This window comes from Protopterus annectens, chromosome 6.part0 (assembly GCF_019279795.1).
Source record: "Protopterus annectens isolate FY-2018-M chromosome 6.part0, PAN1.0, whole genome shotgun sequence".
In the NCBI taxonomy this organism is placed as follows: domain Eukaryota; kingdom Metazoa; phylum Chordata; order Ceratodontiformes; family Protopteridae; genus Protopterus; species Protopterus annectens.
The window spans coordinates 915,477,318-915,549,406 of NC_056737.1; positions in this window are offsets into that span (position 1 = coordinate 915,477,318).

The window sequence follows — 72,089 nt, forward strand, 5'->3', positions numbered from 1 at the left end:
TAAATAAAAATCATAGCTACATGGCCATTGATAGTAGATGAAGAACATTTACATTAGGTTTAACATTAGATTCAACAGTCCATTCAGTATTTATCACTCTGAAGTTCTCAGTCATTTAAGATAGCCCACCCTTAAAGAAAAACACCAAGCTGCCAAATTCACTCTAGTATGCAAAGTACTGCTTAGAAGGTTCATCTCTTTATGACCAGCTAGCCCACATTCCATAGACTCTGATTATCCCTAATTTAATTTCTTTAATAAATTAAAAACTACTATGCAGTGTTACATATTCTTTCTCTGTCACACAGTGAAACAAATAAGAATAGAAAAGATGTAACTATAACTTTATTTCCTTCTTTAAATCCCTCTGCATCCTCTGAATAAAGCCACTGGTGGCAACCTGGTACGTGAGGAGAAAGGAATGATTAGGCTTAGTGTGCCAGACTTTCTCAGGGGGGAGGGTCAAGGGTGCTGTGTTAGTGAGATACCTTCTTTTTTCCTTGGAAAATGGGTCACAGAAATGCTGCTAGGCAGGCCATCTGAGTGGGCCTGGAGGCATCTCTAAGCTTGTATTGGGATAAGAACTCTGTCAAAGCTGTACCTCATGGTTTGAGAATCCTCCACAGGTGACGTTAGCATACAGAGGATAAGGTAATATCTACTCAATCACAGGCCCTACAAGAAGTAGTGGGGGGGGGGTCCAGGCAGACACTCCTCCCACAGGAGACCTGCTATCAAGGTAAAAGCCAAAGATCCTGAACCATAGGGATACATGTCTAGACAATGTCATTTAAAAATGCGCCTCTGGAGTCGGGTTGAGTATGGGGCTCTGCATACTGCAATGTGGACTATCCCACAATCCTCTGCTTTTCATCATCACAGATTAAATGATTAAAAATCTGTAGTAATAAATTATCAAAGCATTTAACATTTCTGTCACAACAGCCTTTCCTAATTTGTAGTCTGTACTCATTTAGTAATAAGTTGACATACCCTCCTGAGTTCCTTGTGTCATTACAATGTGATTCAAGCTCCATAACTCTACCTCTACTTGTTTCATTTAAACTCCTCTTCACCATCCATATAATCACCTCCTGTTATCCACCACCTGCTTAAACGTACCGCTTACTGAATTTAAGCTATCTCTAACTCAGTACATGTTTGCTCTCCATATCTCACATTCCTCATCAGTAATTTATAGCAGGCTATGGTCTGATCATAAAGAAAGCAAGATACTTTACACAAAAATGAAATATTTAGTTGCGGTTTAAAATTCAATGAAATTCATAGCTAAAGCTTATGGTAATTGCAGAGTGTGTGCATGTTTGTGTGTGTGTGTGTGTGTGTGTGTGTGTGTGTGTGTGTGTGTGTGTGTGTGTGTGTGTGTGTGTGTGTGTGTGTGTGTGTGTGTGTGTCACATTTGACTTTATTTCTTTGTAAATAGTTTACAGATGGATACAATTGAATTTTAATGTGCCTGTCTTACATGCAGAATATACATTTTGTGCTATCAGAACCAATCATTTGAAGACGGCAGACTTTAAATTGCAATGAACCACATGGGTCTCATCCCTTTGAAATATTTGTGGGTTACAAAGCAGGCAATCAGCCAGAGGTTTTGAGTTATACTAAGCATATTTATGTCTGTTACACGTCTGAAAATGAAACCTAATTGTCTTCACCAAGAGTGAGGCTCAAAGAGAAGTGAAGAATTCTGCTGGAAATTAATCTGTTCCATACCTCCATGTTTTGTTTGTGAAACTTGAATTTACATATAAAAAAATTAGAATCCATGTTTGCAGTGTATCAAAAATACAATGAAATGCAGTTCTGATAATAAAACAGCTATAAAAATTTGCATTTCACCTTCTCTTGTTATACCACTTTAAAAAATGTTTTCCTCTGAAGGCACATGTATTTTCACAATGCAGATTCTGTGCCAGTAACTGTAGAACCAGATTGTGCTTTGGCATGGTTTTCCAGATCATGTTATTCAGCTTATGATGCATATTTCAGAAGTCTGATTAGTATACAGTGAAAAGGTAATCTGAAACTGCCATCTAGCCTTTTCTATAGTGTAAATATCTGACAGCTAAATATGTTGCACACATACATTTAGATGAAGAGAAGTGGTGAACGCTTGGAATTATGAAGAACAAAGTTTAATTCCCTTAACTTCTTTTTGCATACTATACTATTCTGAATAATTCAGTCAAATAAAAGCAAAATGCTTGGACTGGTCATAAAACCAAGCACATGGGGATACTATCCAGCTAAACACACACACACACACACACACACACACACACACACACACACACACACACACACACACACACACACACACACACACACACACACACACACACACATGCCCACTTGCACACAAACACACAGAGCTAACAATAATTTAAACCATTTTAACATTCTGTTTGAAATAAAAATCAAAATATATCCTACTTACTTAACGCTAAGTGGGGTGTTGAGCCACACAAAAGGAAACGTTATGCATATGCCATTTGGAATCCTAACTGGAAAAACACGGTCCTCAATTAATATCATATTTCCCTGGTCACTGAATACGTTTACCTTTATTAGACTGAAGCAAAAAAGATCTTCAGTGTGAAAGATATACTGTTGAAAGAAGACATCTAAAGGAATTTTTTGTGCATTCAGTCTCTGTCCTGCTCCCTCAAAATGTGTGGTTCCATGCCATTACCCAAAATGCTTGAGTGCATTACTTGGCTTGACAAATGTATGGCCATGTACATTACTTTGACCTGATGGACTAATGATCTGATTGCAAGCCAGATTGTGATATTGACAGGGCAATGTCATGTTAATTATGTTTGCTTTCAGTGTTTAATCAGCTCCAAGCCTGCTACATAAATGTGCTTTCTTTTTCAGCTCATCTGGAACACATTTACAGTTCTGTCAAATTCAATTGAACTGAGAATGATTTGTAACTTATAGCTCTTGTAAGCCCTCATTCTTAATTCAACAGCATTTGTGCAACTTATGGAGATGTGCCAGGGCAGAAAAAAATAGATTTGGAACAGCATTTAGTTTAATACATATTGTGTGTGACTGCAAACTCTACAAGTTGAATACACATCCAGACATGTATGAAGAGGCTGTATAGCTGATGTTCAGCTATTTTACTTTAAAATTTTTCTCAAAGGAAAGAACAGTGAATGCAGCTCCAGTGATAGTCATGCCACCAAAACGTTTTAACTCATTTAATGTCTGACATTTGTTTGGTGCATAAATTAGTTTTTAATCTGCAGACGGTCATAATGTAACTACCTTGGAATTTAGTACAATAGATTGACTCAATGAAAACTTCCTTAACCTCTGACTACTAGTGTCAGCTATTGTACATATTGGCCTCATGCCAAGTGATGTCACACACACACACACACACACACACACACACACACACACACACACACACACACACACACACACACACACACACACACAGCTGCTTCTGTGTCCTTTATTTTCTAGAGATAGATGTCAAGTATATGTCAGTTCCTTGAATTAAGTTGTATAGATACTTAAAGTCAAATGTACTGCCGCAGTTGCAAATATGGTTATGTGTTGGGAGACCAACAGAGTAATGCCTATCTCATATATCATAATTAAACATGCTGTCTTGTTATTACAGAACAGGAACGTTATCATAAAGATAGAGTTTTATAATTTGTTTGTCTGGCACACAAAGGAATGCAGGTTAGACCAGGACATACAATGGAAACTGTGGCCACAAACAATATTAAAAAACATACCAATGTAACTATACCGTCTGCATTCCACTGTAACTTACTCAGTCTGGTCAAAAGTTTTTTTCTAACTTATCAATAAAAAGAGTAAAGGTGTTTAATTAAGACTAGTTGCAAACATTGTAGAAATACTTAAATTAATAAATTTGTTTTTCGCAAATACATACCAACAAGATATATTATTCTTACTAATGCTGCTCTACTCTATTATGTCAGTACAACTAGTTAAATGTAATTAGAGTTTATAAAACATTTTAAAGGTGTGTGGATAAATGTAATGCATGTATGTATGTGCGCGTGTGTGTGTGCGTGTATATGTGTGTATAATTATAACTTCTCTCTGAGTGTCCTGATGGATAATAATAATTTATCTTAAAGTTAAAAATCCAATAAATGTCCTTAAACAAAGCAGACTAATGTGTACTTCTTCTTGCCTGTACGTAAATGAAAACCTACATATCACTTCTATAAACGCAACTGGCATCTAATTAGTTTTAAATTTGTTGAAAGAGGCAATAGAAAAGGGCATAACTTAAGGGTAGAAAAAAGTCTGACACCACCATGAGTGCATGCTTCATTGATCACAGCTTTTAGTTCAGATTTGTTCATTAGATGGATTTAAAATGCTTTGTTCCCAGTAAAAGACTGCCTAGAGGGTCACAGATCATTTGCAACTGTAGATAAGTAAGGTCAACTTTCTTTTGTGACCAGAGCAGTTTCTCTGGAAGGTGACAGTTTATTTATCTATAAAATGTGTACTACAACCTCCTTAGAGCACTCAGACACTTCATCATGTTTACTCCTGAGCCAGTGGATTAAGTAGCCAAGTCATGTATCATATCTGTGAAGAAAAATCGTATTTGTATCTTATGACATACAGACAAGTACATACATTCATATGTATGAAATAATGTACAAGATTTAAAATAAATTATTTTTAAATGAATACTCTTTTGTATAATCTGCCTATAGATGTCTTTGTATTTATATTCACAAATGTTTCCGTAAGCAAGATGAAAAAATGTATCATTAGAAAGAGTTACTTATTGAAAAATACAGATCTTTATACTATAGTGAATAATAGCAGTAAATAATAATCTGTGCAAATGTGCATTAAAAAGATTCACAGCAGGCAATGCAAGTACATGGTATAGGCATTGCACTAAAACAGATTACATTAGAACAAAGACTGGACTGGGTTATGATATTAAAGGACAGAGAAGAAAATCAATGAAGGAAAATGTGTCCTAGGGAGAAGAACGAATAAAGAAAATGGAAGAAGGCTAAGAACTGTGGCAAAGGAATGTACAGTAAGAGGGGCATACACAGTCATACGATCTGGCAGTTTTATGGAACATGCAAAAAATGATTAGGAGATGTTTACACTAAATGAGACCACAACCTAGCCCTAGCTAAAAACTACTCAAGGATGAGACTTCTCTTGGAAGAGATCTTCAAAGTAACAATGGCAGACCTACAATGGGAGTCTGAGGAAAGGACTGAGGATGTAGAATAGTTAAATGGGAAGAAGAATACACTCAGAATTAAATAAAAATATAAGTAAAAAAATATATATTTTTTAAAGAATGCTTTTTATTCTGTCACTCTAAAAAGTAAAAAATAAGGAAGAAGAGTGAAAACTTTGCAGAAGAAACACAGATTAGCTGATTTCGGAAAAGCATTTGAGGTTGATTTTGCCGATTCCTGCTACTTCTTCTCGTGCCTCATTACCAGCATCAGCAAAACCAACCTCGAATGCTTTTCTGAAATCAGCTTTCTGTAGTACTTAAAAGTTTTTACTCTGCTTCTTTATTTTTTACTTTTTAGAGTGACTCAATAAAAAGCATTTTTTTAAAAAAAAATTTTTTACTTATATGTTTATTTTACTTTTTAAGTAAAATACAGCAGCAATTCTCTATAAAACTAAAATTGAGGTTTTTGAGACATAGTGTGTATGTGTGTGTGTGTGTGTGCATATGTGACATAGTGTGTGTGTGTGTGTGTGTGTGTGTGTGTGTGTGTGTGTGTGTGTGTGTGTGTGTGTGTGTGCGCGTGTGAGCATGTGGAGGAAATTATCACATGTTTATTGGTCTGGCCCTTGCCAATGAGAAGGTCTACCTATTTTCTACTGTCTCACAAGAGCATGACAGAACCATAGTGGGACAGAGCCGCAAAACAAATTTCAATAAAAACCATTCTAAATTCCAATAAAAAAATGTGTGAATCTTGGTGTCATTGCTTCCACAGATTCTAAGATGTTTTTATGGTAAGATAAGCTCTTGGTTCCCAAGGTCCTGAATATGAAAAAGTGGTTATCAGGTAATGAAAGAATCAATAAATGCCAAGGCCATATTTATTTTTTTCTTGTTAGACCCCCATGTCTCAGTTCAGAATCACCATCACTGCAATAAGTGTTTTATCCATTTTTTGAAACATTTCTCCATTTAATTTGTCTATCCCATTTTGATTTGTACATATGCAGCTAATTCAAATATGATCACTAGAAATGAAAAGCAACACATTACAGACAACTGGTAGAGCAAGACATGCAATTTATTGGCACCCAACAAAAACGGGATCCACATCAATTTAATATTTGTATGTCTCAATTAATGATGTATGTAATACGTTTCTATGTTCATAGGTGTTTACTAGGCCAACAACCACAAGCCAAGAATGCATCCCAAATCTCTGACAAGTTCTGATTCCTTTGATAAGTGTAAGCATGGGCCTGGGAGAAGAACCATTTACAGGTTACCTGTTTGCATTAGAGAGAGACATAGATGCCAAACCAGGGATGAATTACCGGTTTCCCATCCAATTGTCAAAATTGCACTTGAATTTGGTTAGCAAGGAACTCTGCTTCACATGGATGGGGAGCCTGTTCAGTAGATGGGGTAGTCTCTGGGATAAATACCTATCTCTCCAACAGGTCCTATTTATATCACAGGCAAGGTTTAAGTTTTTAGAATGGGTAATTCTGCTGCTGTTTGTTTTGTGAATATGCAGGAGGTCCATCAGAGTGGGGTCTGACTATGCCCCTGCATGCCAAGCATAGATCTCCCCTCAAAAGCCTGCAGGAGACAGAATACAGGGATAGGGCTTAGAGGTGGTCTGCATAGGACATATTACTTATGCCCTGTATTCTTTTAGTGAGGAACCTCTGTGGACATTTCAGTTGTTGGATATGCCTGGTTAGGTACATACCAAAGGAGGCATTGTACTCAATGATAGGTCTGATGAATGCTGAATACAGTGGAACAATGACTTCCTTGGACTTAGATTGTTTATAAGTTGTGCATCATATAATGATTTTCTCACCACTGTAGACACGTGATGATCAAAGGCTAGATTACTATCTATGGGTGTCTCTAAGTCCCTGACTACTGGGTCAACTCTAAGGGGTGTGTTGTCAATATGATAGGTAATAGGGATGGATGACTTCCCAAAGGATACTATTATGCATTTCTTGGCATTTCAGTTTAGTCCATGGCTCTGACACCAGTTATTTGTCTGTGTCAGCCCCTCCTAGAGAATATTTGTGTCAGTGTGAGAGATAATGACAGCTCCTAATTTGCAATCATCTGCAAATTTATTAAGCCACAGACCACTAACATAGGCCTTGACTTCTGAGAAGTAAATGCCAAAAATGAGCAGTTCAAGGACTGATCCCTGAGGGACTCCACTTGTTACTGGCCTCTTTGTAGAGATGGACTCCCAATTCTAACTTCCTGGGTCCTGTCTGTGAACCAGTTGGCTATCCACTGGGTGACATACAGTTTTGTACCTAACCTCTTGAGTTTGTCAACAATGCTGGTATTGTGTCAAATGCCTTGGCCAGGTCAAGGTAGGCAGTGTGAATGATTTTGCCCTTATCCATTGCTTTGGTGACATTCTCAAAGAAGTCCACCAGGTTGACTAGGCATGATCTGCCCTTGACAAAACCAAACTGGGTTGGGTCCAGTGTCTGGAGGTTTACTATATCTCTATTGATCATCTCCATGATAATTCTTTCCATGGCTTTAAATATAAGGCTAGTGACACTTATGAGTCTGTAGTTTCCAGGGTCTGTAGATGGCCCACCTTTGTGCAGAGGGATGACTGTTACCTTTCTCCATTCATGAGGCACAAAGCCTGTTTGGAGGCTACAGTTAAATAGTATTTCCAGAGGCCCTGATAGGTCATGTTTTATGTATTTAGAAGGCATCCTGGGATATTGTCTCGGCCCATTGATGCAGTGTTCTTGGTCTTAGAGAGAGCATTAGTGATAGTAGGGGGGAGTTATATTTGATGATATTTCCTGAGGGAAAGTTGAGGGGGACACAAGAGTAAAGTTGGAGCTGAATTTATCAATGAGGAGGTTTTCAATATCTTCTGATTCAGTATATGTGGCTCCATTTACAATGAGCTCTGCACAGAATTGTGTATTGCCTTTGAGGCTGTGGACATAGCTAAAGAATGCTTTGTGGTTGTCCTTGGCCTGGTAGGCCAAACTTACCTCAAATTTGGTTTTGGTAGACTTTATTTGTTCTCTGAGTTGTTTGCTTAGTTTGATGAGAGTGCTTTTATCTTTCTGGGTGCTGTACCTCCTAATTTTTGCCATGATTTTCCTCCTCCTGTTATACATGCAATTGATTTCATGATTCCACCAGAGTGGCTTGATTTTTGAGTTAGTTCTGTATTTCTTCCAGGTGGGTCAACTGCCTCTATGCAGCTATTAACATGATTATACAAGGTGTCTCTGAACAGGTCTGCATAGGCAGAAGTGTTTTCAGGGTTTATAGTGGCTTGAAATTTTGCCAGGTTCTCACTTAATAGCAGGATGTTAGCCTTAGAATAGTTCCTGAATATTCCCAGTTGAGCTGGGGGTCCAGGTATTATTTTTACTTCAAAGGAGACCATTTTGTGGTTTGACCTTAATAGGGAAGGCATTGCAGTAGGAATGTGCAGCACTCTCTCATATTAGTGAGGACCAGATCCAGTATGGTTGCACCCTTGGTTGGTGTATTGACTATCAGGTCCAGGGCGTTTGTGTTTACAAAATCCAGGAATCTCTGTGCATATACGTTTGATATCATAAAGGATTCCCAGTTAATAGTGGGGTAATTAAAGTCACCCATGTATATGGTATTATGTTGGATGGTTAGTGTTTCTTGTTGTTGTTGTATCTTTTGGCTTTTCCCGGTTAGGGGTCGCCACAGCGGAACTCTGGTCCGCTAATGATTGGCAGTAGATTTTTACATACCGAGTTGCCAGCCCTGACGTACAACCTTCAACGAAGGTACGCCCACTCACGCATGTCTCCACACAGAAGACACTTTAGCTGAGAATCGAACAGGACAATGTCTTACTGTGAGGTGACAATGCTACCGCAGCACCACCACTGCGTAAATACGTGGTATGGGTTTCCTGGGTCATAGAGGGGGACCTATAGCTTGCAAGGAAGTGGTATTGGATTTTACCTATGCTGATTTGAACACGGAGCAGCTCAAGTGCATTGTCCTGTTTGACCAGCCTTGAAGTACATTTATTTTTTATGTAAATAGAGGCACCTCCACCTTTAGTCTCTGCCTGTGAAGTAGCTGATAAATATGTGGATGCTTTGCACTGTTGGTGTGCTCTCCACAGCTTTAAACCACATCTCTGAGAGTGCACAGACATCAGCATTCTCTAGGGTAAAGAGAGCTTCCAGGGAGTGGAGTTTTTCTGTTTAGGCTCCTAGCATTGAGCAGTAATACCTTTAGATTTTCTTGGTTTTTATTTTGCATTGCCTAAAAAAGGCACTATGGGGGAAGACAATGTTTAATATTCAAAAGCTTAGAGGGGAGAGGTGCAGACCATCCCTGGCAAAGCAACATGATCTGTTGACGATCTCCTTCCATGCTGCCAAAAATTGCACCCCCTTAAAATGACACTAGAAACTAAGCCAAATATTAAAGTCAATCATCTTTTGTTCGTATTGTGGCATCACCCTTGGAGAAGGTAAAATGCTGCTCAATGCTAGGTTCTTACCACCCTGAGACACATATTCCGAGAATTCTGTGATGTCTCTCTTCATATAGTCTAGAGAGGTACGTCTCAGGTAATTTACTCTCACATGGACTATGACTGAGTCATATTGGTAATTGTGGTCCAGTGACCTGAGTGCATGCATAATGTGGCAGATCCAACCCTTGGTAAGCAACTGACCATAACTTTCTCCTTACTCAGCCTGGTGAGAAGGACATTGGTGTGTCTCATGATGGAGTCTCCAATGACTAGAATGTTAGATTGTGTGTTAACTTGCCTTATGGGGTTACAGGTAGAGGCTCCATGAGCTGTAGCTCTATGCATTGATGTAGGTGTTCTTTTGAAAGAGTGTTTTTGGGGCTGCTGTGGGTATTTCTTATGTGTACTTTGTCTAGGAGGTCTTTGTGGTTTAGGAAGGTTACATGTAAGTGTCTCACTATATGTGGGTCTATATGTCTGCTTTGAATTGTGCGTGATGGGTGCAGCATGTGCACTACTGACAACCTTATTGACATTATGAGTACTTTTATGTGAGAGCTTTGCCTCCAGTGACACTGTGTAAATACATCTCTCACACATTATATCAGTTTGTTTGAGAATTAACAGGTTGTCAGTAAACATGAGGTAATTTCTGCATTGCCTCAGGATGTCCATATACACCAAGCCAGTAACAGAGACAGTAGGAAAGTTCATATCCATGGCAACAGACCCCATTGTATTGATTAGACTGTTAGAGTGAGAATATCAATCACTGTCAGGAGTATCTGGTTTGCAACTATGTGGACAGTGCCTGTAACTGCAAACTAGTTGTCCTGTGTGCAGCTGGATATAGGAGAAAATTCAATTGTGCTTTTAGAGGAAAAAGAGTCTGTACAGAGCACTGCTAAACACTTGAGGAGAAACTGATACGTAGACTCTGAAAATGTAAGGATGAAATATGTTGGCAAATATTCTGAAGTTATAACAAATCAAGCAGTACTTACTGAAAACAAAGAATTAGATTGTCAAGAATGATAAAAAGAGGGGAGTCACATGAATGGCTACTGCCTGGCTACTACAAATGCTGGTCTCAGCACAGCTTCACTCTGTTGGGATATAATACTCCTTTGCTTTTTCTCTTACCAGAAGCAAAATGTTAGCACCAATCCCAAGATGAGAAGCAGGCCACAGCCTGTCTGGTGATCCACAGTCTTCTTCCAGATGATGCAAGGATCTGTAGGCTTGTAGCCGATTTTCTGCTAGATGCCTCGAATAGCAACCAGACCAATCAGGTATGTTAAGCACAGACACTCACTCTCCAGCCAGAAACAGTCAGGAATCAATGCACTCTGCTCCTACTCTCACCAGGATCAGAATATAAGCACAGATTCCAAGCTGTCACATATAAAGCAGTCATTAGGCTTTCTGGTGATCAGCAGTCTCCAGGAAATAATGTAACTGCACTCCTTCTCTCACTAGGAGAAAACAGAAGCACTAATCCAAAGATGACTACTGAGAGGCAGAATGTAGGTTCTACAACAACTGGTGGTCTTGCAGTAGATGCTTAAAAGTAAGATGAAAAAAATGGTGTATCCTAAATGCTGCAGTGTGGTCTAAGCAGTTAGATATGAAAGCGGGTAACCTGCAACAGTTAGGAACTACACTAAAGGAAACTACATCCTACTAAGTGACAGGTTGTAAAAATTTCATGGCTCCCCAAACCCAAAGAAAACAGCTACTTATGCAGAATTATTTACAAAAACCCTCTACAAACATGTAAATGGCTACATTGAGGCTTCCATACCTACTAGAAGAACCCCAGATCTATCACCAAAAACAAATCACACTAGTGGAATCCTTACCTTAACAGACTATATAACAAAAGAAAAAAGTCATGACTAAAGTAAAACAGACCAGCACTCATAGATACAAGATTCAACTAAACAAGAACATTACTTACCTCCTTCCTTTACCACTTTCACCTTAAACAGCTCCACCCCTCACCTATCCTTCTATAAACCTACTTCTGATTACTTTAATTAACCTTTCCCTACAATGTCCTTTTCTGGCAGACCAAGACACCTTAACCTTTTCCTCTTTATCATACTTTTTACTACTCTACTTGTATCAAATACTCTCACCTGCTATGAATACCTTAGCTTTATTAAATATCACCACCCCTTAAAACAAACAACTCCACTCATTCTCCTAGCCTCACAAACCCACAGCAACATAACATCCTCATCATCTTACCTGCTACCACAGTTTCATAGATTAACCCATATTAAGTATCTCCAAACCAGAAAACCATACCCTATTTTCAGTATACCCTTGAAACCTTCACATAGTTCTCAACAGAACTTACTAGTACATGGAGACATCCATCCCAACCCTGGTCCTAGTAATACCATCCCTGACCCCCCAACCTCTCCACCCCACCTCTTTTCAGACCCCCACTAGCTCCCCTAACAATCTACTCATAGCCCATCCTAATATACGTAGCTTAAACAATAAAATCACCCAGCTACATGCCCTCTTAGGCACTCATTCTTTTGACATATTATGCTTAACAGAAACATGGCTCAAACCAGAAACCAAGGACAATGACATAATCCCACCTGGCTATAATATTCTGAGACTAGATCGTCTAAATAAAAAGGTTGTTGGGGTAGCAATACTGTTCAAATCTGAATTACAAGTTACCCCACTATATAGTCAACCTCCATCACTTAGTAATGCCAAAATCTTAATCTCTAAGATCCAGATTAATACTAATAAATCCCTATACATAATCTGCTCCTATACCCCTCCAGGTAATAACATTAATACTCTTGAAAATGCCCTTAGTTGGCTCTCCACATCTTTCCCTCAAAAAAACATACTACTAGGTGACTTTAATATTGACTGGAATTGTTGCACTTCTGCCAAACCAACTACTCACATTAATCTTTATGGCTTCTACCAAACCATCACCTCTCCAACTAGAACCCGCAAACCTAGTAACAAACAAAGCACCTTAGACTGGATATTAGTTAACAGTAATCCCCCTCTCCTATAAAACAGACATTCTTCCTGATTACATTAGTGACCACTCTCTTACCTTTATAACCAGACAAAATACCTTTATCCCCAACCAAATAATCTTTAAAAACCTCCAGGAACAAGAAAAAGCTTAACCCAGTTAGCTACCAGGCTGAGCTCAAAGCTTGTAATTGGTCACCCCTAAAATACCTACCTCTTGATGAAGCAGTCTTGTACTTTAACAATACCTTCTTGCAAATTCTAGAGCACCATGCCCCCTCTCGTACTGTCAGAACTAGGAACAAACCTGCTCCTTGGCTCACAAAAGACAAAATTCTACAAAGAAATAAAATCTGGTCCAAATGGAGAAATACTAAAAACCCAAATGATCATGAAAACTTTAGATAGCTTAGAAATGCCACTAAAAATCAATTCTCCTTGATAAAGAAAAACTTTTACCTTAAACTCCAACAAACCCAACACCAAAACCCACAAAAGTTCTGGTTGGGATAAATAAACTACTCCACCCAGGACATTCCAAAACATCTTCTTCTTCTTTCGGCTTTTTCCCGGTTAGGGGTCGCCACAGTGGATCACCTGTCCGCTCATGATTGGCAGTGGAGTTTTACAGTGTCAAGTTGCCAGCCTGGCACCCAACCTTCCACAGAAGGCACACACACACACGCACTCACACCTAGAGCTAATTTAGAGTGTCCAATCCACCTACAGCATGTCTTTGGGATGTGGGAGGAAACCAGAGCACCCGGAGGAAACCCACGCGACCACAGGGAGGACATGCAGACTCCAAACAAAAGGCACCCCAGCCAAGGATTGAACCAGGGAACCTCTTGCTGTGAGGTGACAATGCTAACCGCTACACCACCGTGGCTGCCCCTCATTCCAAAACATCTACCCCATCTAATTTGACTCTGGCTTCCCTCAACCACATTGCTGACACCTTTAACAAATTATTTTCTGAAATCGTTCAATCTTTAGCAAATACTTTATCACCTGTTAGCACCTCTGAACCACTCTCTCTATCCAATATTCCCCCAGCTCTACATCTGCAGCCAGTTCCAACATCTCTCATCCATACCTTACTTCTTAAACTTAAGCCATGTACACCATCAGCAGATCTCTTTCCAGCCAAATATTTCTAAATTGCAGCTGACATACTTGTTTACCCTATTTCCATCTTGATTAACAGAACCATTGCAGAAAGTTCAATCCCATCTCTCTGGAAAGTTTCACATATTATCCCATTGCATAAGGGAGGTAACTCTAATGAACTCTCTAACTTCTGTCCCATAGCCCTACTTTCCCCTTTAGCAAAAATCATGGAGAGATGTATTCATCGGCAACATCTTGAACATCTCCTTCATAACAACCTACTAGCAGACTGCCAGCATGGCTTTAGGCCATTCCACAGTACTACAACTGCACTCTTATCCTTTAAGACTGTATTAATAAAAATTGTAATAATAACCTACTTTCCTCAGCTCTCTTTTTAGACCTAGCCAAAGCTTTACATGGTTAATCATCACCTTATGTTAGATATACTTAAATCACTATCATTAGACACTCAGGTAGTACAATGGTTCAAGTCCTATCTAGAAAATAGACAACAGGCAGTCCTCTGGGACAATAACCTATCCAGTCTGCTCCCTATCACCTTGGGAGTCCCACAGGGCTCTAATCTGGGACCTCTCCTTTTTTTATCTTCATTAATAATCTGAAGACTTCCCTTCCTCAAACAACCTGCATACAATATGCAGATGATTCAACACTAATCTGTGCCACGGCTTCTTCTGTTGAACTGCTGTCCAGTACCCAAAATGTTTTTTCTGTAGTGGAAAACTGGTTCCATAAACACTGTGTCCTCCTTAACCCAAACAAAACAAAATTATTACTGTTCACACCGACACAGAAGTCCTCCCCTATCAATTTCAGAGTTACTTCACATAATGGCACTACAATAGCACCCAGCACAACTACCAAACTTTTAGGTGTTAAAATCGATCACAATCTTAACTTTGACTCACACATAAATGTAACCATTAAATCAGTCAATAGAAAACTTGGTTTCCTGTATAGGCTTAAACCCTTTCTTACACCTTCAGCCAGGACTACTATTGCCCAAACACACCTAATATCCACCCTTCTCTATGCCTCCCCCATTTATACAAACCTTTCCAAAAGCAAGATAAACAAACTGGCTACCTCATATAATAACATCACCAGATTTGCCACTGGAGCCCCTTTTCATACCCACCATTGCAAAAATCTGAAACAACTAGGATGGCTGGAATTGCAAAACCAACTTCTTGTAATGCAACTTAATATCACCCACAAGATCTTGTATCATCCCACCAACACTCCAATCCTCTGTAACATTATTAGTCCTTATAAAAATCTCACAACCCTATGATCAGCTAATAAGCTACTAGCAGCAACCCTTAAACCCAACAATAAATCTGGTGAGTGCCTGTTCACTAACTCTGTTGGAAATACTTGGAACAAGCTTCCAAGTGAAAAAACATCTCTTACTTCTACTCCACTTTTCAAAAAGCAACTTAGATCTTTCCTAAAATCCCTTTGGCTATTTCCATGTACTACTCCTGACTGACACTTTCTCCACCAGCCTTAATATCATTAAATGCCTATAACACTTTTTCTGATGCCTTATTTCTCCACTGTTTTTTCAACGGACGTGTTATAAGAAAAAAAAAAAACTTGTTATTCCAGTTCTTTAAATACTACAATATAATACTTGCTAACCATTTCTGATATCTCTTTACTGTCCACATTTCTATATACATAATGCTTATCAGATACCAGTGTATAAGTATCTTTATTCTCTCTCTGACAATTTGCCTATATGTCATTTTGGCTAAATGCTTATATGCAATTCCTTTTTTGTTTTTTTTTTTTTTGTGTAGCAAAAACATATCTATAAAAGTTTTATATGTGTAATCAATCAAGATGCATTTTCCTATTGTATATGCCTTGTAATCTTTGACACTTGTATAACATTGCATAATACTGTTGAAGCTTTTCTCCCCGGGCCTATACTGAAAATGGACATATATCCAGTTAGACTAGCCTGTCAACAAATGTAAAATAAAATAAAATAAATAGGTCTAATGAATTTGGACAAGGCCAATTATAAGAGCAGGATAGCCTCCTAGGCTAAGAACAACCACAAGGCCTTTTTCAGTTATGTCAGGAACCTTATAGGCAATACTGCAGAAGTGGTGACAAATGGCACAACCTTCACTGATGAGGGTGACATCACAAATCTACTAGTTAATAAATTTAACTATAACTTCACCACCCACTCCCCTCACTGCCCCCCGTGAAATCCCTTCTAGCATGTCTTCTCTCCCCACAAGTATCAATAGGGAGCACATCCTGGAGGCACTTACGAGGACCAAAAACACTGCTTCAGTGGGCCCTGACAATATTCCCAGTTGCCTCTTAAATAACCTAAAATATGACCTAGTAGGACCATTTGATACAGTCTTCAACTACAGCCTCAAAACAGGTTACATGCCAGATGAATTGAGGTCTACAATGGTCATCCATCTTCATAAGGGTGGATCATCAGCTGATCTAGGAACTACAGACCATCAGTTTGACAAGACTAATATGTAAAGCTATGGAATGCATTGTCATGGAAATGATCAACAAGAAAATTGACAGCTTACAGACACTGGAACCATGCCAGTCTGGCTTTGTTAAGAAAAGGTCTTACCTACTTAACCCAGTAGACTTCTTTGAGAGGGTCACCATGGTTATGAATGAGGGTAAAACATTGCATACCACCTACCTTGACCTGGCCAAGGCATTCAATGCAATACTCCACTAAGTATTGTTGACCAACTCTCAGAACTTAGCATAAATCCTTAAATAACTCATTGGATTACCAGTGGGCTCACAGATAGGGCTCAAGAAGTCAGGACCAGTGTGGCCACATCTACCAAGAGACCAGTCACAAGTGAAATGCCCCCAGGGCTTCATGATGGGTCTGTGTTCCTGTTTGGCATCTACTTCTCAGAAGTCAATACTAATGTCAGAGACTTCTAGCTCACAAAGTCCACAGATGAATGTAAACTGGGAACTATCATAGATTCCCCCATGACACCAATATCCTACAAGAGGGTGTAACACAAACAAATGACTGGTGCAGAAGCCACAGATTGAACCTCAATGCAAAGAAATGCATTATTGTGGCCTTTGGGAAATCATCCACCCAAGCTAATTACTTCATTGATAAAATAAACCTGAATGTTGACCCAATAATTAGAGATCTGGGAACATACATAGACAATAAACTGGTGTTCAACCAACACATAGCCAAGATAGTAAGAAAATCATTCTATGTCACCCAACTCATAAGCAATGGTTTGGCATCCAGGTCAAAGTAAGTAATGTAGTACCATTTTACTCAGCCTTTATCAACCCCATCCTTGATTACAATGCCTCCTTTGGCATGTACCTAACCAAGCAATTGCAAAAGTTGGAACACCCTCAAAGGTTCCTCACCAGGGGAATCCAGGGTATGAATACCCTGTCCTACACGGATTGCCTTAAGATCCTATCTCTGTACTCAGTCTCCTACAGGTTACTGAGAGGCAATCTATGCCTAGCATATAAGGAATCCTTATATCCAACTCCGATGGATCTCTTATACCTCTGCAAACAGCATCAGAAACACTACCTCCAAGGATTTGATGTCTGTGACATAAATAGAACCCGGTGAAGGGACAGACATGCATCTCAAAGGATTCCTGCACTATGGAATAAGCTTTCTATCTACATGAAGCAGAGTTTATTCCTGACCTTTTTTCAAAAGAAACCTTGATCATTGGATGGGAAGTAACACATTCACCTGCAATCTAGCCCCATGTCTCTGATGGACAGAGGTCAATAGCAAGTAAACTAATTCCCAGCTAACATACCCCCACACATAACCTTTAGCTCTTTACTAACATATCCCACCATATTAGTGTCCAAGAAATTCTGGGACAAAACTGGGTACGGTTTCGTGGCTATGCTTATAAAGACCCTGGTGGTTGCTAGCCTAGTATAAACCTATGAACCTATATAAACATATTACAAATGAATGGTACAGGGAAAGATTAAGGAGTGGAAAAAAATCAGTTTTAGCATTTTAAATTCATTAACTCATTGCATAATTACTAGATTATTTCAACCCACCATCACAGTGGAACAAAATCCTTTTCCAGATCTCGCTAAGTACCAGGCAGAGAAATTAATCCCAGGCAAGGTTTTAACCCATTGCAGAGGACTTCATATGTTAAAGGGGCGAATGAAGAATATTTTGCACTGAGGTTATTAAAACAATTTTAGTGAAATCTGAAATAAAATGTGAACAATTTATTAAACTTGTATATTTGTCAGAAGGGTGCAATAAAGAACAGATTATTATTATTTCCTAAGATATAATAGAATGGGTCTACTTCATTTGCCCTAACCTCCGATTGACCAACACCCATTTGCCCGACACCAAATGACCGAAATTTCATTTGACCGACACTTCATTTGACTGACAAGTATTATTGGCAAGTAAATGGTATATGCTCCCTTCCCCACTGTAGTGTGACCCTGGAGTTAGAATATATAGTTAGGGGGGCACAACCCCCCACAATGGGGGTTGTGGGGGCGAAGTCCCCACTTAATTTCATATTATATTGTTTAGTTTTGCTTTAATATTGCTTAGTAAAACAAAAGTAAGTGGGGGGCTTCGCCCCGCACACCCCCCATTGTGGGGGGCTGTGCCCTCCACCCCCCAACTATATATTTTAACTCCAGGGTTGCACTACAGTGGGGAAGGGGGGCATATCCCATTTATTTGCCAATAATACCTGTCAGTCAAATGAAGTGTCGGTCAAATTAAATTTTGTTCAAATGAAATTTCGGTCAAATGGGCTCGGGCAAATGGGTGTTGGTCAATTGGAAGTTAGGGCAAATGAAGTAGATCCAATAGAACAGTCACCATATAGAATTTTCAGGAAAGTTCAATGCATTTTTACAAACAGCTTTGCAATATGTAGTATATGGAAGTTACATAAATTCTGAGAAGAACATTATGCAAAAGTGGAGTGGAGATAAATAGATGTAGATATATATATATATATATATATATATATGTATGTATATATATATATATATATATATATATATATATATATAGATAGATAAATTATTTTTAATTATAAATACTGAAAAGTCGTCGTCAGTAGTTGTATCTTCAAAATAGCGAAAGTGCATAATCACAAATCCGACTAAGTCAAATTCGCATTCATGGATTTACGTTATGTGACGTTTAGTGTATTGTGTGGATGGTGTCCGGTATAGTCTGTGGATTTAGGTGGAATCTAAGGTAAGTGAGTGTTTTGTAAGGGTGTTGGGTAAGTGTTTGAGTGTATGTGAGTGCGTTTGTAAGTTGTACGTGTGGGTTAGGGTAGGCAGGTAAAAGTATGTGTTTAAGTGTTGGATGTGGTGGTGTTTGTATATGTGTGTGTGTGTGTGTGTGTGTGTGTGTGTGTGTGTGTGTGTGTGTGTGTGTGTGTGTGTGTGTGTGTGTGTGTGTGTGCACGCGCGCGTATGTCCGTGCGTGCGAGGGACTGTACAATGGGTGTGAGTTTACTGTCTTTTTCTGTTTGTGTAATCTCTGAGTTAGTATATATAAATAGGGGGGTTGTGGGGGCGCAGCCCCCCTCATGGGGGATGCAGGGGGGCTTTCTCCCTGCTTATATGTAGTGTAGGTATGTTGATTTGTATTTTTTGTGTTTGTGTGTATGTTTTGTTTGTTTATTTGTTGTAGTGTGGGTAGGATGGTGTATGTGTTGTGTGGTGTATGGTGTGTTTATGTTCGCGATTTTGTGTTTCGCGGTTTTTGGGTTTCGGGATTTCAAGCGTTCAACTTTATGGTCTCGAGATACTGAAATTCGAGATTTCAGTATTTTGAGATTTTAAAGTGGAACTATATATATATATATATATATATATATATATATATATATATATATATATATATATATATATATATATATATATATATATATATATATATATATATAAAGAGAGAGAGAGAGATGGATGTACAAATACATCAAATAAAAAAAATCATTAAAAAAAAAAAAATGAAATACAAAATAAAAAAAAAAGTTTTTTTTGCAGGGGTCAAAGCCCCCACACACTTTGCTATTTATATATATCAACTGTGAGACTGCTCTGCAGTTCGGAAATGGCAAATTCCCTGATCCTCACTGTTTACAACCTCACACAAACGTTATGCTTGCAGAAGCAATCAAACGAATTTCAATAATTTCTGCAAGCTGAAAAATGCTGAATATTATGAACATTGAGTTTTATGTAGTGTACCCATAAATAGATAGATAGATAGACAGATAGACAGATAGATAGATTAGATAGATAGATAGATAGATAGATAGATAGATAGATAGATAGATAGATAGATAGATAGATCTGTAATTTGTATTTGTAGTATTGTTACTACACTGAACAGCATTCTGTCTTTAATTGGCTAAAAGCTGTCAGTACTGACTTCAACAACAATGTCCAATGTAATACACAAACACCTAGAAAGAGCAATGAATTATAAAACACAAATAACATAATTTTTGCAGGTGGGCAAGCCTCCCTGTACCACCTATACCCTCTTCTACTTATATATATGCCAACTATGATAAGGTACAAAGGCTACTACAACTGAGCAGGTAACAAGCTGAACAAACGGGCTTGAATTAGCAGTTGTCAGCCCATAATGGATTGACAAAAGTTGCATTCCCCTATATATGAATGTTATACAACTTTAACAGGCTGAAAGCAAATACATAAATAGCAATAATCAAATGTACTATCTTAAATATACAAACATGTGGGATGGTGATATAGGCTCACTCTTAAAAGTACATTTCTCCCTATGGAAAAATTTAGAATACATATATTAAACTTTTTGTGTGAATGTTAATAAAATTCAATAAAATGTGCTGAAAACAAGTAATTGTTGGTTTTGAATGTATACCTATACCTATCTATCTGTGAATGAAGTCTGCATCTTCAACTAACAGAGGTGCATACATAAAAGAAAATCACACAAAAAACATATTAGGCCAGTTTATTGCTTTTATAAAGCATCTCAAAATATACAATGCCATTCAAATAGCCAGCAATTGTACTGAACAGTTCTGGCCCATAAATGTTCTTCTGTTAATAATAGTTATATTGTTTTGCATTAGATGGGTAGCAGCAGAGATCATTACTTTATAATCACTGTAAGTAAGAGGAGGGCTGCTAAATATGGGAATGTATTTTCTGCAGTATCAGTTTCCACCCACGTGCAAACATGGCTAACTGAGAATGGTTAATTACTCATCTGTATTTCCAGGTGGGCTGCTTTTTTATCAAGTGCCATGAACTCACTATTTGAAAGTGTGATGGTTAAAAGGGTGATGATTAATTAAAAGAAGTTAACTCTTCAGGACTGATATTCAGAAGTTTCTAGTGAAAGAAACACTCATTATGTGTCCTGTTCTGATTCAGCCTATACCTGCAGTGAGTGAATGGATCAGACAGGTTCACAGCAGTGGGATGATTAAGATAAAGATAAAGCTTTTTAGCACTAACTGCCTTGAGGAAGGGGATGTCTCCCTGAATTAGTTGCAGCTAGAGTGAAATGTCATATGCATTCTGCTATCACTGCTTTAGTACAAAATGCATGCTGTGATTTGTATTCCATCTTGTCAGCATCCTTAGGTAGCTAAGTAAATAAAATGAACATAAAAGTACTGGTGAAGTTAAGAGCCTACTATTGTCACTGTGAACAATAAGATTACCTGCAAAACCTCTCGGCTAAGCTGCTATAAATGGAAATGTATTACTGTCACAGTTACTTGTAGTAGGCAATGCCATTTTAACTTAGATGCCTTTCATATTATTCAGTCTCTCTATCTCTCTCTCTCTATATATATATATATATATATATATATATATATATATATATATATATATATATATATATATATATATATATATATATATATATATATATATATATATATATATATACAAACACTGTATATGTGCTATATAGTCTGTATACCTCTGTTACAAATGTCATGGTCTTTGTTTCAGGTCATGGCTGAAAAAGGTTGTTCCACAGGGTCATCTACCAAGTTAATAACAAATAAATAAATAAAAATCAGTCAGGAACAGGCTTTAACATGGTTCCTGCATGGCAACAAGTTCTACCTTTTCCTTCTCATCTTCAGAAATAGGTTTTAACATGAGCTAAAACATAAGGCTTGTCTTTCACTTAACTATTCCTGACTATTTCTTGGTCAGAAGTTGCCATTTTGCTGCAGATGACCCATGGCTTAATAAACCATGGTTCTACTACATTGAAAGAAACCTTAACAACACACATTGTTAAGTGCACAGTATGTTAGTGGGTAGTGCAGCTGTCACTACTTGTCAAATTCACAATTTATCATTTTGTGTAACATTCAGTGCACTTTTAGTTGACTATAGTTTTCAGTTGGTAATTTGCCTTTTGCCACATTCATGCTACTGTAAAGTTAGTATATCTATATATATATATATATATATATATATACACACACACACATACACACACACACACATATATATATATATATATATATATTTGTATATATATATATATATATATATATACAGATATATGTATATATATATATATATATATATATATATATATATATATATATACTAAAATTAGGGTAAACAGGGGCTTATCAGATAAGGTGAGGTTAGGAAGGGAAACAAAGAGGGGGTATCTACCATCTACATTTTTTATATTGGTCATAAAAAAACTGGCACATAGAATATGGAGGACATAGAATAGATTCCACCTGAGTTGCTGAAGATATTTGAAGAGTTTGAGAAGAGTCAGGCTTGGTCCATCATCCAAAGAAATGCTAGTAGTAGGAATAGGAGTGGGATAAAAAGCTGACAAGGTTGCAGTGGTAAATTAGTAGAGAAATACTTAATTGCAAAAGTGTATGTGAGAGTTGCAGAGATCAGGAGGAAACACTGTATGGAGTTTAAGTTATTTTCTCTGGTGGATCTCTCAAAGTGTTTTTTCTTTCCCCATCCTTCTTCATTTTGTCTGGCTGCACCACTGCCCCCATGTATCACCAGTTCTATCTGCTCCTCCCTCTTCCTATGTACTTCTCTGAGCCAGCTGGAGCTAGCATGGATCTTATGGATGTCCTTGAGGGTGGTGATGGCAACAGCTTCTGCTTGCTGATGGGGTATGACCTATCCGTATTTCCCACTCCACTACCCTGCATCCATCAGCTCATCCATCATCTACTCCCCAGTGTGGACTACTTCTTCTCTTGGAGAGCATTTCTGATAAACACCCTCCCCCTTGGATGGGCATGCCTATCCCTGTCTGCTGGTGCCACAGACTGCAGAGCCGCTAATCAAACTCAGGCTACTTAGGCTGTAGTTAAGGCTTTGTCTCTCTAAACAGTGACACTGACTTTAGATATCTTGAATTTTGTACTTTAACTTCCAATAGTTGAATTCTGAGACTTTTAACAGTCACACTACATCGTAACAGTTCAAACAAGTGTTAATGTTTCTAAGTGTTATTAAATATGTCTAATTGGCAAACTGTTGAGGACACACTATCTCTATCATTGTCACAATAATTAAAGTCCAAGTTGTAAACTAGACTTCATAAGACATAGCAAACACAGTGAATATTAATTTTGCAATGTTTGCTAACCAACTTATGATTTCTTAATAACCATTCCAAATGTGAGCTTTCATATAAGTCTTATCAGTTCTGTCTGTGTTGTTTGATTGTTGAGAAATTTAGACCAATATGATCTAAATAAATAGTGTAAGAACAGTCCAGAAGTTTGCAGAATAGCCCTAATTTTGCCACATATTTTTGCCCAGTCCACATAAAATATTTGATTTTTTTTAAAAAATACTGAAGATTACAGTCAATGAATAATGACAGACATTAGAATTTCATGCATACTGATCTAAAACCTGTTATTCAGATAACATTCATAGATATTCCAAGGCTACTGAGTTGCATGACCATTCTCACCTTGTCTGTACCCTCCCTCTGGTAGTAACTACTTATTCCATGAGGGTGATCTTGGTTGATCCTGGATTACATTTGTGGATACCTATCCAATCATATAGTTTAAATTTAAACAATACTGAGTTGCACTGCTTAACATATTTGGGACGTTTATTCCACAAATTTTGGGTTATAAACATATTCCTCCATCCTGTTTTAGGTCCCTGATTATAGTAATGGTGGAGATATTGTACTGGCAGTGAAAAATGAGGTCCAGGACAATTGGGTCTCTAGTAGCATAAGTGAGACAGAGACCTCCCTTCTACAGTCTATATGACATTGAATAAAGGGCTAAAGCTTCTATCCTCTCTTGGTAGCTCAAGGACTTTAGGCCTGTCATCTTTTTGGTTAGGAACCTCTGTGGTCTTTCTAACTGATCTTTCTAGAGAGATAAATCACAAATAATAATCAGCCTGATCAATGATGAATATAAGAGAGCGTTTACATCTTTAGAACTTGATGCTGTTCCTTTGTCAATTAGCTGTGCTAAATAAAATGATTCCCTGACAAGTGCTATTACATGGGTGATCAAAAGACAGGGAACTATCAGCCCAGAAACTTAGATCTCTAGCTACATTTTTATTTTGTAGAAGTGTTTTGTCCTGACAGTGTGACAAGCTGCGTGTATGACTGCATTGAATTTTGGATTTGACTCTTTTCTGTTTACTGATAGAAAATGAATTAAGTCTAGTTAATTAGTGTGAGGAGCTGACAGATATGATTTCTTATTTAACTGCAAGTGCTGTGAGACTGCTGCTATGTGTGACTACAGAAGATTCCCATCTGCCCAGTCCTTCTGCTCTTTACTGTAAAATTGCCTTTGGAAGCCCCCTCCCCATTCTCATCTCATTTAATTTCATCCCATGTCCTCATTCTGCATGGCACTGAAATATCTAGCTGGGAAGGCCCTCATTTAGACATTTAAAGCTTATGTTAGCCTTTACTGCATATTATTCTATTATCTTAGCCACACTGCTATATTTAGAGTATTAATCTATTTTTTCACCTTACTTTTAAAATCTGTAACATCTATACTAGCCATAGTTGGCGTTAGGCACCCGCAAAACCCGCGGCCGCAGGTAGCCCCCAGTTATTATTTCCCTGCTATAGAGGGCTCCCTTGCAGCAGCTGCGGGTTTCTCCATCTCCTCAGTTTGTTCCCCCACACCTCTTGGATGTCTGCACAGCTAGCTGTCATCACCGTGCGATCACAAACATTTTTTTCACTTTTTTTTTCTCTTTTTTTTGATTGGTCTGTAAGCTGCACTCAATTGACCTACACAGCATATATGTAATAGTGACAGTATATGTTGCAAATGGCTTAAATAATGATTTATTCAATGTAGATCAGGGTTTCATTTGTTCTCTGTATGATTAGGAGCAAATCAATTTAATCAGACCAAAGCTTGCATATCCTTCCTGGAAACAATCATCTTTGTTTAGCGGGTTTCGCCTTCATACAGGGATACATACAACAGACAACATGCTAAACTTAAGTATTGCTCAGGAAGTGCCCACAAAAAGCATTTGTAGGTGGACCTTAGTAAGATGTTCAGTGTAGAGCCATGCATTCATTTTGTTTGCTGTAAATAGTATTTTGTGTAACACCACGGATGTACATTCCATGTTCGTATACAGTAGTTGTTTACAATCAAACATAAAGCGATCGATACTACAACAGCAGTGTGCCAGTAACAATGTAGCTGTTTATAGAGACTCCATGCAACCCAACCCACAGATTATATGCAAGTTGCATATTTTGCTAACCGTTTTATACCCCTGTACGTTATTCACTGATTTGGATTTCTGCATCAGAAACTACCAGACGGAGTTTGACTGGGAAAAAAGTATTTTGGATTTCTACAAAGGAACAAGTACCTAACCAAAGGTGGTGTTGCAGTACTTTTGAGAATAGGAATCTATGAATGCCACTAGCCTGACAATCACTGGTACGTCTAGGAACTGCTTCTCGAGAAATAGCTTGGTATTAACGTTTTTGTTTTGCTCCTGGTGAGAGAAGGAGCAAATCGGCATTATTTTATAGCCTTCCTAGAGAGTAACAATCACTGAAAAGCATGAAAATTGCTTCTTCGGAGCCAGCCTGGGATTAACACTACTACTTTGTTTCTGTGGAAGAAGGGGCAGAGGAGCATTGATGCCTGCTGGTCTCTGATTGGGTAGTAAGTATTGGACTTCTTAAGTATTCTGATGGTAGTTTTGGTGAGAACTTCTTTAAGGCCTTTGTGAAGCTTAGCTATATTTTGTGTCCAGCTACTAATAGTGTAGCTAGGGCAGGGTGAGAAGAGGAGCAGCCCCAGGTGCAAAGTGTTGGGAGGCAAGATCTGATCCTGATCACTCATTAATGTAATACTATAGCAATAACTCCATGTGGTGTAATGTTTACCCACGGTTGGCGTGGTTTGGTCCCGAGGGCGAAGCCCGAGGGACCAAACAAAGCCAACCGTGGGTAAATTTAGCATTACCCACAACCAGGCATGGGTTATTGCTATTATACCATGACGTTATTTAAGAAAAGAAACTATTCCTTTTCTTAAATAATGGCATAGTATAATGCCTGTTTACTGCCCTTCCGCAGATGTCTGGCATCCGCGGCAGTTCTGATGTACTGTGCGCCTGCGCAGTACATCAGAGCTGTGGGCAAAAGCAACGGAGAAAGCAAGATTGCTTCTTCAGACTCAATTATTACTAAAAAAAGCAAGAAATTTAAACAAAAGTGCATCCGATCCAAGAATAAAGAAAATTATTCAATTAACACAGTGCATCTATTAAAGTGCAAGTAGGAGGATTAAATACTACAATATAAAAACAACCAATAACAGTTGCATAGATAGACAATTAAGTTAAAAGACAATTTATCACCCTAATACTTTATGTGCACTCATTTAATTTAATGTTTCAAGGATCTAGCTTTAAGACAAGGTTTAAGGGACAATGCACTATTCATCCCTGGGGCTTGCCAAATCCACCTCTGCTCTGCTGCCTCGGTCTTGTTTATAATGTCCCTACCCCTAACACTTTGTTGTATAATCTCAAGCACTAAAAAATTAAAAACATGTTGAGAACCTTTATCTCTAGTATGTCTGGTTAAATCACTTGTTTCGTTCATGTTGGCTATATCCCTAATGTGCTCTAGAATTCATTCTTTTATACTCCTATTTGTTTTACCTACATAAAAAACATAACATTCTTTACAGAAACTAAGATATATTGCATGTTGTGTTTTGCAATCCGCATAAAAATCAAAATTAATAGAGAAGTTATTACTGGTATGTGTAAATACACTATTAGTATGTGTATATATATATATATATATATATATATATATATATATATATATATATATATACACACTTGCATGCCATACAATGCCTACATGGGAATGTTCCAACCCTATAGGAAGATATATATTCCTTCTTGTTAGTGAGTGGTTTATAACACAGTTGTCTTTTCAAAGATCTATTGTTTTTAAAACAGAATTGTGGCTTAGCTTCTATTATTCCATCTAATTCCTCTATAGATTTTAAAATGTTCCAGTTCTTTTCAAAACTACGGCAAAATACACTGGTATCACTTGAATATGTAATAGGAAACCTGACTTTCTGTATGGTCTCAGTAGACACATTGCAGCTCTCTGCTCCATCAGAGAAGAAGGGTTTACATTTACCATTTTGTGCTTGAAACATTTCTTCAATACTGGAATTAATCTCTTCTTTTTTATACCCCCTAGCTATAAATTCTTCTTTAAGTATACTAGTGGCCTGATTTAATTCATTGTGTGTATTATGTAATCTACTGATCCTCGTGAATTGTCCCTTAACCACATTCCTACTAGTATGTCTGGGATGCATAGTAGTTCTGTGTAAAATATTATTCCTTCTACTTGGTTTCCTGTAAAGCTTAGTAATCAGTTCTGTAATCCCTTTTTTACTTATGGTTATATCTAAAAAATTAATGGATTCTGATGAAGAATCAAAAGTAAATTTTAGGAAATCAGTAGTATTATATAGGTATTCAATAAACAACTTAAGCCTACTGGTCGTATCCCCCATAAAAGGAAGATATCGTCCACAAAGCATGCATACCAAATAATGTTGTTTGCAAATTCATTTCCCTGTAATACATATTTCATCTCCCATGATACAAGTGCTAGGTTGGAGTAGCTGCTGGCACAGGCCGTGCCCATTGCTACACCAACCTTTTGCAGATAGAAGTTATCACTAAAAACAAAAACATTATTCTCGAGTATAATCTCAAGTAAACTGCATATCAAGTTTATCTTAGTGTGAGTGTATACCCTTTTAACATTCAGTAGCTCACGTACCCTCTCTATACCCCATGTATTAGGTATCACTGTAAATAATGAAGCAGTATCCATTGTAACAAAAATGTAGTAATCATTAATCATTTTTGTTCTGTTGTATAGGGACTTCAAAAACAGTTTTGTATCTCTAATTACAGTTTCACAGGTTTCCAATACTGGGTGTAGCTGCTTCTCTACAAAAATAGATAATGCTTCTGTGCACCATCTATGCATACTACCACACTAAACCTATCACACATAAATTAGACCAAACACATAAACCTACATGTCCTGCAGCTCTTAAAAGTAACCTACATAAACCACAAAAGCCTCTTAAATGTAACCTAAGAACAAAATAACATTGGCAACCTCACAAACACACAACACAGGTAGCAGCCACCTTGAAACATACATCAAAGCATGACTATATCTCAATTCTAAAGCCCTTAAGGCAGACCTCTACACAATCCAGCATCCTAGTCATAGATGACTCCATTCTGAGACACAGTGATGCACATGTCATCAGGCTGGGCAATGAGAGGACCACAGTTGATTGACGTTCAGGTGGCATCATTCATCACATCACATAGCCACTCAAGTCCTTATGTTACAAGTCCATAGGACACTGTCATAGTACACATGGGTGTAAATGACTTGGGATATACCTCTGAACTATATGAAGAAAGACATCATGGAGATCTTAGAATATGTGTTTGCGGGGTGGATATAAATAAAGCCTTGAGCAGTATTTTATCTTTTATTCAATGTGGGTCCTCAAAAGCTTTCAACATAACAAAAAAGAATATAGATAATATAAAGATACCACTGTTTAACCATACCTCTCAACCTCTTAGAGCTTGAAATCTGGACAAAGTCATAAATAATGAGGGATCAAATGCCCGAAAATAAAGATACTTTGTAAATATTGCTCTTACAGACTTAGAAAATTGATAGAATAACACTTTTTGCATTAGCATGACTTTTCTGCAGGGTATGAAGTCTGAAACTCAAATGTATACCATTATTTTCTGACTTCATCCTCACTGACTTGCAAATGATTTGCCAGAAAAAAACTGTTTTTCTAGAAACAGACCAAAAATATGAGGTATAAATCTGGACATTCTGCAAAAATCTGTAGAGTTGAGACATATGTTTTCAACCATAGACTAAAAATAAATGTCAGAAATGTATAATGTTATCCTTCAGCAGGCAAAAAGTCCCTTGTAACTATCACAATAACAACACACTACAGAAAACTGACCCAGTAGTTGGCACCTGGGAGCCCATGTAGGCAACAAACTGTCCTTCAATCACAGCACCAGGTCAGGAATGGTGTTCCCTCAAGTAGGTTTATTTACAAGCTGCTCAAGGGACTTTTTGTTTATAAAGTCTAGGCATTTTTATGCATATCTTATATTGGAGGTAAAGATGTCCCAGTTTTTGAAATGTAGTTAAAGTCACCCAAAATAAAAGAGCTTTTGCTAATAGGAAGATCATTAAGAACACTAAGGAATCTTACATGGTTATTAGGGGAGAAAAGACGTTGCTCTGTAAGATGTTCTTAGTTGATAGTTAATCCTACCTGCATATGTATTTCACCAACTTCAGTTTATGAGTCTCAAGGGATCTTTCTGGAGGTAATATGTTCATTAACGGATATGAAGGCTCCACCACAGTTGTTATTGGTCCTGAAAGCTTGAAAAACACAAAACTCTGGTGCAGAGGTGTTCTGTTTACTTTTAAACCAAGTTCCAGTAACAATGCAGACATGGATGTTTTTCAAATGCAGGAGTACCTCAAGGTCAGGCAATTTATTGTATAGACTTCTGGCTTTAAGAAAAGCCTTCTTAATGCTGCCGGAGCTAGGTACAGATATATTAGTTACACTAAAAGATCCAATACTCATCCAGAACAAAAGCACTTATCAAACGGAGGTTCAGCTGAAAAATGTATTTATTGTACAAAATAAATTAAGCACTTTCATCCCTCTAAACAGGGGCTTCATCAGAATAAAAACTACAAATTTACTAGAAGATCTATCAACTAGACTTTGCATAAAATGGGTACTGGGTTGGCAACAAAGGCTTTAGCCAGTATGCAAAAGCCCTGAAATGAGAGCCACAGGGCATCCTTAATAAAGCAAACTAGAATGTTGATCATCTCATCCTGTGCTGACAAGGGTCTACTTCAGAATATCGAAAACCCATATCAGCGAAACCCATTTAATTTAGACGACAATATTGAATCTTTATGCAAAACCTAAAACCAGTGAAAACATTCACCAGGAAGGTAACCACTTAGCCACTAGGGCAACATACACACAACAAAGCAATTAAAATCCTCCAAAGTGGGGGGCTTCACCCCCCAACCCCTAACTATATATACCAACTCTGAGATTGCACTATCGGTGGGAAAAGGGCAAATACCTTCAAGGTGGCTAAGTGGTTACCTTTCTGATAAACGTTTTCGCTGGTATAAGGTTTTGTATAAATGAAGACTCGATATTGTCATCTTGATGAAATGGGATTCACTGATATAAGTTTTCAATATTCTGAAGGGGACCTACTGACACATACTGGATCTCTGTGGAATGACACCAGCTATTTAACCAGTTATTGAAACCAATTATCTTTTATTTGTACCTAGGCATCATTCAAGGCAAAGGAAGAATTCCAGTCAGGATTAGTGTCTTACCTGCATTTATAACACAATTGGAATGTCTATCCTTCAAAGTTCTATGTCTCAGGTCATTTACTCCCACATGCACTACTACCATGATCATATAGTTTTAAAGTGAGTTCATAGGTTCATAGGTTCATAGGTTGGTACTAGGCTATCGGCCCTAGGGCCTGTACAAGCCTAGCCATAACAATTCCCAGGATATTTCTTCCCACAATATTTACTTCCCTAAACCCCTGTCTAGCAGGGTGACTGACGTGATCCACGGGGTGAATTTCCTATCTCTCATCCAATCATCAAGGTTCCTTTTGAAGAGTGCCAAGGAGGCACTCTGCTTGACATGTATGGACAGTCTATTCCAGAGTATGGGGAGTCTTTGGGTCAGGAACCTATCCCTCCAGCATGTCTTGTTCATTGTAATGACAAGGTTTAGATCCCTGGAGCATGTGGCTCTGAGGAATTGGGATTTCTTTAAGTGGAACATGTCCAACAGCTCAGGGTTTGACATGGCCTTGTATGTTAAGCAGTGATCACCTCTGAGTAGACGATATGCCACAGAGTATAGCTGGAGGTTTTTTAGATGGTCAGCATAGGGGAATCTACTTTAGGCCTGTGATTCTTTTAGTGGGGTATTTCTGCGGCCTTTCTAGCTGTTGCAGATGTCTTGTGAGGTACATACCAAATGTGGGATTGTACTCTATAATGGATCTAATGAGAGATGAGTACAGTGGGGCAATGACCTCCTTTTTTCTGGATGAAAAGCCCTTAGTGATGAGGTGTGCCACATAGAAGGATTTCCTGACTGTTGTGGTGATGTAGTTATCGAAGGTGAGACCACTGTCCACTTATGTCCCTAAGTCTCTCATCACACTTTCAGTGTTTAGTGTACTGCCACCTATGTGGTAATTCATGGGTACATGGTTTTTCCCAAAGGGGATAACTATACATTTCTTGGCATTAAGCTTGAGCCCATGTCTCTGGCACCAAGCATCTGTTTCTTTATGGCCCTTTTGTAGAATATCCACATCATTTGGGGATTCAGTAATGGCTCCCAATTTGCAGCCATCTGCAAACTTTGTTAGCCAGAGTCCCTTAGTGTTGGCCTGTACTTCAGAGAAGTATATGCCAAACAAGAGCGGTCCTAGGACTGAACACTGAGGTACTCCATTTGTCACTTGTCTGGAGCTGGATTTGGAGTCGGCTACTTTTACACTCTGGGCTCTGTCAGTAAGCCAGTTGGCAACCCATCAAGTGACGTAGGGATTTATGCCCAGCTTAGTAAGTTTATCTATGATTCCAGAGTGGGAGATGGTGTCGAAGGTCTTGACGAGGACCAGATAGGCTGTGTGGACCACCTTACCCTCATCCATGGCTCTGGAGACTGATTAGAAGAAGTCAATCAGGTTCAGGAGACAAGATCAGCCCTTCACGAACCCAAACTGGGTGGGGTCCAGTGTTTGAAGGTTGCCAATGTCTTTGTTTGTAAGTTCCATGATAATGCTGCCATGCCCTTGCAGATCAGGCTCATCAGACTGATGGGACAGTAGTTCCCGGGATCCAAGGTGGATCCCCCTTGTGGAGTGGGATAACTGTAGCTGTGTGCCATTCAGTGAACATGAAGCCTGAGGTGAGGCTATGATTAAACATGACACTTAGGTGAGGTGTCAGTTCATTTTGTAGTTCATGTAGTACACAGCCCGGGATGTCATCTGGCCCCATGGATGCTGTATTCATAGCTTTGGAGAGTGTGGTTTCTACCTGTGTGGCCGTGATTACCAGAATTTGGCAATCATTTAGTATTAAGATGGGCCCTTAAGGGGGTGAGAGGGGGGGTGAAGTTGGCTAGAGTAATATTTAAAAAATGTCCATGATTTTTGGCCTTAATCTCCTTTTTTTGGTTCTCTCCAAAATTCTTTAGCAAAGAAATTAACAGGTGTATAACTACATTCAATACCAGTTTAGCTGCACTAGTCAGAGGTCAAACCTCAATGTAGTTGTGTTTCCCATCATATATGTTTTAAGATAAAATCTTTCAATTGCTTGTTTGTAGTATGATTTTGGAATTATTACTATAAATACGAACAGGAAATATTCAAAGCCAAGTGATGTCGCTGGGATGATCATAGAGAAATGCCTGGAGGCCTCATTAGGAGTTAGTTAGTTAACAGACATGACAAATGGACTGCTGAGCAAATGAACTTAGAAGGTGAATACAATAAGTGGGGCAATAGTAGTTGTCAGAGACATGATGTCGCTATTATTAATTTACATTTGGACTCATTCATGTCCTCTTTTCTACTCTATGCTCTCCCACCCCACTCATCAGCCTCTGCCTAACTCTCCTTGTCAGTTCTACCTGCTACAACTCTTAAGATATCTTGGAAAACATACTACATATTGTATATCTAAATGTCAATCTTGTAACTAATTTTTAGCTACCATGTATAGTTTACTTAATTCTTTGTATGTTTTTATGTTTCTGTAACATATTGCTTTAAATACCTGTATGTTATCTGTCTAAGCTGTAACTACCCTGGAGCTTTTCTCCCCAGGCCTCTGCTAAAAAAGGACATCTGTTTGCCTGGTTGGAAAATCTCAGTAACAAATGCAATAAATAAATAAATAAATAAATAAATAAATGCATGTACATATCAAAACGAACAGCAGTATAGCTATAGAAACTATAGTAGAAATCTAATAGGTTTGTATGAAGATGAAGAAGAGGTTAGATAGACAATGAAAGACTGAGGGCTTGGAAGCTAACAAGATGGTGAGGTATGCCTGAGTTTAAGAGGCGTGCTGTGGCAATGAATGTAGGGCAAAGGCAGGAAGTCTTGGAGAATGATACGGTTAGACAGAAAGTGTGGATAATGAGGGGATGGAGGCAGAAGCAATAGAAGAAAGAATGTGGAATTTTATGAAACAGGAAGTAAGACTGAGAGGACCAAAAGGGACTAGAATTGGTGTTGTACTGACTGAGTAGAACAGCCCCCAGCTGTCTGGAAGTTTGCAGAATGTCCAGATTTTTGCCTCATATTTTTGGTGTGTTTCTCATAAAATATGTGGTTTTCTGGTAAAACATTGATTAATGAAATCACTAAATAATGACCAACATTTGAGTTTTAGACAACATATCCTTCAGAAAATGCATGATGATGCAAAACCCATTATTCTATGAATTATGTGTGTATAAGAACAATGTTTAAAATCTGTACCTAATTCTGAGACTTTGCCATCACCCTCCCACCCCATACTTTTGCCTTTGCCCAAAATTCTTGCCCTAAGTGGTTGATAGGTCTTGCTGGGATGAAAATAATTATGATACACAGAACAGATGCAAGAAGAGAGAGACAGAGGGAAATGTTTGTCTGAGCAGGTGAAGGGGACTTTTGGCTGTGAGCAGGAGACTGGTTAATGTATACGGCTATTGAAAGAAGATGGCGAGTCCAAAAGTATAAGTGCTTGTGAGAAAAGGAAGAAATAATAGGCATTAGAAGTCTCAGGGATGGATTAATAAAGGAAAACAAGGTATGAGAGAGCAAGCAGAAGTGGGTATAAGCATGGGGGATGGTGAAGTGTTTAAAGTATCCGTGCCAGTGACAGCACAGGAGACAGTTACAGTAGTAGTATAGGAAACCAAGTATAGTAGGAGACAAGAGCCAATGTGAAAGGCCAGAGAGCTGGAGATGTATGGGAAAAGGAAGTGCACAATATTTGTATGTGACAAAGATGTAAGGTGGTGCAAAAAGAACAGAAGGCAAAAAAGCAGCATGGAGCAGGATATGTAACAGATAGGTTAGTGGATGGAGAGTGGATGCTGTGTTTATTTCTAATAGAGGGTAGAGGATATGAAGGAGAGAAAAAAAGGAGAGCGGCAGGGTAGTTGAACAGGGTAAACTGAAGGAATGGAAAATGGGAGATATTAATAATTTTAATGTTAAGGAAGACAGGAAAGGACAGTAGAAAACCTAAGGAGCAGTAACTGAAGGTAATATGAGAGTGGCATAAAAGACTAAAGGAGAAATGAGATGTAGTCTGGGGAGGTCGGCAGAAAAGGGTAGGAGGTAGCTGGAGAGGAGAAACAAGGGTTAATTGTCATAGTTCGAAGTGGTGGTCTGTAGAGTGCAGGGGTAAAATTATACATTGAAAATTGTGTTATATAAGGTATGAACTTTAATGAGAGATGCAGTATATCAACAGCAATAATACAAAACCTTTGTTTTGTCTGTTAAGTTTTGGATGAACACCCCTGAGTGTTATAAGGCAGAAGAGTTGAGCTATGCGCTCAGGTATGATGTACAGGAATTCAAAATGATTTAGAGAAAAACTTTTAATCAGGACTTTGTGGACATTTTCCTGGTTTTCTAGTAAGTGCAGTGGATTTTCAACATCTGTCTCAACTATTTATGTATATGTCCATTTATTTATGTATTTGTACTTCAGTTATTAACTGGGTGGGTGAGTTGGTCCATGGGGGTTCCTATCATAACAACAAAATGGCTGAAGATTAAATGGCCTAAAATGCGAAAATGCCATTCATTGATGTATTTTTTGTGAGATCGCAGTACAGTGAAGATCAGAAAATTTGCCCTTTCCTCACTGTAGTGCGATTACAGACTTGGTATAAATAATTAGTGGGGGGTGTGGGAGGCACAGCCCCCCACAAAAGCAACTTCAAGGTACAGCATTTTTGATTTTTAGGCCGTTTGACATTTGGTCTTTTTCATGTTATAATATAGACCCAGTCGATTGTCCCGTTGAGCCACAATCCAGCTTAACAGTAACACATAGAAGTAAGAGACAACAACAAGCAAAAGTAATGGTTTTATAAATGACTACAGCTAAATACAGAACTCTTTTATTTTGTATATATTTAAAAATATATCAAGGCATGATCTGAAAGAGTAAGTGAAAAGTTTTAGAAATGACACAAGTGAGGGTCAAGACAATAGAAGGAGTAGTACAGGAAACATTAGTGATTTGCTTGAATGTAATTGCATTGAGTGGCCTAAGGTATAGCCAGGTCTATGTTCACACATTGAAAAAAAATTCATTAAATTGCTATTCCACCAACAGTAATCCTTGAATGTCACTTTCATCGAAGAGTGAAATCATCATAAAAAATAATCATGGAAAGGTAATACTTGGCCAATAACAAGGAAGTAGTACATTGTATAAGATAAATTAAACAAAACATTTTAAAATTTGCCCTTTTCCCCACTAAAGTGCAATCTTGGAGTTGGTATATATAGTTGGGGGGTGTACGGGGCACAGCTCCCCCACCTTTGTGGGTTATTTCTTTGTTGTTGGCCAGCTATTACCTTTCGATTTTTTTATGATGATTTCACTCTTTAGTGAAAGTGATGTTTGGGGATTACTGTTCATGGAACAACCATTCGATGAAGTTTTTCTTCAGTGTGTGAACTTCGACCCGGTATAGCCTTTGGATGGGAAACCAAGTCAAGCAGATGGGATCTCTGTTTAACACCTCCTCCAAAGGGAAGAACCTCAAGAGTGCAGTACCCCTGTCATGTTACATTGTTGTGTCAGTAGCAGAACATTAATCTGAACACCAAGCATAGGGATCGCACCCGCAACCTTCTGATTTTGCATTCCAGCATCAAAAGTGAATGTGCTACATTTTAAACCATTGACACTTCAGTTTTCTGAGCAATATACAAATGTAAGCACTTCTGAATCCAAAAATGTTGATTATTTTTTCCGTATTGTTATTGTACTTTGGGATTTTGTTTAGAAACACTGTCTACAGCATTATCTCATTCAGTAGTTTGATATCAGAAAACGTAGTATTACATATGGCACTCTACACATTTTTTTTTTTACTTTTGCAAAATACCTCACATCTTTACCACATCGTTTCTGGAACTGTCATACTATCAATCGATCAGACCTTATATGTGGCAATAAGAAACCACAGTTGAATCTAGGAATATTTCAAGCATAAGCTTCAAGCCTGAACTTCTAACCTCTAACCTCAAGCACAAGATATAATGATTTCCTTCAGACTTGGGCTGTATTTTCTGGCTTTGTGACAACATATTTTGTAGTTCTTACCTATCTCTAAGGAAAGTGTTCTCCTTGGTGTATTTACCATGATAAGATACTCAAGTTTTCACTCAGTACAAGTACTGTGATTTTCTGCAGGGCTCTTCACACAAAATGTGTTTGGCTCAGTACATTTAATTAAACACAGCTGGAAGTGTTTGTTAAAATACAACATATACTTCAAAAATCAAAAGATTTTTATAACTGCCTGTGTAATTCCAGATGTCAAATACTCAGAGGCATTTTGATCTGAAATATGGAACGATTCATAATATTACAGCAAAGCTGTAGCTTTTGAAGCTGAAATAACAACTGTATAAAAGGCAGGATGGCAGGAAAGCCCAGGGCATGTGCATGAACATTAACAATGATTTATTTGTTTTAGAGTTATTTCACTGAGACTTTGAAAGCTGGTGTCATTTGACAAAGTTTACATGTTTTGTGTTTGCTTCACATTACAACTAACTTAGTGGTAAGAAAGCCATCAGAAATATAACTCACAATACTTTATAATTCTTTGACAAAAATAAATTACAGCTTTTCAGTGTAGAATGATGTGTTTAAAACTAAATGATTAATTATTGTATTTTCCTACTTTTTCCTATGACTGAAGCATTGATTTGACTTTAAGGTCACATTAATGGCCAAATACATTTCAGCAGGTAATGTTTAAGTAGCCCCTTTCTTGGAGATCATATATTTATCATGGTGAAAGAGTTTACATGTATTGTTGTGATTATCACAGTTTTATAGCCAAGAGCTTTGTGTTCCTCATAGGGTTACCTTTTGGCAGATTGATCAAAGAGATATTATCAGACAAAGAGAAAAATCCACAAAATTTGAATCATGTAATTGCCTTTTCAAAAAAGAAAACCTTTCCCAGAACAAGAATACTAGAACTAGCTCCAGTAACCAGGCCTGGGCAGAGTGTTTGCAGGAAGCCCCTGATGGCAGGTTGACCAAAGTAATTCATTTGGACTCAGTTTGAAAAAGCTGCATGGAATCACCATGCACCTTCTCCAACCACAAGGAAAATGGTGAAGGGTCAGGCATGATACCACCCAAGTGGAAGGTAGGAAAAGAACAGATTACAATGGACCACACTATAACACTAAAAGCTGGATCTTAGGAATATTAATTAACTGCTTAGGAAGAAGAAAGTCTATGTGCCATAGATAGATGTACCAGCTAGATATAGCTGTTTTTGATGTTGCACAATGTGTTATGTCTTGAATCAAATTTCTGGGATGTGGTAGTCTGTCTCTTAGTCTGGATATGCCCCTCAGGCATGGGTATAACCAGGTGCGGTGGTGCAGCGGTAGCATTGTTGCCTCACAGCAAGAGGTTCTCCCGTTGGATTCTCAGCTAGTGTGTGGGGAGTGCTTTCTGTATGGAGTCTGCATGTCCTCCCCATGGGTCGAGTGGCGTTCCGAAAGACATGCTTGAATGGGCGTGCCTTTGTTGAAGGTTGGGCATCAAGCTGGCAACTCGGCACCGTGAAAATCTACTGCCAATCATTAGCGGACCGGAGTTCCGCTGTGGCGACCCCTAACTGGGAAAAGCTGAAAGACAACAACAACAACTCTTTGTACTTTACTGAGTACATTTTTTTCTGAGCATCATATCAACATGGCTTTTTCAGGTCATAGTACATCTACAACTGTCTAAATGAATGTCTTTAACAACAGATACAATGTTGCTAATCTAAAAACAATATTTTTAATAGCTGTAGGGTAAACAGCTGAAAATGTTACTTACATTTATTAATTGCTTCGAGGGGGCAGCATTTTTGAGAAGTATGTCCATTTTAAGTGATAGGTGTTGGGGGGTAGCACTAAGAGTTTGTGAGTACACAGTGGAATTTGCTAGCTACACCCCTGCCATTAGGAGAAGCCATTGGCAGGTATGGTAATACTTACAAGCTACCAGCTAGGTAGCATTTAGAATTTATGCTAGTAGAGAAGAAGGTTGCCTGAATGAGAATGCAAGTTGCATAAAGGGGAATTCTGTGGTAATCTAGTGTAGGGTAAGTTTCCTTTGGTTTGCTAATACCTTATCTGTCAACATTTAAATTACCCCTGCTATGTCATTAACTGCTGATGGTAATGTCTGAGAAATTCAAACTTTTTTTATTGAATGCATTCCATTCTGTCTGAAGTTATGTAACTTCAAGACAAAAGAAAATATGAGGTTTTTTTTTCCTTTTTCCAAATGGATATGATCCTAAAGGTAACATATTTGGAGATTGAAAGGCACTGGGACAGAGTCCCCACATTGGTGGAGCAGTGGAGTTGATTCCCTGAAAAATTATGTTTTTGTATTTTGTGTGATGTTCTGTATTGTAGACTGTAATACTCTTCTTAATTTGAAATGTAGATATTTCCTTTCTGATGTTTCGCAGTGTCATTTAGGTTGTAAATAATTAGTCATTATGAACCCTGTGTGGTCAAAAACTAAATGATAAGTCATTGTCTTCATAGGTTCATAGGTGGGTACTAGGCTATCTGCCCAAAGGCATTTATAAGCCTAGCCAGAATGTGTTGGCTTTTGCTGTCCCCTTAGATTAGTTCCCTGTGCCTCTGTCCAGCAGAGCCACTGAAGTGATCCCCGAGGTAAACTTTTTGTTTCCCATCCACTCGTCAAGGTTTCTTTTGAAGAGTGTTAGTGAGGAGCTCTGCCTAATGTAGATTGGGATCTTGTTCCAAAGCATGGAAGTCTCTGGGACAGGAATCTATCCCTCCAGCATGTCCTATTTATTGTTGTGGAGAGGTTTAGATCCCTAGAGTGTGTGGCTCGAGGGGATAAGGTTTTCTTTAGGTGGAGCATGTCCATCAATTCTGGATTGGACATGGCCTTGTATGTCAGGCAGAGATCACCTCTGTGTAGGTGGTATGCAACTGAGTACAACTGGAGTTTCTTCAGTCGAGCTGCATAGGGCATCTGTTTGAGGCCATTGATCCTCTTGGTGAGGTACGTCTGTGGTCTTTCCAGCTGTTGCAAGTGTCTTGTAAGGCGCATCCCAAATGGGGCATTGTACTCTAAGATGGGTCTGATGAGTGATGAGTAGAGGGGCACAATTACCTCTTTTGATCTGGATGTGAACCCTTTTGTGGTTAGGTGGGCCACGTAGAAGGATTTTCTAACCACTTTGACAATGTGATTATCAAAGGTGAGATTACTATCTACTTGAGTCCCCAGATTCCTTATTACATCTTCTGTATTTAGGGGACTACCACCTATGTGGTAGTTTGTGGGTACTTTGTTTTTCCAAAGGGGATGACTATGCACTTTTTGGCATTTAGCTTGAGGCCATGATTTTGACACCAGGTATCCATCTCATTGAGACCCTTTTGGAGGATGTCTGTGTCAGCCAGAGAGTCAATTATAGCCCTTAGTTTGCAGTCATCTGTGAACTTAGTCAGCCATAGTCCTCCTATGCTTGCCTGTTCCTCTGAGAAGTATATGCCAAACAGGAGGGGTCCTAGGACTGAGCCCTGGGGAACACCACTTGTAACCGGTTTAGAGTCAGACCTAACTCCCGCAACTCTCACCATGTGGGTTCTGTCCGTGAGCCAGTTGGCAACCCATCTTGTGATGTAGGAGTTTCTGTTCAGGCTGGTAAGCTCATCTATAATATCATAATGGGGAATGGTGTCGAAGGCCTTAGTGAGGTCTAGGTAGGCTGTGTGTACCACCTTTCCATCATCTATAGCCTTGGTAACTGTCTCAAAGAAGTCCACCAGGTTTGGGAGGCATGATCTGCCCTTAACAAAGCTGAACTGGGTAGGGTCCAGTGTTTGGAGGTTCCCAATGTCTCTGTTAATGAGTTTCATGATGATGTGCTCCATAGCCTTGCAGACCAAGCTAGTCAGTCTTATAGGGCAATAGTTCCCGGGTCTGTTGTGACTTCACCTTTGTGGAGCGGAATAACCATTGCTGTGCACCACTCTATGGGTATGTAGCCTGTGGAGAGGCTGAGTTTGAACAGTGTGTTTAGGTGAGGGGTTAGTTTGTGTTTGAGCTCATGTAGGACGCAGCTTGGGACACCGTCCGGTCCCAGTGATGCTGAGATTTTGGCTTTGGAGAGGGCTGTTTTAACCTGAGTGTCTGTAATTTCAGGGACTCTACATTCTTCTGATATGGTTATGGGCCCTTTTGGGGGTGAGAGGGGGGTGAAGATTGTGCTGAACCTTTCTGCCAGGATATTGGTGATATCGGTCGGTTCATTGTATTTTGTGCCATTCTCCACTAACTCCGAGCAGATCTGAGCATTGTCACTTAGATTCTTGATATAGCTAAAGAATGCCTTGTGGTTATCTTTGGAGTCCTTGGCAATTTTTCTTTTAAAGCTTGCCTTGGATGATTTTATGAGGGATCATAGTTTCTTGTTGATACTGATCAGGGATGTCTTCCCTTCTTGGGATTTTACTCTTTTCTGTACTAGTTTCCTCCTTTTATTGTATAGATTGTTTATGGCAGGGGTCCACCAGAATGGTTTCTTTTTCTTGGAGGAGTGAGTCTTGGTTTTGCTTGGGATGGCACGATCCATGCATTCTTGTAGCTGCCTGTAGAATGCATTAGTAAAGTATTTTGCAGCTTGGACAGTGTTATCCTTCAGCATGGGGGCTTTGAAACTTTCCACCTCAGTCTTAAGTAACATGAAGTTTGCTTTTGCAAAGTTTTTCATGGTGACTTTCTTGTCCGGGGGTGGGGGCGGAATATGGATTTCCAAAGTGATTTGTTTATGGTCAGATCTAACCAGCGAGGGGTTGACCTCTGGTGTGGAACACCGGTAGCCCATGTTGGTGATGACCAGGTCCAATATGTTGTCACCTCTGGTGGAAGTGTTAACCAGTTGAACCAGGGCGTTTGAGTTTATAATTTCTAGGAAATGTTGGGCAAGAGAGTTAGTACTTGAGTAGTTCTCCCAGTTAATGTTTGGATAATTGAAATAACCCAATATTAGGGTGTTTGGTAGGACCTTTATGTTTCCCAGTGTTTCCAGAAATGTGGAATGGGGGTCCTGGGACATGGTGGGTGATCTGTAGCAAGCTACAATTTGAATTGCAGTTTTGCCCATTGTTAGTTGCACGTGGATGATCTTTGAAGCATCGTGCTGTGCCACTAACCTGGAGGTGTGAGTATCCTTGATGAATATGGATACGCTCCTGCCTTTTGTATTTCGGTTTGGGTTCTGTGGCCGAAATGTATGGTATGAGTTGTATCCTGGTAGTGCTGGGGTGCTCTCTGGAGCCTTAAACCAGGTTTCTGTTACTGCACATATATCAATTTCCTCCATACTGAGGAGTACCTCGAGTGCATGCATTTTGAGGTTTAGACTTCTGGCATTGAGTAGCATTACCCTCAGTTTTTTGTCACTTGTGCTATTTACGGCGGTGGGTTTGTCTTTTGAGCCTTGCCTAAAAAAGGCACTATGGGGGTGGCAAGAGCCTTGGCAAGTATTTGAAAGCCTAAGGGTGACAGGTGCAAGCCATCTCTAGCGAAGCAGCGTGGCTTGTCGAGCATGTCATCCCAGGTGGACAGACACTGGATCCCCTTTGAATGACACCAGAAACTTAGCCAATTGTTGAAATCGAGAATTTTTTCTTTATACCGTGGTATCATTCTTGGTGACAGCAGGATGCTACTAAGGGTCAGGGTCATACCAGCCTGGGCTAAATGATCAGAGAGCTCTTCCATGTCTCTTTTCATGTAGTCCAGGGAGGTATGGCTCAGGTCAATCACACCAACATGGACAATGACAGAGTCATATTTGTACTTGTTCTGGAGTGACCTGAGTGTTTGTGTTATGTGGCGGATCCTGGCACCCGACAGGTAGCTAACAGTAACCTTCTCCTTATTCAACCTATTTAGTGTGCCTAACTATAGAGTCACCTATTACTAGTATGTTGGGTATGTTATTTCGCCTTAAGGGCTGCGATTGCATGTCACACTGGTTTTGTGAAGTATGTGTTTCATGGTTTGTGTTGGGGGGGGTGGAGGTTGCTTGGATGTTTGCATTGTAGGTCCCTGTTGGTTTTGCAGATTTTTATTTAGAGCCTCTGAGTATGTTTCCATGTATTTATGTGTGTTTTTTGCCGGTGCTGGTTTAATGGGTCTATGTAAGACTGGTGGTGTGATGCAAGTATTTCCATTCTCCTCTTGACTGTCTGATCCAGTCTTGGGTTGAGAGAGCTTAGCCTCAAGTTTGGCTGAATAATTGCATCTCTCGCATGTATGAGTGTTTGGTGGTAGGAGGAGGGGGTTGTCTGTGTACATGAGGCAGTTGTAACATTGCCTCAAAATGCCCAGATCTTGTTTTACTGAAGTTCCCTTTTCCTGACTATATTTTCTAAGAAAATGAAATTAACCGTGAGATTATAAAACATGAACCTGCCATTTTTACTCTTTGATGATGTTTCTCATTTCCCTCAGTTGTGCAACCATGGAGTTATATTTATGAAAATGGTACAGGGCAATGCCCCCCCCCCCCAGCATAGGGATGCATGGCTGCCAAAAAATTAAATATAAAAAGTTCTTGTCAGTGAACAACCACCCCTGTACACAAATGTCCATCCTTTCCCATAAGGTTGTTTTCCCTTCTACTGATTATGCACTTAAGGCTCAAAGGACCATAGAAGATTACTAAGCTATTAACCTGGAGGTCATTTTAAGCGTAGCCATTTCATCCCAATGTAATACCATGAAAATGCTAGTCAATACTCAGTGATGACTGTTCCTGTCCAGGAGGGTTGTGGCCCTATCCCCGGTAAGAATTTATCGTGCCCATCTACTCATCCAGATTCCTCTTGAACAGTGTCATAGAGGTACTCTGTTTCACATGAATTGATAGTCTGTTACAAAGATGCAGCAGTCACTGGGAAATAAATCTGTCCTTCCAGCATGTTCTGTTTAAGTCGCACGCCATATTTTGAGCCCTAGAATGGGTATCCCTAGTCCTGTTTGATTTACTGATATGCAAATTCATTAGGTTTGGGTCTTGGATTGCTTTGTAGGCCAGGCATAAGTGCCCCCTAAGAATTCTATATGACATGGAGTATAGTGACAGGGACTTTAGTCAGTGTAAGGCTCATGCTGGAGCCCCTTCACCTTCTTTGCTAGGAACCTTTGAGGTCTCTCCAGTTGCTTCAGGTACAATGTATGGCAAAGGCCGAACAGGGCATTATAATCAATTATGGGTCAGATTAGTGCTGAGTATAGAAGGGTTATAACCTCTTTTGCTCTTCAGGGATGCCTTTACTAATCAAGTGTACTACGTAGAAAGCCTTCCTTAATACATTAGACACATGGGGGTTGACGTTAAGGTTGCATTCAACTTGTGATCCCAGGTCCCTTACCAAAAATTAAAACATATAGAGACTAAATCCTATCCACTTTATAGTTTAACTATAGAAATTCAAACACTCATATAGGTTCATAGGTTCATACTAGGCTATCTGCCCTAGGGCATTTAAAAGCCTAGCCAGAGTGTGTGTGGCTTTCACCACCCCTTAGGATGAGAATACTATACCCATTAGTTTGCTGTGCCCAGCAGCAGCAGAGATGATTGTGTGTGGCTTTCACCCCTCCCCCAGAATACTATACTATACCCATTACATGCCTCTGTGTCAGCAGTGGGGTAAACCGATTTCTCTTGAACAGAGTCAGTGAGAAATATCTGTTAAATGATCTAATTAAAAACATTACTAATTTAAAAAACAACATGCTGTAAAAGGCCTTATGGTTATTCTTAGTTGTACTTGCTAAGTTTCTCTCAAAGGAGGCCTTAGAGGATTTGACAAGTTGTATTTTTTGCCTGTTGGGACTGAGCAGGGTGCTTTTTCGTTATTGGGGCCTTGCCTTTGTTTTCTTGGACAGCAACATTTTGCATTTATTGTAAAGTTTGTTGATGCTGCATGTCCACCATGATAGCTTATTTTTTTCTTGGGGCTCTAGCTTTGATTTTTTTTGGTACAGCTGAGTTTATACACTTAGGCAAGTGGGTACTTAGGGTATTGTTGTTGATTTGATAATGCAAAGGGACATTGTTGTGTTGAAGGGAATGATGATGAATTTCTTTGCATTCAGTTTGAGACCAGGACTAATACATCAGTCATTGGTCTGCGTGTTTTCAGTTGTCTGCAAACTTGGTCAGGCACAACCCCTTAGTTTTGACCTGAACTTCTGAGAAGTATATACCAAACAAGAGGGTGGCCAGCACTGACCCCTGTGACAAACCACTGGTAACAGGTCTGCTGGCTGATGTGGAGTCACCCACTTTGATAGTGTGTGTCCGGTTTGTGAGCCAGTTGGCAACCCATCTTACAACAAAGGGGTTTACATTAAGTTTGCTAAGTTTATCAGTAATGCCTGAATGTGGGATTGTGTCGAAAGCCTTTGTCAAGTTGATGTATGCTGTGTGCACAGATTTGCCTTCATCAATGGCTCTGGTCATATTTTCAAAGACGTCCACCAGACTTAACAGGCAGGATCAGCCCTTGACGAAGCCGAATAGGGTAGGATACAAGGTTTGGAGGTCACCTATGTTTTTATTTATGAGGTCCATAATGATACATTCCATGGCCTTACAGATGAGGCTGGTCAGGCATTTGGGTCTGTAATTCCCCAGGTCTTTTGCTAGGCCACCTTTGTGGATGGGGAATAACTGTTGTTCTCCATTCTGCAGGAACAAAGCCTGTGGTTAGGCTATGACTGAAAAGGGTACTTAATGGTGATGCTAGTTCATGTTTTAGTCTGCTTAGAAGACAGCCTGGGATGCCGTCTGGTCCCATAGAGGCTGTGAGTTTTTGTCTTGGACAAAAGACCTGTTCTTCAGATATGTAGGGTGGGGGAAGGCCTGTGATTAGTTAGGAGGGGATAAGGGAGTGAAATTTTCACCAACCCTATCTGCTAGCAGGTTTGCTATCTCTGTGGGATCAGTGTGAGTGTGTGCGTGTGTGTGAGTGTGCGTGTGTGTGCGTGTGTGTGTGTGTGTGTGTGTGTGTGTGTGTGTGTGTGTGTGTGTGTGTGTGTGTGTGTGTGTGTGTGTGTGTGTGTGTGTGTGTGTGTGTGTGTGTGATACCATTGGTCACTAGTTCTGTACATGCTGTAAAAGCAATAAATCAAAAAACAGGAGATGTTTTGCCAAAATCACTAGTAATCCACCCAAAAGCGAAATAAAATGAGAAGGCAGACCAGGACAGTGAAATTTCAATAAAAATCACCACTTCATTTTTAACGCTACCAGTTCCACACATTTTTGTCTACGAACTAGACTTCATCAGAAATGCACCCAATACAATGATCCTTGTCTTTTATACATGTAGGTTTAAAAGTGCCTATCACAAATCCCCTTCAATTAATCAATTACAGCCTTAAATTAAAAAGAGATATAAACCTGTAATGGTTACATAGATAAATCATCCAAAAACTAAAACAGAGACTAAATCCTATCCACTTTATAGTTTAACTATAGAAATTCAAACACTCATATCTATTAAATGATCTAATTAAAAACATTACTAATTTAAAAAAACAACATGCTGTAAAAGGCCTTATGGTTATTTTTAGTTGTACTTGCTAAGTTTCTCTCAAAGGAGGCCTTAGAGGATTTGACAAGTTGTCTTTTTTGCCTGTTGGGACTGAGCAGGGTGCTTTTTTGTTATTGGGGCCTTGCCTTTGTTTTCTTGGACAGCAACATTTTGCGTTTATTGTAAAGTTTGTTGATGCTGCATGTCCACCATGATAGCTTATTCTTTTCTTGGGGCTCTAGCTTTGATTCTTTCTGGTACAGCTGAGTTTATACACTTAGGCAAGTGGGTACTTAGGGTATTGTTGTTGATTTGATAATGCAAAGGGGCATTGTTGTGTTGAAGGGAATGATGATGAATTTCTTTGCATTCAGTTTGAGACCATGACTAATGCATCAGTCATTGGTCTGCGTGTTTTCAGTTGTCTGCAAACTTGGTTAGGCACAACCCCTTAGTTTTGACCTGGACTTCTGAGAAGTATATACCAAACAAGAGGGTGCCCAGCACTGACCCCTGTGACAAACCACTGGTAACAGGTCTGCTGGTTGATGTGGAGTCATCCACTTTGATAGTGTGTGTCTGGTTTGTGAGCCAGTTGGCAACCCATCTTACAACAAAGGGGTTTACATTAAGTTTGCTAAGTTTATCAGTAATGCCTGAATGTGGGATTGTGTCAAAAGCCTTTGTCAAGTTGATGTATGCTGTGTGCACAGATTTGCCTTCATCAATGGCTCTGGTCACATTTTCAAAGACGTCCACCAGACTTAACAGGCAGGATCAGCCCTTGATGAAGCCAAATTGGGTAGGATACAAGGTTTGAAGGTCTCCTACGTTTTTATTTATGAGGTCCATAATGATACATTCCATGGCCTTACAGATGAGGCTGGTCAGACATTTGGGTCTGTAATTCCCCAGGTCTTTTGCTAGGCCACCTTTGTGGATGGGGAATAACTGTTGTTCTCCATTCTGCAGGAACAAAGCCTGTGGTTAGGCTATGACTGAAAGGGTACTTAATGGTGATGCTATTTCATGTTTTAATCTGCTTCGAAGACAGCCTGGGATGCCGTCTGGTCCCAAAGAGGCTGCGTGTTTTTGTCTTGGACAAGACTTTGAAGACCTGTTCTTCAGATATGCAGGTGGCGGAAGGTTTGTGGTTAGTTAGGAGGGGATAAGGGAGTGAAATTTTCACCAACCATATCTGCTAGCAGGTTTGCTATCTCTGTGGGATCAGTGTGAGTGTGTGTGTGTGTGTGTGTGTGTGTGTGTGTGTGTGTGTGTGTGTGTGTGTGTGTGTGTGTGTGTGTGTGTGTGTGTTTGTGTGTGATACCATTGGTCACTGGTTCTGTACATGCTGTAAAAGAAATAAATCAAAAAACTGGAGATGTTTCGCCAAAATCACTAGTAATCCAACCAAAAATGAAATAAAACAAGAAGGCAGACCAGGACAGTGAAATTTCACTAAAAATCACCCACTTTATTTTTAACGCTACCAGTTCCACACATTTTTGTCTACAAACTAGACTTCATCAGAAATGCACCCAATACAATGACCCTTGTCTTTTATACACATAGGTTTAAAAGTGCCAATCACAAACCCCCTTCAATTAATCAATTACAGCCTTAAATTAAAAGAGATATAAACCCTTAATGGTTACATAGATAAATCATCCAAAAACTAAAACAGAGACTAAATCCTATCCATGTTATAGTTTAACTATAGAAATTCAAACACTCATATCTATTAAATGATCTAATTAAAACATTACTAATTTAAAAAACAACATGCTGTAAAAGGCCTTATGGTTATTCTTAGTTGTGCTTGTTAAGTTTCTCTCAAAGGAGGCCTTAGAGGATTTGACAAGTTGTCTTTTTTGTCTGTTGGGACTGAGCAGGGTGCTTTTTCATTGTTGGGGCCTTGCCTTTGTTTTCTTGGACAGCAACATTTTGCGTTTATTGTAAAGTTTGTTGATGCTGGATGTCCACCATGATAGCTTATTTTTTTCTTGGGGCTCTAGCTTTGATTCTTTCTGGTACAGCTGAGTTTATACACTTAGGCAAGTTATTGTACAGGGCTTTAGTATAAGCTTTGGCATAGTTACCACTTACACCTTGGGGTGGGGCTTAAAATGCATTTATACCTTTGCCTTGGTGAAGTGGTCTGATTTCACCCTTTGTGAGTTCTGGTGTTAATGCCACCTTGAAGGTTACTGTTTTGTGGTCAGATTTAACTAATGAGTGTCCGACAGTTGTAACAGTGCTTCTGTTTGATATGTTAGTGAGGACAAGATCTAGAATATTTGTTCCTCTTGTCTGGGGGTTTTCTCAAAGGGTATTTGAATTAACAAAGTTAAGGAAATTTTGCAGTAGTGAGTTGGGGCTAGTGTACGTTTCCCAGTTGATGATGGGATAATTGAAATCACACATAACTAGAGTGTTTGGTAAAATTTGGATTGTCTCCAGTTTGGTCAAGTAGGCTTCATGGGCTTTGTGATCCATGGAGGGGGATCTATAACTGGCTATGACTTGAATGGGGGTCTTAAACTATACTGACACATGTCATGGGATCCTTTTAGTCTGGGACCTGTCGATCTTTTGAACAAGACTTGGCAAAAACCCTGCTTTTTCCAGTCATTTATCTTAAAACATATCATGTGACATCTGTGTAGCTATAAATACTGCTACCATGACACTAAGTCTAGTGGTAGCAGAATAGTGGCCAGTAGACAGATCATTGTCCATTTTACTTCTACAGAAAGCATAATTTGTGTCCTCACTCACTCTGTACGGCCAATGTCATGCTGCACTGACTGCCTCCACTGAGGTAAGGCTGTTTTTGTACAGTTGTTCATACCTCTGTGGAGTGACCTTCTGTTTAGTATGCTCTGCTTATCTCTTTTACAAATGCCTCTCAACCTCTAAGCACAGCAAATCAGGACAAAGTCTAAAATAATGGGGGATAAAAGCCCAAAAATAGGTACAGATTTCAAATATTGTTCTTACAAACTTAGTTGCAAAAAATAACAGGATTTGTCTTAGCATGCATTTTATAAAGGATATGAAGTCTGAAACTCAAATGTATGTCATTATTTAATGACTTTAATCATCATCGATTTACCAGAAAACACCAAATTTTATGGGGAACAGACAAAAAATATGAGGCAAAATTCTGGACATTCTGCAAAATCTAGATAGTTGAGTGGTATGCTGTGTTTGATCTTGTCATGAGGTTGTGTACAATCCAAACCCGGTAGAAGCACAATAACTACTTACCATGAATATTATTTTTTCTAACCATTGGTATGATTTTATTCTCTTGAAAAGTTACATTTTTTCATAATGCATTGTAAGGATCCAGCTGATGAGATTAATTTGACCTCTTTCCTGTCATACCGTGCTTCCTTTCATTCAGTAGGAAGTAGAGCAAAATACTGTTAAGTTCAAGAATCCACAGTAAAAATGTCAGTGGCTGGTTTTCAGTTGCCCTTACTTGTTTCCTGCACATGTGTTATACAATCTGTAAAAAGTTCTTGCAGACTTGTAACAAAATACTTGAGAGAAAATAGCTATTTATAAAAGTGGAATTTTGTGAGTTTTATGTCCTGTCTTTTTCCCATCTTCCTTTTCAGAGTAAGATCAAATATCATTTTTCCTGACTTGTAAAGCTCTGCCAATTAATAAAATTTCTCTCAAATGTGATGGACAAAGTGATGTACTAGCAAAAGAGAGAAATTCATAAATTATTGTGATATTTTATTCAACCCTAATATGGTGTGCACTGACATTGCTGACAAGGATAGAAATGCCACAGAGGGGTAGAACTGCCAAGTCATGCTTTTTTATTAAACTCTAGTGACATCTCCAGATGTTTATTAGGAGCCATCTAATGATACCTCTTGGGATTTAATATTGCCAATTCATATGTATATTAAAACTTTCAAAACCACAGAACAAACAAGCTATTGATAGATTTCACACTGAAACTTATATAATGGACAGCAGAACTGCACTATGATATGGCCTCGCCCTAGTGCTGCTAGACAGATATTAGAAGATGATCATATGCTGTTTGTTTATATTAACATTTCGATAATTATCTAAATTTTTCAACAACCAAGTGGCAGCAAAATAGCTGTTCAGCCCTGAGATTCATATGAAAGTTCACAGCTTGATGACCAAAATGCTTCTGACAGCTACTGGTTACTGATATACTGTAAGTTGTTTGGAAAGCATTAAAGCAGTATTACTTACCATTTAAATCTTAATATCTAATTAACCTAACCACTGCAAAGAGTAGTTTGTGCTGAACTACTTGCCATTTACAATTTTTTGATATCATTTATGGTTCTAGAGATAAGAACAACAGACTTTTACTGCTGTATAAAAGGTTCACAACCAACAGATACTGGAATAGGAGCAGCTGTCAGTTACTGTGTAAAAGTTTGTTGGTTCTCTGACTCTCTCTGAGCATTTCAAGTTTTATTGGTTTGATTTTTGCTCATTCAAGGTTTTATGGTTCATGGACTAGTAAAACCCTTATGTGCACTGCTTAAAAGTGCAAGGCTGACTTTGAGCTTACGCTTTCCAAGCTTCAGCAAAACCCAGTCAAAAAGCTTTGTTTTGAGATATCATGAAACTCAGATGTAACACCCTGTACTTCTCTAAGCTGATACAAATGGCACCATTTATTTTAATCCTGATGTCATTGTCAATTACCCTTGGTGATGCATTCAGCTCCAGTTTTTCATTGTCACTCACTGACTCTACTGTCACTTCATTAACCACGCCAACTACCCTTTCTCCCCAAATCACCCCAGAACAGGTCCTATATGCATTGCCCTTAGCTCCATGGGTTCCAATCACATCCTTGGCTGCTTCCTGGCAAGTGCAAATTATACACTGCCCCTGATCATTCTGAATCTATTCAACATATGCCCTTCTACTGACTATGCCCCAGAATCTTGGAGAATTGTTATAGTGGCACTTTACAATAATGGGGGCCGTGCCACAGATACTGGTAATTACATATCTAGACATCTCACCAATATCATCTGTAAGGTTACAGAAAGTATAATTATTGGACTTATAATCAAGACATAGGCAGAAGTGTAGCTAGGGTTAGGAAAAGTGGCAAGTGCCCTGACCTGAAGGTGATGGGGGCACAATCAGGAGAGCCCAATAGCTCTGTAGTGCAGTATCAGTATTAATTTCCTGTACTGGCATTTCTGACTGAAGTGTGGCAGGACTGAAGTGTGGCATGACTGAAGTGTGGCATGGCTGAAGTGTGGCAGGACTGAAGTGTGGCATAACATGAAGTGAGTCCGTTACAACAAATACATCAAGCAAATTGCTACAGTTTTGCAGAAACTTGGAGTTGAGGGGCAAAGAAATGGAACCTGGCCTGACCTTGATATTAGGAGTGCTAGCCAGATCAGAAATGACCTTTTTTTCTTCTTCTTCTCAGCCTGGAGTCAGGTGCTAGATGAGACAACTATGGCTTTGGACATTTGGCTTTGTGAAATGCAGATCATGTGAGCTCCGTTTAGATGATTTCTTTGAAAGGTTTAATGAGAAGCTGGATGACGGTCAGTTCATCCACCCTGCTTATCTTGAACTGTGAAGATATCTGATACAATTCTCCATGTAGGGGTTATCTGCAAACTCACTTTTCTAAACATTGTTATCAATGAATAGCTGTCTGTCTCACTGACAGACTGCATAGAGTTGGTACCTTCAAGTTGGTAACTTCTTCGTACAAAAAAAAAAAAAATAATAATAATAATAATAATAATAATTCACAAGTGGTGTTCCACAGGATTCTGTCCTAGACCTTCGCATCTTTGACATCTACATTTTTATATAAAAACAGAAGTCAGAGGGCCTATGGATTACCAAGCTTTCTGATGATAGCCCTCTATATCCCCCCTGGAAACAACATTAACACACTTGAGGAAATTCTTTTATGGGCCTTATATAATATCAAGCTTGAGACATACTAGGAGATGTAAATATTGACTGGAACAAAATTACTGCCAATAACCCCACCATTTCAATCAATCTATGTAATTTCACTCAACTCACAAATGCTACAACCAGACCTAATAAAAATAACCCCCCCAGGCTCCATATTGGACTGGATCCTTGTCTCCCACCCAAACAAAATCTCCCACACTGGCACCTTACCAGACTCTATCAGTGATCACTTATCAACCTTCATCCATAGAGCAACCCCCCTCCTCTCCCTATATACACTAATATATCCATACTCGGAATCTCAACAACTTTAACCCTACAACTTTTTCCTGTTCTCTCAAACTGATAAATTGGGACACTCTAAAAACTCTACCTCTGGACAGTGCTGTCGAATTCTTCAACTCAACCTTCTTAGACACTCTTAACTCCCAAGCCCCTCCAAGAATAAAATGTATAAAAAACAATTCCACCCCTTGGCTTAGTAAAGATACCAAAACACTCATGTAACAAAGGGACAAGACCTGGAAACTCTACCATCATAATAGGCACCCTGACACCCTTCTTAAATATAAACAACTTCACAACTTAGCGAAAAAACATATCATACAAGACAAAAAAGCATAGTATATCAAACTCCAGTCTAACCACTCCTCTAACCCCAAACAATTCTGGAAATTTATCAACTCACTTCTCAACCCAGGCACCAAAAACAAACCTTGCTCTGACACTAGTAAATATGACCCAGAAATAGCTACTCTGTTCAACTCCTTCTTTACTAACTCTATAGCAGAACTCACTAAAACATTCCCAAACAACGCCTCCCCCCAAATCAAACCCTCTTCCCAACCTTCTACCCCAAATTCACCTCCCATATTCCACCTCAAAACCATCTCCACCTCATATATAAAAAACTTCTCTCTAAGCTTAAGCCTTGCTCCAATGCCCCTGACAATATCCCCTCACTCTTTTTAAGAATTGCAGCAGACAGCATCGCCATCCCCATTAGCATACTCATCAACAGATCCATACAAGAATCATATGTTCCCAAACTGTGGCGTGCAGCCTTTATCATACCCCTCCATAAAGGAGGCAAAAATAACATCTCCATCTTCCGACCCATAGCGATTCTCTCCCCTATTTCAAAATTCTTGTTAAATGCATCCACCTCCAGCTAATGCCATTCATTACACATAACCAACTCCTCACCCCAACACAACATGGGTTCCGTCCTGGCCATAGCACAATAACAGCTCATCTCTCTTTTCTAGACAAAGTAAACCATGCCCGTGACTCTGGAGAACTTGTATCCACAGTCCTCCTTGACCTCTCCAAGCTTTTCGACACAGTCTCCCATACCCACCTTCTTCACCACCTTTCCAATCTTAACCTCTCACAAAATACCATTACCTGGTTCAGTAGCTACCTCTCTGACAGATCTCATGCAGTAAAATGGAAGACTAGCACCTCAACCTTCCTTTCCACCACAACCGGGGTACCCCAGGGATCCATTCTTGAACCTATGCTCTTCAATATCTTCATTAATGATTTCCACGCAGCCATTCCTAACACTAAGATAGTACAATATGCAGATGACTCAATTTTAGTTTGCTCTGCATCAACCCTCCCTGAGCTCCAAACAAATACTCAAACTGCCTTCTCAACTACTGAGAACTGGATGCTCCAAAATCGCCTCTCTTTGAATTCCAACAAATCGAAGATCCTTCTATTTTCTCCCTCAAAATCTATCCACCTAGACAAAACCTCTTTCAAGATTACAAGCCTTGCCAACTCCACTATAGAAGTTGCTCCTTTCGCTAAACTTCTTGGAGTTACTATTGAGGGACACCTAAAATTCGATACCCATATTCAGCTAAATATAAAGAAAACCCATCAGAAACGTGGCATGCTGTACAGAAACTCCCACTTCCTCTCCCCCTCAACAAGACAGACCCTTGCCACTACCTTCTTACTACCTTCACTAATGTATGGTGCTCCCCTACTAACTAACCTATCTTCCTCCATCTCTTCTAAACTAGAATCCTGTTACAATAAAATCTCAAAATTTGCCACCACTTCCAAATACTCCACTCACCACTGTAAACATTTCCACCAGCTGCAATGGGTATAACTCCCAAACTACCTTGACTACCTCCAACTCATCACCACTCACAAGCTTATTTTCAAACCAACTATATGCCCAGCACTAACAAACATCTTAACATTATACACCCCAAACAGAACTCTAAGATCTACCCACCAAAATCTAATCTCTGTTTATAAACCAAACCGTTCTGCTGGTCAGCTTCTCTTATCCTTTTCCATCACCAAAAATGGAATTCTCTCCCTCCATCCCTAAGAATTTCTGAGAACTCTGAACACTTCAAAACCCAGCTGCATTCTTACCCTTCCCAAAAATGGAAATGCAATCGCACTCCACCTGCCTAACCTGCTTAATACATAAATACTTTATAACACACAAAGTTTGTTCTTCCTTACACACTATTGATTAACCCTATGTACTGCCTTCATGCTAATGCTACCTCTATACCACTCTCAGAGGATTTAAACCTCTGTATTAATTTAACTCATGCTAATATTCATGCATAAAGAACCCATCCATGCTAATGTTACTTCTATATCATTCTCAGAAGATTTAAACCTCTGTATTAATTTAACCTTGTACTACTGTTCTCAACCACTAAACATGTAAATATGTTTTACATCCTTCTCCAAGCTGCTGTTTAACTTTTGTTTAGTTTTTGCTATTTTGTATGTAAAATTTGCTTAGTTTGTTTCTCTTTCCACTATGTATTGTTCTTCATATTATGGAGCTTGAAGTATGTATTATTGGAGCTTTTCTCCTTGGGCCTCTACTGAAAACTGGCTCTTTGAGCCCAGTGGACCTCCCCGGTCATCAAACTGGAAATAAATAAAATAAATAAAATAATATTTCTGTTTATCTTTTTATAAACAGGGACTATGACCCTCATCTATCATCTGTCATTGCAGAGGAGAATGTCCATGCAATATTGATAAGAAAATATCTCTTAAGTATTAATAGCTGGTTTTCATCCACTTTTATCACCCTGTCATCATAAAAATGTTTAACTTCTGTAGAAACATCATGTACTAAACTGTAACCAATCCCAGGCATTGCTTCTGGCACCACATTCTCAAGCAACAACGTATGCACTAGCGTGGGGAGTCCTCAGAATGTTATTTTCAGCTCTCAGCAGTCTCTATTGTAGAAAACAATAAAGAATGGAGACAGTCTTAGCAAGTCAAGTGCACTTTATTTACAGTGAAGAGATAAAGCTTATTGTTTATCTCCAACAAAAAATCAGCATATGCTCTGTTTAATATACTTTATGGTTATTTATAGTTCACATTCAATTAACCTGAAAGTCTCTCAAAAGAAAACAAAATTTTTTATAGTCTACATACTTAGTATTCTAAACTAGCTAATTTCTGATGCATCCACAAATAAGGCCATGGCACTCTCTGAGTATCTGCAATTAAGCCCTTTGCATTCCATGGCTTCTTCAGCTCCAGGTTTATCATCAAGGTTCCACAAGAACTTCCACTCCTCATCACAGCACTCCCCCTCTGCAAGAGGCAAATGCATCTGCATTTTGGGTTATATACCTTGTTTTGAACAACACCCCACAGGTGATGTGCATTAAGCGCTCCTCTTACAGAATTTGCTACTACACTATGTGACATGTTGTTGTTTAATCATTTAGTTGAACCTGACTCTTTGTAACCTCAATGACATTAGCACACCAGGTCTGCCCATAAAAAATGTTTTTTTTTAGTTCTTGCAAATTGATCTTCATTGTTTCAGTAATGTTGTTTATCTGTCTTAGCCTCTGACTTCATCTTCTTCCTCTTCCTTTGATCTTTCCCGGTATCAGTCTTTTCTCTAGTGAACTCTGTTTTCACAGAATGTGGCTAAGATATGTTAGTTTTAGTTTTAATATAAGGCTGTGTGGCATCAATTACTACCATAATATCTGGTAAATATATCAAACATAAGAAAAATATTTTACTAGTCACTATGACACAATGACCACTCTTCCCAACATGGAATGCCTGGTTGTATATTGACTGGGATGGGTAATATGACCATGATAACCTATCTGAATTTATATGTTTGCTGCCAGTCCTAAGTCTGTTTGCAGAGATAAATGGCTGTAGCAATGCACCAAAACCCAGCTACATGACATGCATCTGATGCCTCTTTATTTTTATTATCACAGTAGAAGTGTCTGATGAGATAACGTATTGGTTCTGAGTCCCAATCAGTAATTGCAAAGAAGATGGTAACCACATAATAGTCAGCCACTCTTGCTCTGTGGCAGAGTACCTCATCTCAGTACCACATGAAACTTTCTGCTGAGGGAGCAGACTGGGTGTTTCTCACCATCAACTTAATGTGATAGCAGAGTGCCTAACTCTAGATCTGATGCAGCAGTATACATAATCAAGGAATTATTAAAGCCATGAAAGAACAAGACAAGTTCAGAAGATAAAATAGTTTTCATATGGTTGAAAGCTTCACTGACTGCTATAATCCATCTTACCTGTATGGGAGCCTGTTTTAATGTCTGTCAGAAGACAGGCTATGATAGCAATTTTGGGGACAAAGTTTTGATACTCTACCAGCCCTAAGAATGTTTTCATTTTACGTTTGGTACTGGGAATAGGTTAGTTATTGGCAGCTTCCATTTACTTTGTTTGAGGTTTAATTATCCTCCCACCACAGATATTAAGTGCCTGGCTTCTGTCATATAAAGCTTACTGTTGACAGCACTAACAGTAAATCCTGCCTGATGTAAAGATACCAGCATGGCTTGTACTTTTGCTAACCGTGAATCCCACTATTCTGGATAAAATAAATTACTATGTTTTCAAGGAATGCAGATGAGTATATGACAGGATGTTACAAAACATTATCCTATAAGCCTTTGAAAGTGGCAGGAGCTCTGTAATGTCCTTAAGGTAAGACAAGGTAAAGAGAAACATCTTCAGGGATGGAAAATGCTTATTCTCTTTTACTTCAGGGATGAAGCGATCTGTCAGTACCCTTTGTTCAAATCTAGGGTGGTCAAAAACATTGCTTTATCTTAACTATTCCATGAGCTCATCCTCCCTGGATGCTGGACAAATGTCAAATATGGATATCTCATTCAGTTCCCAGAAATCCTTATAAAATCTTACACAGCCATCTGGCTTAGGGACCACCATTACTACTGGATTGTTTTATTTGCTTTCAGACTCATCAATAACTCCCAGTTTAAGTGCCTTTCTCACTGCTTCACTTATAACATTTCTTTGGCACTCTAGTGCCATTCAGAGTTTTGCATTTTCTTTTTCCATGACAGTTTCAATTTGATGCTAAATTAAATAATTTCTATTGAGTAGCTTAGAAAAAAGGTATTTCTTAGTAAGAACTGTTTCACTTCTTATTTTGGGACTTTAGATGATATTTCATCTGTCTCAACAGCAGTGACATATTTCACTGATATTGCATGTACTCCTGGCATCTATCTGAATTTCCAGGTTGATTACAAAAGCTTTAGCTTCCCTATGTGGTTTAACACATTTATGAGATACATATCTGCTCTGGCTTTCTTTTTCCAGTTTGTCTTATTTGTAGTTGACTTTGATATTTTCTCTACCACATAAAATGATTCTTGCAACTTTGCAAAAAAATGTATTCTCATCAGAAGCAACTAATGCTAACATTTTTCCACAGTTTCAAACTTCATGAGACTGGCGTATATGTATATACTTTCCTTTGTATCTCTTGGACCCTTTGCATATGTTCCTTAATTGCTGTCATAATTATGGGCATAAGAACATTTAACCGATCATGCATTCTGATGACGTTCTTAAAACAATAAAGAATGAACGTGCTCAATTTCGTATGCTGGTTGAACTTATTAGTCTGTTTGTATGTGTACTGTTAAAAATTTAAATAAATTCTCTTCCTCCCAGGTCTGTTTTGCTATGTCCTGGTGATGCTTGCCATATAGTTACTAAAATGGGATAAATCACATTGAAGCTTGGGGCTCTTCTCTTCCTGTGAAAAGAGGAAGAGGAGTAACTGATCTCAGTTCTTACATCTGGCCTTCTTTAACAGGTACTTAAAGGTTTTATTGAAGCACTCTATTAACCCATCAGATGGAAGTTGCTACACAAATGTTCTTAACTTTTTCACTTGAAAGCAGTATCAAAGCTGAGTCACCTGTTTGATGAGTATTTCCTTGTATACCCCTAAAAATTAACACTAAGCGTGGAATTCAATAAAGCCTACACGGATTAATTTTCCATGTAGGCATAGTAACACAGAGTTTACATGGAAGTAAGCAGCCATATGATCCAGTAAACAAAGCTGAAGGGCATGCATGAGCATGCCTACACAGAAGTGACCATAGCATGCAAATCACCTCATAAGCATGTGAATTGCATGCAAATGAGGGTGTAGATAGATCCAGCAAGCAGATAGGCAGTTGTGCAGATCCCGTGTAGGTGTTAGAAATGTACATGGAAAAATTCCATGTACATGAAATTAAAAAGTGAACAGGGACTCTAAAAGCCCTGTTAGAAGGTCAGAAATAGCAAAGCAGACACAGATGTGTACAAAACTATGCCCTGTGTGGCCAAACAGTAATAAAATAAAAATTATTTTTTAATAACCATATTATGTTTGTGCAGCCCACAGCAGTGTGCAAACATGCCATTATGCAAAAAAAAATATTTAAAAGTATAAAAACAAACAAAAAAAATATGTGACAATAATACATCATAGGGCTTTGCATGGAGTATGTACAATGGTAGATGTCTGTGGTTGCTAAGGAGGCAGGTCCTGGAATAGTGTACTATCGAGGTTGTGTGCATGGATCTGTATGTTCATTGGTTGGTACTAGGCTATAGGCCCTAGGTTCTATACAAGCTTAGCCATAACAATTCCCTGGCTATTTCTCCCCACACTATTTACTTCCCTGGACCCCTGTCTAGCAGGGTGACTGACGTGATCCCTGGGGTGAATTTCCTTTCTCCCATCCAATCGTCAAGGTTCCTTTTGAAGAGGGCCAAAGAGGCGCTCTGCTTGACATGTATGGGCAGTCTATTCCAGAGTCTGGGGAGTCTCTGGGTCAGGAACCTATCTCTTCAGCATGTTTTGTTTATTGTGATGACAAGGTTTAGATCCCTGGAGCATATGGCTCTGAGGGATTGGGATTTCTTTAAGTGTAGCATGTCCAACAGCTCTGGGTTTGACATGGCCTTGTATGTTAAGCAGAGATCACCTCTGAGGAGACAATATGCAACAGAGTATAGCTGGAGTTTTTTTAAGGTGGCCAGCGTAGGGCATCTGCTTTAGGCCTGTGATTCTTTTAGTATGTAAATTATGTGGGGTTATTGAATAGCAAAAATGGGTATCCATGCCCGCAAATCAAACCTGTGTAGCCCCAGAACCATGTTGGTGTCCACAGAACAGGTAGGTGAAATCAAAAAGTGGTGTTTCTCTCTTTCTTTAAACACATTGGAGCACAGCGGTGCCTGTTTGCATGTTGCACTGCTGAGCTGAGCAGAGCTAGTGTTGCTAAGCTGTGTTTGGCTTTGGGGCACGTGTTTAAGCTGGTTTGAGCTGTGCTGAGCGTGTCTGTTCATGGGGGTGTGTCTATTGACTGTTGTGCATTCTTTATGCCTGTAGGGTGGGTTTGCATACTGCACTACAGTGCTTCGCAAGGAAGGCTGTCAAAAAAGGAAAGACAAAAAAAAAAAGAAATTGGCTGAGAAAGCCAATCATATATAAATTGCTGATGACCCCTGTTCCACCTAAACTGGGCCATTCTAACTCCTCAGTGATGTACTTGGCAGGTGGAATGCATCATAGTTAACCATTCACACAGGCTGCATCTACAGCAGAACACTATAAAGTATGCGTACACCCTACAATCTGATTTCCCCCATACTCTGCACCATTGGAGTACAGACTTGGGAATTTTAACTAAGAGAATGCTAGGGGCTGCTGCAGTTCTGCTACATCAGTATGTGCTAAATGCTGAAGTCAGTGCTGCTGCTGCTGACAATAGGCCTAGGCAGAGAAAGATAAGAGTGTTCATGCCCAGGGTAACCTTCCAGGGGCTACATGAGCTGGAGATTGTAGAGCACTGCAGGGAGGATTGGGACATACTACACAAACTCACAAGCTCTGCTGCCCTCAACTCAGACACAAAGCCAGAGGGGATCCCATCCCAGTGAAAACAAAGGTATGTGTAGCCCTTAGGATACTAACTACAACTACTTTCCAAAGACCAACTGGGGCCATAATGGGGGTCTCACAGGCATCAGCATCCAGGGTACTCCACCAGTTCCTAGATGTTATGCAAACACATACCAGTGAGCACATTTATTTACCCCACACCCCTGAGAGTAGGGCCAGCAGTATGCATCTCTTCTACCATGTAGCACACTACCCTGAGATACTGGGTGCCATAGACTGCACTCATGTACACATCAAAGCACCGGTCAGTGAGGAGAGTAGAGTCTACGTCACCTACAAGGGTATTACTCCATCAACTGCCAAGTCATGTCCAATGCCCAGGGTATTATCTTGAATACATGTGCTGGCAGCCCTGGCAGTTATCACAACTCCAATATCTGGCATGCATCACAGCTGTAACATATGTTTTGCCAAGGAGGACATTCCATACGGCCATCTAACGGGAGATGCTGGGTACACACTGGTACCATGGATGATGATACCCCTCAGAAATGCACATACACCTACCAAAGAACACCATAATGAGGCACATCCACAAACTAGGAACATCATAGAGTGTGTGTTTGGGCTGCTCAAGTCATGGTTCCGGTGCCTCAATATATCTGGTGAAGCCTTGCAGTACCCTCCAGCCACATGTGCACAGGTTTTCACATTATGTGCCATGCTACACAGTATGATCCTTTGGAAACAGCTGCAGCTGGATCATCACAGGGAAGGGACACACAGCCCCCCACCAGTGCCTAGGTCCCCACAGCCACACCCACAGGGGGACTCGGAGGAGGAACCCCCTGAGGCTGTCCTTGTAGGCAGATATAGGCACGCTCAGTATGCCCTGGCCTTGGCAAAGAGGTAACGCGTAGCACATGCACTGACAACCTGGGGTCCTAAAGACTGACACCTTACTTCAACTTGCATACATAGTAAAAAGGATGCCAGCTACACCACACAACCTGCACTTAACCATGTATTGGCTGTGTACTGCGTGCGTCAGGCAGATTCAGCCCTGAAACACAGGTCTCTCAACTGCTCCACTCACATGGTAAGTTACTCTCCTATACAAAAAATGTACGGGGTACTACACTATGGTAGCAAATGTATGGACCTGCTGCATGTATGCAAGGGAATAGAGTGGGCTGCTGGGCAACTTGCATAGATCTAACAGCCACTTGGGACAACAGGAACTCTGGCCAATACTGAGTGCCCCATAATAATTATTAGGTCACATGGCTGGAAACCCCACTGCATTATGCAAGGGAAATGCCAAACACTGGGGTCATAGGTTAGGCGCACGACTTTCAATGCCAGAGTCCCCTACCCTCAACATATCTGTGTTCCCATACAACTGCAGTAACAGAGGATGTTTGCAAGGATTTATCAGCAGACCACACATTTAGCTGTGATGTACAACCTGACACATATTTTACCCACAAAACACAGGTGTCAGTGTATGTCTGTATGCTGTTGATAGTGTGAGGAATTAAACCTCTCTCTCTCTCTGGTGGCTGGTGTGGCTCACTGGGCTAAGGACATTAGTATGGGTGATGGTGTTGATGGTTCAAAGTTGGCAGCATCTACAACTTTGCATGTGAGTTACTCATATGGTAGGAGTCCCACAGACTGTCAAAACATCACAATCTTTTACTGCAAGACAGCTGGACAAAGCCAGAGAAAATGGGGACACAGAGGGCTAAACATATAGACAGATTATACATGGTCTGAGTAACCTAGAAGGTGGCTAGTATAACAGCAGGTTGCAACAGGACAGACTAGCTGCAGGATGTAAAGGCCATCACTTAAATGTCTCAGTAGTTACAACATTTCAGTGCCTGCATTTTACAGTACAGTACTGGAAACCACATCTGTATGAGAAACAGAGCAGACATATGAGGCAATAGGCCGGCCATTCTACAAAAACATGTAGAGGTAGAAGTATGCAAACTGTCACCCTGTATGTGGTGTTACAGCATGTACCCCAGTCACATCAAACCTCTTAACTTCTTACAGCAACAAATCTAGAAAAAGCCATGAATATAAGTAGGAAAAAGGCCCAAAAATAGAGGCAAGTGTTAAATATTGCATTTACAAATGTAAACAATTGATGGAATAACAGGTCTTGCATTACCATGAATCTCCTGAAGTGTGTGCAGTCTGAATCCCAAGTGTCTGTCATTATTTCTAATATCGCTCTTTAATGATTTGCCACTAATATGCCGGAAAACTACAATGTTATGTAACACGGACCACAGATATGAGGCAAATATCTGGACATTCTATGGAAATCTGTACAGTTGCTAGATATGAGTCACAAATTATCAGGGAGGTGCTGGAGTGTGGAAACAGGTGCAGCAGCCAATGGTCTGCAGTGCACAAAATCCCGGACTGGAGTACAAGTAGGTCTGGGCTGGAGTCACTTTGTAAGTACTGAAAGTCACACTGGACATGCTCCTACACAAAGAACATTTATGTGGAAATATGTCTGTGCATACAGACAGCTATGTATGTCTCCTCCTATCTCCCTCACACATGATTACCCTAGCTATCATTATGTGGCATATATATATATATATATATATATATATATATATATATATATATATATATATATATATATATATATATATCTATGTTAACATAACATCCCTGTTATACAAATGTATATATATATATATATATATATATATATATATATATATATATATATATATATATGTGTGTGTGTGTGTGTGTGTGTGTGTGTGTGTGATGTACAAATGTCCCCATTTACATGCAGAATGTTGGGGTATTCTACACCTACAAATCACAACAGTTGTCTGATGGTAACAGACCAAGGCCACAAAAGGACAGAATCTACACACCCACAGAACTCAGTGCCTGTGGAATGTCACCCTGTAGACAGACAAGGTAAGCAGGTGTTGTAATGTGTCTACCTACCAAGCTTCAACCAGGTAGACAAGGCCATACTGGGAACTGCACACACATAGCAGAGGTATTAACAGGTATCCCACTCTTATGACACTAGAGACAACAGCAGCCTGCTGGAGCAATCTGCAGGCCACACATGCTGAGTAATACAAGGCCACTTTGCGTAGGCCATAAGTACTGCAACTGCATCAAGAAATGCAACAGGAATAACCTGTGATGTACGCAGTAAGTATTGCTAGCTATTGTGTGTACAACTAGATAGGTAGGCATTCTAATATCATAACAGATAACTTTCTGTGTGTGCATACAGCTATATCCCCTGCAGCAGTAAAGACATGCCCATCAGGTCTATGTCTGCGCAATGGTTATTCATTTCATAGCCCTGTGACTAGTTGCTTTCCTCAACATTGGCCTCCTTTACAAAGCCTGCTGATGTCAAACACCTTAACAGCACAGACTGACAGTCTAATTTTAAGTAATCTCAGTGATGCATGCAATACGTACTGCAAACTGTAGTGTATGATATTAGATAGGCAGGGGTTCTAATCTCACAATAGCTAACACTCTGTCTTTGTGTAAATATCACTCCTTGCAGCAATAGAGACATGCCTATCACTGAGCAATGGTTATTCATTTTATGGCCCTGTGACTAGCTGCTTTCCTCAACATTAGTCTCCTTTACAAAGTCTGCTGATTTCATCCACCTTAGCAGCACTGGCTAACAATCTATTTTCAAGTAATGCCAATGGCGCATGCAATAAGTACTGCAAGCTTTGTCTATGTGTAAATATCACTCCTTGCAGAAATAGAGACATGCTTATCTCTGAGGAATGGGTGCACATTTTAAGGCCCTGTGACTACCTGATGGCCTCTATATTGGCATCCTTTACAAAGCCTGCTGATGTCATCCACCTTAACAACACTGGCTGACAGTCTAAATTTAAGTAGTCTCTGTGGAGCATGCAATAGGTACTGCAAGCATTAGTGTATGCTACCTAGATATGTAGGGATTCTCAACTCACAACAGCCAACACTCTGTCTGTGTATAAATATCACTCCTTGTAGCAGTGCATACATGCCTCTCTCTGAGCAATGATTATATATTTTAAGGCCCTGTGATTAGTTATTGGGCTACTTTACAAAGACTGCTGATGTCATCCATTTTAACAGCACTGACTGACAGCCTAATTTCAAGTAATCCCCATGGTGCATGTGATAAATACTGTAAGTTGTAGTATCTACTACTAGATAAGTAGGGGTTCTAATCTTACAACAGCAAACTCTGTGTCTGTGTGTAAATGTCACTTCCTGCAGCAGTACAGACATGCATATTTCTGAGCAATAGTTATAAAATAAATATACTTCAAGGCTGGTCAAACAGGACAATGGACTTGAGCGGCTCCATGTTCAAGTTACCATAGGTAAAATCCAATACCACTTCCTTGCCAGGAAGCCCATACCATGTATTTAAACGTATTATAAACACTAACCATCCAACCCAATACCATATTCATGGGTGACTTTAATTACCCCACTATTAACTGGGAATCCTATAAGACATCAAATGTACATGCCCAGAGATTCCTGGATTTTGTAAATACAAACTGCCTGTACCAGATAGTCAATACACCAACCAGCAGTGCAACCATAATGGATCTGGTCCTCACTAATATGGAGATCGTTGCACACCCCTTACTGTAATGCCTTCCCTGGTAAGGTCAGACCACAAAATGGTCTCTTTGAAGTAAAAATAAAACCCGGACTCTGAGGTAAACTGTTAATATTCAGGAACAGCTCTAAAGCTAACCTCCAGCTATTAAGTGAGAACCTGGCATAATTTCAAGACCCTATAAATCCTGAGAACACTTCTGCCTATGCAGAACTGTTCACAGAAACCCTGTACAGGCATGTTAATAGCTGCATAGAGGCAGCTGTACCCACCAGGAAGAAGTAGAGAACTAACTCAAAAAACAAATCACACTGGTGGAATCACAAAATCAATCAGATGTATAATAGGAGGAAGAAAATCATGGCAAAAATTAGGAGGTGCAGCACCCAGAAGGATAACAGTACTCTCATCAAACTAAACGAACAACTCAAAGGACAAATAAAGGGTACCAAAGCCAAATTTGAGATAAGTTTGGCCTCCCAGGCCAAGGACAACCACAAAGCATTCTTTAGCTATGTCCACAACCTCAAACGCAGTACACAATTGTGTGCAGAGCTCATTGTAAATGGAGCCACCTATACTGAGCCAGAAAATATAGCAAACCTCCTGGCTGATAAATTCAGCTCCAGCTTTACTCATCTCCCTCCCTCAACCTTCCATCAGGAAATATCATCAAATATAACTCCCCCTACTATCACTAGGGAACCACATCCTTAATGCTCTCTTTTGAGACCAAGAATACTGCATCAATGGGCCCAGACAATATCCCTGGGATGCAATCTAAATAACATGAAACATGACCTATCAGGGCATCTGGAATTACTATTTAACTGTAGCCTCCAAACAGGCTCCATGCCTCATGAATGGAGAAAGGCAACAATCATTCCTCGGCACAAAGGTGGGCCATCTACAGACCCTGGAAACTACAGATCCATAAGTCTCACTAGTCTTATATGTAAAACCATGGAAAGAATTATCATGGAGATGATCAACAAAGATATAATAAACCTCCAGACACTGGACCCAACCCAGTTTGGTATTCTCAAGGGCAGATCATGCCTAGTCAACCTGGTGGACTTCATTGAGAAGGTCACCAAAGCAATGGATAAGGGCAAAATCATTCACATTGCCTACCTTGACCTGGCCAAGGCACTGGACACAATATCTCTTTCCAGCATTTGTTGACAAACTCAAGAGGTTAGGTACAAAACTGTATGTCACTCGGTGGATAGCCAACTGGTTCACAGACAGGACCCAGGAAGTTAGAATTGGGAGCCCACCTCTACAAAGAGGCCAGTAACAAGTGGAGTCCCTCATGGATCAGTCCTTGAACCGCTCCTTTTTGGCATTTACTTCTCAGAAGTCAAGGCCTATGTCAGTGGTCTGTGTCTTAATAAATTTGCAGATGATTGCAAATATAACTCCCCCCCCCTACTATCACTAGGGGACAGGTCCTTAATGCTCTCTCTAAGACCAAGAGCACTGCATCAATGGGCCCAGACAATATCCCAGGATGCCTTCTAAATACATAAAACATGATCTATCAGGGCCTCTGGAATTACTATTTAACTGTAGCCTCCAAACAGGCTTTGTGCCTCATGAATTGAGAAAGACAACAGTCATCCCTCTGCACAAAGGTGGGCCATCTACAGACTCTGGAAACTACAGACCCATGCATCTCACTAGTCTTATATGTAAAGCCATGGAAAGAATTATCATGGAGATGATCAATAGAGATATAGTAAACCTCCAGACACTGGACCCAACCCAGTTTGGTTTTGTCAAGGGCAGATCATGCCTAGTCAACCTGGTGGACTTCTTTGAGAAGTCCATCAAAGCAATGGATGGGGGCAAAATCATTCACACTGCCTACCTTGATCTGGGCAAGGCATTTGACACAATACTCCACTCAGACATTGTTGGCAAACTCAAGAGGTTAGGTACAAATCCGTATGTCACCTGGATAGATAACTGGCTCACAGACAGGACCAAGGAAGTTAGAATTGGGGAGTCCACCTCTACAAAGAGGCTAGTAACAAGTGGAGTCCCTCAGGAATCAGTCCTTGGACCACACATTTTTGGGCATTTATTTCTCAGAAGTTAAGGCTAATGTTAGTGGTCTCTGGCTGACTAAATTTGCAGATGATTGCAAATTAGGAGCTGTCATTGAATCTCACACTGACACAAATGTTCTCCAGGAGGGTCTGACACAGACAAACAACTGGTGTCAGAGCCATAGACTAAAGCTAAATGCCAAGAAATGCATAATAGTATCCTCTGGGAAGTCATCCATCCCTGGTAACTATCATATTGACAACACACTCCTTAGAGTTGACCTAGTAGTTAGTGACTTAGGAACGCACGTAGATAATAATCTAGCCTTTGATCATCATGTGTCTACAATGGTCAGGAAATCATTCTATGCACAACACAAAAACTCCGGAGGACAGCAGACTGAATATAGCACATAAAGTATTTAATATAAAGCTCTATTCCTTTGACAAAATCAGCAAACTTCCTTAGATAAAATACAAATAATTGTTGCCACCATTTTAAATATCTAAGATATGTAATTTGACTAAAATTAGCCAATCAGACTACATGACAACATTCTGACACCACCCTTAGCAACCAACTATACATATTAAAACTCAATATAGAAAATGTTCCTAATTATATGAAATAAAATGTCCAATTTTATAGACCATATAAATGTAAATACATACAGATTATACATAATTTGACACAATAATATTTATAAGAAAACCTAAAAAATACATACTTTCATAAACTTAGTGTACTACTGCAAACATGCTACCACTAATTCACCTTACCAGACTTTTAAGTTTTAAAATACATTTTATCGAACATAAATCATTAATCCCAGGATAGCTATAAGCATTAAGATGAATTTGCCAATATAACTCTAGCTCTTCCAACTTAAAAGAAATTGGCCCACCTCTTATATCATGTGTTACTTGATCAATCACTGAATTAAAATTTATGGTCTTTAGCTGACATAATATGTTTAGTTAGTGCGTTGTCGTTTTTACACTTAGTAATGACATATTGATGTCCGTATACCCATTCATGGAGCTTGAGCTCAGTCTTACCTATATAGTAGTTTAAAACACTTAGAAACAGGACCCTCTTCACGAAAAAGGCAAACAACTTTCGTTTAATAAACTTAAAGTGCGTTCAATATCATACACTTTTCGACAAGCCAATACTTGACTTCCTCAGAAGACAAAACAGTGTAACCCTCTAATGAGGTTAATTTTATACAAATTCATTGATTGAAAAAACATTAATTGAAAAAGTACATGGTTTAACAAGTTAGACCTAATTAACTATTTCATGTTGATCCATTGTGTAATACAATCTAAGTAGAACCGGATATTATTAAAAATACTTAAAAACATCCAAAACAGAAAAAAAGAAAGGAAACCTCTTATGTTTAAAATACATGAAATTTAAAAGTTAATCTTAAACCACTCAGCGACAAATACCAACGGGCTGTTTAAAGGTACAGGACCACACAAATACATTATTTTACACTTTATTTTACACATTATTGAGAGCTCTTGATTATGAGGCTGACAACCTCGTAACGAGTTTACCAGTCTTGCAAAGCTCATCTAGTGGGTACTTACCATAACAGGGTAATATCCGATGGTTAAACTTAGTACGAGGAGCTCTATATTTTAAGACTAATACCTCCCAACAAGTTTACCAGTAATGCAAAGCTCATCTAATGAGCACAAAACCATAACAAACTATTCTCAGATGGTTGTCCCATAAGTGCAAGTGCCCACGAGAGCTTTTAAAAATCAATGTCTCTAAAGTCATTGTTTAATACAAGGGTTGGAAGGGGATGTGTTTATACAAAGTACACCCCTGAAATTATTGTATTGATTAGTTGGTGTTGGTAATGAAAAAAACAGAGAGAATGCCTGTAATAGTTTAAAAATTATAATACTGTGAAGAAAATAAATGGTGAATGATGAATAATTAATTTAATACCATAAAAAATAATTATAATAATAATAATACCATAAACAAGTAACCCCATGAATTGGTGCTGTTAAAAACTGGTGTGCTGAAAAATATATATATAAATATATATGTAAAAATGCACCAACAGTGTAGATATTGTATAATAATAATATTGGTCATTAGTATAAATAGATATATATATATATATGACCAACTTTATTGTACACTCTAAGGTGAATCTCAAAAGACTCACACCCTGCAGCATCAGTGTACTGGTATCCTAGATGAAAAAATCCAGTGTAAGTATTAAAGTATAGTTACACTTAGGTGTTACAGAATAACTACCTCTATAGATTCTACATCTTAACTAAAAAACAAATATATTGAAATTACTGACCAAACATTTACAAATCACTACCTCTCTAGGTTTTTCAATCTCAATATACACAGAATGGAACTCATCTCATTAATACCGGGTCTCTGGTTTGCATTTACCCTCAATTGCCATAGTAGTTCTTTCCTTTCAAGTCTTAATGAGTCGTGTCCTCCCCTTCCATCCCTAACTTGTTGGTCAATGGCTCTAAACTTAAACTCATGACCTGGATTATCATTGTTGTGCCTTGCCAAAGCGTTAGACAATCTATTACACCTAATGCTGTATAAATGTTCATAGATCCTCTCATTCAGCCTCCTGTCCGTCTTCCCAATATAGAAGGCCAGACATTGGCAACACTTTGCCAAGTACACCACCTGTTTGCTATTGCAGTTAAACCTAGAATGTGTTTTGAACTTCAACTCCCCCATTTCAAAATTGCAGCCTTCATCAATAAACTTGCAGTACCTACACGTGTTACACTTAAACATGCCCTTCTTAGTTGTGTATGGTTGCATACTACTCTCAAGGAGTTCTTTTAGGTTACTGCCCCTTTTATATACTATCTTAGGTTTAGTTGGTAATTTATTCTGGAGTTCGTCATCATGGGACAAAAAATCCCAATTTTTTAGAATGATGTTATAAATATGATGGGAGTCCAAATTGAATGTGCAACAAAAACTGGTAATGAGGCTGGCATCATCTGTTTCTCTGCATTCATGAGGTACTATCTGGTTCTGGTTGGTATTACCGTCGTTTAACAACGGTACATATACTTTCAAAGTTCTTTTGAGTTTGACTTCTTCCATGATCCCGTGAAGGAAGTCATGAGGGTATCCCCTCCTCAAAAAGAACTGTAGTAACGTTTCACATTCTATTAAAAATTCCTCATCATTTGTTGTCATCCTAGCCGCCCTCACCAGTTGACCCTTTACCACTGATTTCTTCTGGTACTTTGGGTGGCAGCTAGAGAAATGAAGGAAGGAATTAGAGTATGTTTCTTTCCGGTGTATCTTGGAAACCCAAGTTTTCCTATTGTAATCCTTCCTAAGATCGACATCCAAGTAATCTATTCTGTCACTATTATATTTGAATGTGAAAGAGAGGAAATCTGTCGAGTTGTTAAGGTATCCCATGAATTCCTCAATTTCCATACCGGTTCCACTGAACATTACAAACATGTCGTCAAGGAACCTTGTATAGAAAAGCAGTTTAGATTTATAACCACCTTCGTTTAACAAAAAAGATCTCTCCCAGAATGCCATGACTAAGTTCGCTATGCTCCCCCCACATGGGGAACCCATGGCTATCCCAATTCTTTGATGGTATAGATCTTTGTCAAACTTCAAGTAGTTGTATGAGAGAACAATATCAATCAGCTCTCCTACCAGTTGACTTTCTTCACTTTGTGCTCCCAATAACCTTAACATTGCAGGTACCCAGTCTACTGCTATGTTGTGAGGAATCGAAGAGTAGAGGTCCTTCACATCGATAGTTACTAGCAAACAATCAGGGTGGAACCCTAAAGCATTAATGGAACTTAAGAATGACCATGAATCTTTTCTGATTTGCTTTTCCTTTATCACGTATTTTTGTAAAATCCTGTCCAATACCTTGGCACAGGTGTACGTGATGCTGTTCCTCCCGTACACCAAAGGTCTCATTGGTGGATTGTTAATATTTTTGTGAATTTTAGGGATTCCGAACAGCATAGGGGTTCTTGGTGTTAATTGTTGCATGTAACTATAAGTTTCCCTGTCAATGCATGCCTCAATATACAATTCCTCTATGAAGCTCCTAACCCTATGGTGTGCTGTATTCATCTCACTAACAGATGTTTTTGAGTAGGTATCACTGTTTAAAATCTGGTACATTCTAGTGTTATAATCATCACTAGACATAATAGTGATGCCACCCCCCTTATCTGGCTTCATCAAACGGACAGGAGCCTCCCTGAGGAATTGTAACTCAGATCTCTCTTCGTTAGTTATATTATGATAACTATGGCCATACCTGGGTTTTTGTTTTTTCAAATTCCTCAGGTCTATTTCCATTGCTCTCTCAAAAATGGCTAGTGTCGGGTGTAGTGGGGGATTAAAAACACTAGGTACATAAAATTCAGATTTCCTATTTAAATCTTTACCCATAAGATGTAACAAGTTGAGCTTCCTAGTGAACAGTTTCAAATCAATCAAGGTACAAGCTAAATCAAAATGGGAAGATGGTACAAAAGTATATCCCTTGGCCAACAGTTCAGCCGTCTCTGTGCTGATGTTATAATCG